Genomic DNA, 66,884 nt, shown 5'->3' with positions numbered 1-66,884 from the left:
AAAGAATGCTGTGAACCGCACTAAAAGGGATATTGCGAGCCTCATGCATATGCCCATTTGGGAACACCCGGGCCAATATCTGGGGCTGCCTGCTATCTGGGGACGGAGCAAATGTAACTCTTTGGCATGGGTTAAAGAGAAAGTTAGAGAAAAAATAGAAGGATGGAAGGAGACCCTATTGAACCAAGCTGGCAAGGAGGTCTTGATTAAAGCCATTATACAAGCAATACCTTCGTATGCTATGGAAATTGTGTACTTTCCAAAGGTTTTCTGTAATTCGCTGTCTTCCATGGTTTCTAATTTTTGGTGGAAGGGGCAAGGGAAGGAGCGAGGGATTCATTGGAGAAGTTGGGAAAAACTAACCTTGAGCAAGGAGGAAGAGGGAATGGGGTTCAGGGATTTCAGATCCCAAAATTTGGCGATCCTAGCAAAGCAGGCCTGGCGAGTTCTAACGAATCCAGAGGCACTTTGGGTGCGAGTTCTAAAGTCAATCTACTTCCCTTCTTCAGATTTCTTACATGCTAAGCTTGGCTGCAACCCTTCTTGGATGTGGAGAAGCCTCCTTGAGGGGAGGGATTTCATTACCAGGTTTAGTAGATGGGCAGTGGGAGGAGGCCATTCAATTAAGGTTTGGGGGGACAATTGGTTGAGTTCCGGTGATGCACTTATTCAGCCTACGAATGCCCCTGATTTAATGGTGAGTGATCTAGTTTCACCTAATGGAGAGGGCTGGTATATTGATCTCATTCGTGGCACTTTTCAACCAGATTTGGCGCTTAAAATTCTTCAAACTCCGGTCAGTAAAATTAATCAAGCAGATGTTTTGTTCTGGCCTCATAATCCTAGAGGGGACTATTCTGTTTGTTCAGGTTTCAAGGTAGCAAGAAGCAACTCAATTAGAGTCCAGCCCCTAACCACAAGTTCACACATTATTCCAAATGAATTATGGAAAACAATTTGGGCTTCTCAGATCCCCCAAAAGCTCAAAATTTTTTTGTGGAAGGCAAGTCATAATTCGATAGCAGTAAGATATAATTTATGGAAGAAAAAGATCTCACCTACGGGTTTGTGTCCAGTCTGCAGTGAAGCTTATGAGACAGTGGAACACCTATTCTTTATTTGTCCTTGGACGAGAGCGGTTTGGTTTGGCTCCTCGCTCCAATGGATAATCTCTTCAGGTGGCTTAGGGTCCTTTGATGTGTGGCTGATGCAAAAGATTACTACTCTACAAGCCTTGTCACTTGATTTCAAAAAAGACTTCTCGACCTTGGTATGTGTCCTTTGGTCTATATGGAAGGGGAGAAATGATGTGGTCTTTAATTCTATGCATCCTGATCCTTGATTTGCTCTACAGCGAGTCTTCAGCCAAATCCAAGCCATGGCCCTAACACAACCAGTCAAGGAAAACACAGTCAAAGAAGATAACTTGCCACAAACTGTGAGGTCAGTGGATTGGTTTCCACCCCATGGAAACAATCTCAAAATAAACGTGGATGCTAGTTGGGTGGCTAACCTGCCACAGGCTTCCATTGGTGTCTTAATTCGTGACAAATTCTCAACGCTCCAAGTTGGCTCAAGTGCCAAGATTTTTGCATCTTCCCCTTTGACAGCTGAAGCGTGTGCTATTAGAGAAGGATTAGTCCTGGATCACAATCTGGATTGCCCACAAGTAGTGCTGGAATCAGATAACAAACAATTAGTGGAGGCTTGCAATTCAGGTTTCTTGATTGGTGAAACAAGTGCAATTTTGCAGGACATCTCCTACCTAAGAGGACAATTCCACCGTTGTGAGTTTGTGTGGGCTAATAGGGAGAGAAACAGATCTGCTCACCAAGTTGCCAAGCTTTGTATGGAAGACAAGTTGTTGGGTAATTGGATGTTTAATCCCCCTCAGGAGCTTCGAAGTTCCTTGGTGGAAGATGCCAAAGCTGCTGCTTTGAAGAATGGCTTTCCTAATCACTACTGATGGAGCTTAAACTTTGTCTGGCCTTGATCTCTTGTCCTCTCCTCAGGTTCATATGCAATTTGTAGCAGCTTTTTTGTCTAGAACAAGTGGCCACTACTGATGATCCTGCCGCAGTATGCTTCTTTCTTTGTTGGTCGCCTGAAGCTTTGTTACTGATTGCAAGAGCAGCTTGGCTCCATGAATTATTGTTGAGTGGATTTTAGTGAAGAGGTTGGGGAAATTCATTTCACCTGTCAGCTGCCATGTGAAGCCTCTTGGCTTTTAGTTAAAAGGACCACTTTTCTTGTGTATAGATTCTCGGTCTCTGTTTTTCTTCCCCTTGTTTAATTTGCTTTCAATTCCACTAGTTCCTAAGCCATTGTACTGTTGTCTGCTTTGTCTACTTTGAATCTTGGTCATGTTGACTTGCAATTTGCTTTGTTTGCTGGGTGCTTTTCCCCGGCCTTGTTTCTCCCTTTGTGGGCTCGGCCTTTGGGCCTGTTCTCTTTTAATACAACAATGTTTGACCAAAAAAAAAAGGACATCTCAATAGCAATCACTTTCGCCAACTTCATCTATAAGATTTATGTGGGTGGGAGTAGCTTACTTGGATGAGCTAAGGATAAAAATATATGTAAGAGATGGAAGTTCAGGGTTCAAACCCTAAAAATGAGCATTTATAATTACTAATAACTAACACTAACACTAACACTAACATTTGTCTATAAAAAAATTCATACTATTTACATGGATTTAAAAACTCTCACCAATCATACTAAACACCCACACCTACCGGTATAAATCAATTCAATCGATCCCCACGCACCAATTATTGAGTAATAACATACCTACTCAAGAAACAAAAAATCCACCTTGAAACCCACTAACCGATCGAAGCAAAATAGCTAAAATAAATTTCTTGCAATATGTTAGCAATGATGACCAACAAAACTATCACAATCCGAGATCCATAGGGTAAGATCTGAAGACCATCTTTTAATCTTTTTCCTCCTCTCCAAGGAAATTACCACAATCCTTTTAGCACATGATCTAAACCCACATCCATTGCTAAAGTTAACAAGCCATTCTTACTTGATAAAATATATATAAGAAATTAAACAAGTTTCACATGGTGGATTAGAGAGCAAAATAATGGTTTATAAGTGTTAATGTTAGAGGTCCAATTAACTTAATTCATTTTTGACAGCCACACACCACATTCACTCTCATATACTCATCCTATAGTTTTGGATCGGCACTATTCTACATGAATACATGTGATGTGTGATCTAATCCAAAAGAGTTTCTCTGACTCCATCAAAAGTTTCACAAGTGAATACTACGTTTTTTTAATTCACATTAAACATTCTAATCAATTCAAAACAAATTCTAAAAATTTTGGGTGAAAATTTCGGATGATACATCATTTTCCAGTCCAAAAACTTACGGAAACTAACACCAACATTTATAAACCTTAATTTTGCTCTCCAATTCCATGTAGTTATTTTTCATCAGAGAATCCGCGGGCCTTTTATTGAACTAAACTAGAGGTGATAATGTCCATTAATCCGTTTCTCTTTATTTTTACTTCTAATTTTTCTAATATTCACAACTGAAGTTTTTTTTTTTCTCCTCGCAATCTTCTCTGCTTCCTTTTTCTCTTCTCACCACCAAACGTGTCTAACGTTAAATCCCGTGTCATCATTGTAGCGTTTTCTCACGTGTTCTATTAATTTAAAAAAGAGATGGACAAATCACAAAAGTGATAGCTTGCCATCAAAGTTGAATTGAATCTTTCCCATTAATGGAAATGGTCATTGCCGCTTTGTCGTTCTTACTTCCTGTCCTCTTTTTTGTTGTTAAATCCAACAAGGGGGTAGTTAGGGAAACTTTCAACCTTTGAAACCCACTTGGGTCGATGAAAAAAATGGAGTAAAATGAACACAAGTTGCACTATAGATTTAATTAAGTGTTTGAATAGTTTGAAGTGAGATGGAATAAATTTGATAGAATAGAGTGATCCGTGTGAAGAATGGAACTAGTTAAAATAGAATCATAAAGTCAAGTTTAGTTTGTTTGTTTTGTTAATTTCCAGCTCAGCATTTCTGTTATTAGAGATTAGTTTAACATTTCATTTTCCTTTGATATCCCAGGGATTGTAATCTTCATTTCAATTCTAATGAGAATTTCATATTCACATTCAATCTTTTTTCTGATTCTATTTTCATATATAATCCGATCTTATAACTTATATGGAATACATTCGATCTTTATTTCATTTCATATAATTTCCCCTTCCAACTTAGGAACTTATATATGGGATGAAATTATTCTTTTATTCATTTCATTTCATTTAATTTTATCATCAAAATCAAAGTTCTAATCTCCATATTGGTCCCTTCATTTTAACTTAGGTGATTTTAGTCGCTTTATTTTAAATTCCTCAATTTTAATCTATGCATTTCTCAAATGTTGCAATTAAATCCCTTCCTTAAAAATATCATTCAATTTTAAGAAAATTTAAATGATATCATCAAAGTTAATTCATGTGGTAACTGATGTGTTGAATGATTGAAAAGAATGTAAAATAAAATTAGCTTAAAATCTATATCACTTATCTTAATAAAAAAGCCTAGAGGAAGACATTCATAATTGAAAAGTTTACAAAATAATGTTAGGGTAAAGGACTAATATTGTAGAATCAAAGACTCAATGCATGAAAGCAGGAATGAGGATCAGAGAAGATGTTCAGAGATATGTGGATGAGTTATTGATCATATGGGATCGAGCAACCAAGGTTTATATATATAGAAGTGGTTAACAAAGTAGGGTTTATCATCTCACGCCCCAATGTGTTGGATCAAGGGATCTCATAAAAATAAATTGTTATTGGAAAATAAAATACAACCTTCTCATTTTGGACAAAGTAATGTATTATAATTATAATTTTCACTAAAAAAAGTAGTACGTAGGAACAAAAATACAATTTTTACTATAGAGTTATAGGGATCTTATTAGACAAAAATCTCAGCCTTGCACCCCAAACCAAAGACTTGTTTTATTTGAAATAAAAGGAGTAAGAGATGCATCATTAATTAAAGAACTATAACAATATTCTAAAATATATGACATGGATTGAGAAAGTTCAGTTAATGTTTTCAATATTCTCAACCTCTTAATACATAGCTGTCATGCAATTTTTTTACAAGATGAAAAGGAAAACCAACTATTAACTAAAAATTGAATTAGCGTCTAAATACAATGACGGCGGCTATGTCTAAATTCGGCGATCTACCCCTTCTCGTGATGTTTTCCTTACAAGGTGGTCTATTATGGTATTCCTCTCTCGCGGAATATGATCAAAAGTGATATTCCAATCTTTTCTAAGTCATTCTTAAATCTTTAAGATAGTTGTCATGCATATAGATTAACTTTGATGATATTATTATTTTTGACTTGAAATTGGATGATATTTTTCATGGAGGTGTCTGATTGTAAAATTAGAAAAACTACAGAAATTAAAATTGAACAATAAATAAGGAAACAAAAATCACTATGAATAAATTAATGGGACTAAAATTGCATTTAAGCGTTTTTAAAATTAGAGTTATCTCAAATTTTTCTTTAATAATATCATTTTGAAGTTTTGATTTATGTGTGATGATGAATGTGATGATAATTTTTTTTTGAAAGAGTGATGATAGTATTAACTATAACTTATTGTTGTTAAAAAAGAAAGAAAAAAATATATACGCTATGACTTATGGGACAAGGTCTATTTTCTTATTATACTTTGAACATTGAATTTGTTTTTATTATGATTGTTGTGCGTATATTTTATCTGAGTTATGTGTACTGACTATTCTTCCAAAGAAAATTAAACTAAGCAAATTTAAACCACTTGGCTAGTTATATTGAATAATTTTATCTTACATTTATTTTTAAAGATTTTATCGAATCTTACTTGAACTAAAATTTAATCATTTAATATTATGAATTACAAAACCTGATAAAACTTGAACGGGTTACTTTGTTGAGTTTGTTCCTCAAAAAAGAGATTAAAAAGATTAAATTCAATTTGTTTAACAAAGACATCTTCCTAAAAATTAAAGGATTGAATACGATATTGCTGAATTCAACGGGGGTAGTTACATAGGACACCCCTTTTAACATTTAAACTAGTTTATTCATTCACAAAGATTTTTCTTCAAGGAAAATATTTGCTAGGCCAATAATGTGTTTAAACACGCACAGACAAAAAGGAAAAAAATAGAAAGAGTGTGATAAATGATGAGAGACAAAAAAAAAATTGATAAGCTAAAAAAAATCAAGTGTTTGTGCTATTAAAAAAATGTATAAAACTAAAGACAAATGTTATGAATTTTCAGATGAGAACAGAATATCAACTATCCACAAATGATAGGTAATATTATTTCTCTCCTCATAGTTAACCTCATGATTATAAAATGTACTTTATTCACGTAGAGGAAGATTAAACTTTAATCTCATAGTTAAAAAATAAAGGGTATAGCAACGAACACGACCTATATGGTAAGTCTTGCAAACAACCTTTATTCAATTGAAGCCACTTGCACTTGAAAATTGGGGTAAAGAGAGTCACGAAGCATATGCTTGCCACAAGTCTATATTCTGCATCTATGTCTGACCAATCTTCGTCGAAGGACCCGATAATGTATAGTAAATAAATGACTATTGGGTTTTGGACATGTCCTCTTGTCTTTTAGTTCGTATCCTGCAAACACGTCATTCAATCAACTACCAGGCTGCTATCAATTTATGAACATATTCACATCACATTAACTATTAATTGTAGATTGTCATATATTCATCAATAAGAAAAAAGTCCACACTTATCCACACTTATACCAAAAACAAATAGGAGAAAAGTGAAAGATATAGTACATGGTAATTTGATAGTAAGTAAAAATAAAAATAAAAAGTACGTGAAAATAAAATGAAAGAGAAATAAATGTGTGAAATAATGTTTCTTTCACATCTTTTTTTAGGTGGAATGATGAGAGAGATAGAAAGAAGAAAAAAAAGTAAGAGAGAGAGAAAATATAAGATGTGATAGATAATTAGAGAAGAGGGATATAAATAAAAATAAGTTAAAATGAAGTATTTTAAAAATGAGGTGTGTATATAACTATAGATCATTATTGAAATAGGTGAGTACATTAAATTAAAATCCTATATTCATGCACTTATCCAAATTAATACTCACCAAACTCACCCCCATTGTCTTTAAATAGTAGACAGTACCTTGTTAGCTAGATGTGAAGTCACTACCGGCCTTTCTACACATTTGAACATGGCTTCTTCTTCTTTTGTCACCCTTCTTCTGATCTCTAGCTTTCTTTCATTTTCCCACATCAGAGTGTCTGAAGCAGCCACAGCTCCTATTGTGAAGGGACTATCATGGACCTTCTACGATTCAAGTTGCCCCAAGCTTGAATCCATCATCAGAAAAGAGCTCAAGAAGGTCTTCGACAAGGATATTGCTCAAGCTGCTGGTTTGCTTCGTCTTCACTTCCATGACTGCTTTGTTCAGGTAATTATAATTAATTTAACACGTACGTACACATCGATCTTAGAAGATGTACAGCTTCTATATTGTTTTATTAACATGCATACATTTCTTTAGTTAAGTTTAACATTATAAATTGCTTATAATTAACTCAATGCACATTTTTGTTGCTTATAGTTAGATTTAAATAACTTCTTGAATGGTTGGTTTTTATTTTTTGAAAGTAAAAACATTTTTGTTAGGAATTATTTTTGATAAATCTGATTTTAAAAGTTCTTATTTTTTAGTTTTAAAAATTAAAATAAAATTTCTCTTTGTACTTTTTTTTGTTTTGATGAACTCAGAAGTCTTTTGAGCAATTTTTTTTTAAATTGATTGGTAAAATTTATTTTGAAATCTAAAAAAATGTTAAAGGGGAATGATCAAATGATAATAGAAGATTAATTAGATTTTAATAGGTATTTTTAATTTACAAAATTTTCATATATTGTATAAAATCCACTAGATATTTTTTTCCCCAAAATAATATTTCTGTCTTTCCATTACATGTTATAGACATTTTAATAATTTTTAATTGAAGATGCTTTTTACTTTATTAGGTAGCTACTTTTGCATGGAAGTGTGTCTAGTTAAAAGACATGTTCACAATACATTATTTAGATATAGTCTCTTCAACGATCTTTATTTAACATGTTTGGTTGCTTTAAATACATAAATAAATTGGGTTCCTCTGTGGTTATTATTTAATGTATTATTGATGTACCTACGTGTTAATTAAAAAAATTACATACAGGGTTGTGATGCATCAGTACTATTGGATGGATCAGCAAGTGGGCCAAGTGAGAAAGATGCACCTCCCAACTTGACTTTGAGAGCCCAGGCCTTTAAGATCATTGAAGACCTTCGCAGTCAAATTGAGAAGAAGTGTGGAAGAGTCGTGTCCTGTGCCGACATCACCGCCATCGCCGCACGAGATGCTGTTTTCCTCGTAAGTCCCAACCCTGCCCTTTCACTCATATCAAAATAAATTGTGTAATACTCCTATTAAATAGTATTATTCACTGACACAGTACTACTGAGAATGATAACTACTCATTTTTTAATCTATAGAAATTTATCAATTGGAAAAGGCTTAAATATGTTGGAGGTCCCTCTAAAATAGGGGTCCTTTGGTTAAGGCCCCTACAAAAGATTTTGGGTGGAATAAGCCCCTAATGTGAAAATAATATATAGTGATAAACCCCTGCCGTGAGGTTCCGTTTAATTTCTGATGATTCTGCAAACGGCGCTGACGTGGTTTATATTTTGTGAAAATTATTCAATTAAAGAGGGTGCCACATAAGTAAATGAGGGTTGAAAAAAATAAAAATAAAATAAAAACCCAAGTACGTTTGGGGATTTTACTTGGGTTTTTTACTTTTGAGTTTTTATTTTTTTATTCTTTTCAACCCTAATTTACTTACGTGGCACCCTAATTATTTTCAAAAAATATAATCCACGTCAGCGCCGTTTGCAGAATCATCAAAAATTAAACGGAACCTCACGGCAGGGGCTTATCACTATATATTATTTTCACATTTGGGGCTTATTCCACCCAAAATATTTTGTAGGGGCCTTAACCAAAGGACCCCTATTTTAGAGGGACCTCCAACATATTTAAGCCATTGGAAAATAATTACCAGTAGATATACGTATAATGCTGACATCCATTTGATATAAGATGAGAAAGACATCTATAAAAATGAGATTATCCTATTTAAGTGTAGGGTTGTTGACTCGGCGAACCACAGCTCACAATAGTTCAACATATTTTTGAGTTGAGTTAGGCTTACTTAGTTAGTTAGTTCGACTCAACCCTCTACGAGTAGTGAATTGTCCATGATTTTTCTAATACATGAAATTAGGTCTGTTGGCACATGTCTCCATCCTTTAGGAACCATGAGATTATCCCAAGAATGCCTTCGACATCTAGGGGCCGCGGACCTTGGGCTGGTCAATTCTAGGCCCATCGGGTCGAGGCTAATCTTGAATTTCACTTAAACTTTGATCATCTAACCCATATCTTTTGTCAAACTATTCGAGTTGACCCATCATGCCTAACCTAGCCCATTTCAACATCTTTTTGTTTGCTGTCTAAATTATATTACATGTATCAAATTCAATAGTAGTTCTCATTCAAATTTTTTCTTCCACTATTGCAGTCAGGGGGACCAGACTATGAACTCCCCTTAGGAAGGAGAGATGGATTAAACTTCGCCACAAGGAATGTCACCTTGGATAACCTCCCAGCACCCCAAAGCAACACCACCACCATCCTCAACTCACTCGCCACCAAAAACCTCGACCCGACCGACGTGGTATCCCTCTCTGGCGGCCACACCATCGGCATCAGCCACTGCTCTTCCTTCACCGACCGCCTCTACCCATCCAAAGACCCCGTCATGGACCAAACCTTCGAAAAAAATCTCAAGCTCACCTGCCCCGCCAGTAACACGGACAACACCACCGTGCTGGACCTTCGCAGCCCCAACACGTTCGACAACAAGTACTACGTCGACCTCATGAACCGCCAGGGTCTCTTCTTCTCCGACCAGGACTTGTACACTGACAAGAGGACCAAGGACATTGTTACCAGCTTTGCAGTGAACCAGAGTTTGTTTTTCGAGAAGTTTGTGGTGGCGATGCTAAAGATGGGGCAGCTGAACGTGTTGACAGGGAGTCAAGGGGAGATTCGTGCTAATTGCTCTGTGAGGAATGCGGATAAGAAGAAGAGTTTCTTGACTACTGTGGTGGAAGAAGTGGTGGAAGAGTTGATAGAAATGTAATTAACCAGTGTGTTAGTTACTATATATGTGTAGGTTTATGTTTTATGGCGGTTAATAACACAAACTACCCTCTTGTTTCCCTGTTGCGAGGGTGTACGTTTTGAAGGATGATCGGGTATATGATCATCATAAGAAATCTTTTGATGTTTGTAATTCCTCCTAGTTGTATCACACGACAATATTGGAAATGAAATATTTTCAGTTTTGTATACTTGTTGTCACACTGTTAATTTGGACAAATAAAAGCAGCTTCAACATAAATTTAGATCATACTTCTGGTAAATTAGTCTGGTGATGATTTGAAAAAGGAAATTGAATAAATAACAAACTCTCTATTATTCAACACTTTTGATGATTCATTCATATCAATTTTTCTTTTCCTATATTATATTTCAACTCAGTTTTTTTTATGTGTTTCTTTACTTATCATATCACATTTGTTCACGTCGTGAACCCATAGTCCAAGCTTAGAACCCTAAAACTGAAATTCCAAACTCATCGGTCTATTATTTTAAGTGAAGATAAAAATTCAAATGACTTTTACAACTTACATATGTAGTCAACTTATCTCTCTTCCCTTAATTTCTTACTCTGAATGTCAGTTGCATGTTTGCAATATGCATATGTCTGAAAAGATCAAGAATCATTTCACCATGGAGTGAGAAGCAAGAAATTTGTATAAAAAAATTGCATGATAATGTTTTTACTAAAAGATATTTTAGAAATCGAATTAGAAACTATTGTTAGGCATTGAATTTCCTGGGCATCCTTTAGACATGCCATAAAGTATATATTGCAAGGTTAAAAATCATAAAGTGGTTTTTCTTAAGAATGTTTGACCAAGTGGATGTTTATGTATCATCACATACTGAAAAAAAAAGTGTAAACAAGAAATAATAATTTTTTTCCATCTAGCTAGAAATTATATTTTTGTATAGTATAGCCCAATCTGTATAGTATAGCCCACGCACATATTGAAAAAAAAAAGTGCTAACAAGAAATAATAATGTGTTTATGTATCATCACATATTCAAAGTGGATGTTTAATTATGTATCAACATGTGAACAAGCCCAATCTGTATAGTATAGCCCACGCACCAACCATTACAGCTCACAGCCACACAAAAACGACAAACGTAACAGAGAGGAACTTGTGGGCTTTTTTGACCAAAAAAAAAGGAACTTGTGGGCTTTAGCCCCATACGTTTTTAAATTACAAAACAAGAAATTGGGTCCATGATTTCCAATTTGGTGGGTAGTGAGGCCATTAAACGCTTGAGAGGACACTTGCACAGTTGCACTTATATTCCTAGTTCCTACGATGGATCTCTAAAGAATTCATTTCCTTTCCAAAGTGATCAATCATGTTAGACTTTAGAGTGTTAAGTAACTTTCAAGGGTGATTAGAATAATTAATAACCCAACCCATCGGAATACTAGTACAAACGATTTTAATTACTACATTTTGCACCTGAAATTGAATAGCTAAATTCGTAATACTTCATCCGTTCCTAAATAACTGACAGTTAAAGTGTCAGTTATTTAGGAACGAAGGGAGTAGCTCATAACATTATTAATTTTTTTTTGGGTACATGCTCATAGCATTATTAATATCGTACTTACTTATACTTATTTTTGATCTTACACACTAAAAAAAATTTATCCAATAAAATTATCTTGAAGAAATAACATTTTTTTAAGTGCATCCAAATATAAATCACATTAATTCAATTCATGTTTACACTATTAAATTTTGCCATAATCAATTCTATTATAATTAATTAGGCAAACGTTAATCCAAACAGAAGTTTCCCTACATATTGTAATTTGTGTGACTTGTATGGTTAATTATAACTGAAAGATCTTAAAGTAAAAAATAAAAATAAAAATCGAAAGGTAACTTGGAGCAGACATAGTTCTACTTTAACTGCAAAAACAATCCTTTATTAAGCTGACATAGGAGCAAGAGTAGGACCTTGTCTTACTCACAAGTTGGGAAGGTGTTTGTTGACCTAAAACAGAGTCACTCTCAGTTGGCCATGGTGTCAAATAAGACTATAAGAGGAGTACATGTGCATTGTTATTGGAAGCCTTGCATTTAAGGGTGCCTCATCACTAGCTAGTTCCCCAATCTCACTACACTCTCATTAACCACCCACCTTCCCTGTTTTTTTTCTACAAAAATCATCACATATGGACCCATTACTTTGTAAAAGTTCATTTTAGAAACTACCTGCAGAGTAAATTTAGTAGTAGCTAGTATTCACCAACTTAAGCTTCCCTAATATAATCATTATAACAGTTAAAAAAAACAGTACTGTGAGACATGATTAATGTGGTATGGCAGCAGATTTAATGCACGCAATCTCAAGTAATTAAATTGAGTAAAGTACACTCACCCCCTCAAGTTTTGTTAGAATAACACTTCACCCCATTCTTATCTAAAATCTACACCCCACCCCATTTTATATATAGGCAAATTTAGTGACGAAAAATATTCTTCATTAATAATTAGTTATTATTTAAATTGTTAATCAATAATTTCAAAAAATATTTTCAATATAATCCAATAAATATAAAAATGAAAACATCACAGTCCTCCTCATTCTCTCAATCGCGTTCTTCCTCCGTAAATTCACAATGCAAATTCTGCAATAGTACACATGACTGGTTGACAAACCATATCTCGAACATAGTAAAACATGCTTGTGTTTTCATATTTGGTAATAATTCAATTTTAATCAAATAATCTATTTATACCTCCAATTTTTTAAATTGGATTGTAGACCCAAAAAGCAACACAAATGGGTGAAGAAAATAGATAAACAAAATTAAGAAATATGAAGTGGATCGGAGGTTATTAGAACCCAACGATGCGGTGGAGCACCGTTTTTAACAAAATCCAACAACATCTTAAACCAACAAAGCGTTCGCTCACAACTTAAAGGGGTGAAGTTCACACCAAGTAGTTGAACAAGTGGCTTTGGGGATGTGCGATTCACGTTCTGGGGTTCAGGTCGCAACAAAACTTTGAAGCATGGTGGTGCCATGGGGTTTCATATTCTGGGATGGTTGTCGTCGTGTTAAAGGAAGCAAAGGTTTGGTGGTGACCGTTTGTGGTGAGAAATATGATTTGGAGATAGATGAGACATGGACTTAACAGACAGAGTCGATGGTTTTTTAAAATTTAATTTAGTAAATTTATTTTCATAAATTGATGTATGATAGTGTATATGCATTTAATTTATTTAAATTTTAACTAATTAATAATTATTTTTTATTAGTGACGAATTTGTTTTCATCACTAAATTTTGCCTTTTATAAAAAATGGGGTGGAGTGTAGATTTTAAAAAACAATGGGGTGGAGTGTCATTCTTGCAAACCTTGAGGGGGGTGAGTGTATTTTACTCAATTAAATTTAACATAACAATTGATTAAAGTGAATCATTGCATATCATTATTGGATGAGCAAAGAAATCTGCTAGAGGATTGAACCTAACAATAACAAAAGAGAATAGGCAATTGAGTAGTGGAATGTGGTTCAATGAATGTTGTACACTAACTAGTACGAGTACGACTCATCATTAACTTAAAAAAATAATCACAATTAAGTGCATGCTGAAGGCATGCTTCTGGTGGTGTCACTTGTTGCATTATGATGTCTGGCTTTGCTGTAATCAACTTTAATTTGGATGACGACGCATGCAAAACCAAGTTATTAATTACTTGCATGCTTGCTTTTAAGCATGAAATTTAGTCGTACAAGTCAGGGAAGTATTCCTACTATCTTGACTTTAACTAATTGTGGTCCTCAACAATAATTGAGATGCTGATTAAGAAATCGACACTAACTCTTTGAGATTTAGCATAATCTACACCTATTAGGCATCCTCTAACTTTCAAATTAGAAAAATGTTAAATCACAGGACAGGAAAATGTTAACACATATCACATACGAGTCTAAGAACTAAGAAGTGATATTGTCCTACTATGCATAAGGACTTCTTGACTTCATCTTTTTTTTGAAACAGTGTTCCAGTCTGCCCAAAAGGTTACTAGATAGGCTTAATGTTATCTTGGGCAACCCGAAAGTTCCACAGCTAAGAAGATACCATGTTGACCGGCCAAAGATGTCCACAAGCGAGATTCGTCTCGTCCACCAATCAGCCGAGCAGACTTAAGGCGACACACTTATAAGATAATTGCAAGGTTGCGTGGGAAACCGCCACTCCTGTAAAATCAGGGCATTTAGAATATTCCTTAGAACTTCCTGGAGAATGATTTCATAGAGGAAAAAGAAGGGGACATAAACCTTCATGATATTGATGTTTTAGGTTGCAAAAAAGATCCATGAGCCATGATGGTAGTCAGGAATCAGCAAGGTCCCTTTGCAGCATCTTTTCTCGGTAGAGGCTTTCAATTTCTTCTAGATTTTGAGTCCAGACAGCATATATAGATGCTTAATCTTGATAATAGGAGTATGATCCAGTTTAGCTTATAACAGAACTTGATTACTTTTTTTCTTTCTTTCCTTTTTCCTTGTCCATGCAATTGCAATTTCCTTTATACATCGTTCTCAACTTGTGAAGATTCATCAAGTTTCTGATTGCTGAGTTGACCAACTGATCCATTAAGCTATAAATATATTGGAGTCTATACGATAAGGAGAGCCAAAGCTTTTATAAGCCACTTGAATTGGTACTCATACTGCCATACATGTGGGTCTACTACCTGTATCCAAGACCAAGTGTCTTTAATTTTCGTTTTGTATCAAATAGTAGACTCTATTTTATCTTTGTACTTTTATAGTAAAATAAAATTTCATTAGAAATCAACATGCAGTAGATATGTGACAGCACAACCTGATGACTTCCCTCAATTATGTGAGATCGATAAAGAAAAGTTATTAGGTTGGGTAAGATTTAGAAGGAGATTAATTTCTGATATTCAATCATCAAACATTTGTTCAGAAAATGTGTATGACAGATGGTTTTGTCCAATTTCTTCAATTAATAATGATGTGAATTTGGTCAATTATACAATGCTAATGTTACTCCAACATATGCTTTCCAGCAACATTCAATTTATATATATAGTTCAATGGCATTTTAAAATGGCAGCTAATGTTTATGGTGGTTAAAAATCGCCACTAAAACATATGTTAGATTGATTGTTCGTTGGAAATATATAGGCTTAATCCAGTTTTTGGTCCCCATCCTTTGTCATAAATATGGCTTTAGTCCCTCGCCGGAGCAAAGGTGGGGATTGGTCCCCAGTTTTTGGCAAAATAGTTGGCTTTGGTCCTTCCGACCGGTAGGGTCAACGCCGGAGCTCCGGGAAGCTCATGTGGGGCATTGTCATGTCATTTAATGAGCTTAGGTGGAATTTTTATTTATTTATTTTTTGAAATTTAAAAAAAAAAATTAGCCCCAGTAATTATGTCCCTAATTAACCTCATATACTATTTAAATAAAATCATTAAAAAGAGGAAATTCAACAAAATCCTTTTGCAATACCCAGAACTCCAATGCCACAAAATCATAACTCTAACCCATATTACACAAAGAATATTCATCAAGCACCACCAACCTCCTTCACTTAATCCTTTTGCAATACCCAGAACTGATGCCACCATCAAAATACACCTCCTCCACGCATGTATGGGTAAAGGCTGAAGTTTTATAGCAAAAGGAACACGGGGCAAAGAAAGGTGTTGGCTTTGTTGTTTTTGTGTAAATGGGTATTATTTGCTGCGGTGGATGGATGATACTCAGCAAATCTTCTCAAAACTTTAGCTTCCATGCAGAGAAGTGAGAACGATGGCGTGGTGGTAACAGACGAGATTGAGGACCTGAAGCGCCGATCTGAACCTCGCGCGATGAAGGCATCAGTTTGGTGGTGACAGATCTGAACTTTTGGGAGTTTAAGAAGGTGGTTGGGACGGACCAGATCTGAGCTTCTGGTGCCTATGGATTCTGTTCTTGCGTATCTGTTGGTGCTGTGATTCTCCTAGCTGGGCGTGGTTGTTGCTTGTGCTTGTGTTATGTTCATGAAGATGATGAAATGATGATGAAGATCAATTTAATTTAATTAGGGGAAGTTTCAAATTGGGTTTCTGGGAAAGAAAAGATGAAGTTGAGGATGATGAAGATGAAGATTGAATGATGGTGATTAATCTGAGTTTTTTTTTAAATTAAATAAAAAATAAATAAATATTCCACCTAAGCTCATTAATTGACGTGGCAAGAGCCACATCAGCTGGCAGAGCTCCGGCGTTGACCCAACCGGCCGGAAGGACCAAAGCCAACTATTTTGCCAAAAACTGGGGACCAATCCCCACCTTTGCTCCGACGAGGGACTAAAGCCATATTTATGACAAAGGATGGGGACCAAAAACTGGATTAAGCCAAATATATAATATTTCACATACAGCAGATGGATCAAGGTAATCTTTTCAATCTTTAATCTCTGCATGAAAGCCCAAGGTCCACATAGCACTAAGGCACTGATTTTGACATAAAGTGGGAGATGACTCCCATTTTCTTTTCATAGGGAAATGGTTGGGACACTACAAGATCCCCATGACCAGACAAACATAAATGTGAATGTATAATAGCTAGCAAATGGCAATTTAGCATTTGTTCAAAGCAAAGCCTGGAACCTTATCTCAGTATCAAAAACTAAATAAAGCAACCCACTAAAGAGGGTGGGTCCATACCACTTCCATGAGAATTCATAATGTATTAGTCAAAGTGGGTAATCATCTAAATCCAATTCCTAAATCAAGTAGTGTGAAGGAAAATAATAGAGAAAGTAGAGATTAATTAAAGTTCCATATTGAGGAGTGCGAGGAAGAAATAAGTAAAAAGTTATTATAATTATGAAGAGTTTGGTTGAGTTTTATTTACCACAGTTATTTTTGAAATATTGAGTGTTCGATTATAAAATATTTTATTGAGATTGTAGATTAAACAGAGTGTGCTAAACTATATTAAACTTGTGAAATATTTTTTATTTTTCTACTTTTTATAAGTGTGCTTTAGCATGAATCAAACAAACAAATTCAACAAATTCAACCTTAGGAGATAGTATTAGAAAATTTTCACATGAATGAATTATGGCATCTACTTCTAGAAATGTGTCCCACTAACTTCCCCACACAACCAATGACCTTCATGATTCTCAAAACCCAAAAGGGTCCCAATATCCAACATCACACATGGGGTGCCACCACACTGGATCATGATGGATCCCTTCCCCTCTTAAAAACCCACAACCAGCTTGTCCCATTTTGACTCATGTAATACAAATATATCCTGTTTCATGCATAGAGAGATCAAAGAGAACTTTTATTTCTGAAACAACTAGCTAGGAGGGTGTTTGGTGATGGAGAAAAGCAAGTCATTTCCTGAATATTCCTGCTCCTACACAGAATTTGGGTTTAGTAGAGAAAGATCCAAGTCATACAATTTCAATGGACCTAGCGAGAAGGGAAGTGGGTTTTATGCATCAAGTGATCCAGAGCTTAAGAGGAAGAAGAGAATCAAGTCCTATAATGTGTTGACAGTGGAGGGAAAGGTTAAAACCAGTGTGAGAAACAGCTTCAAGTGGATCAAGAACAAGTTCACCGATATTCGCTATGGTGTGTGAGTTATGATCAACCATTAGATGTTCAGTAATCTCAGCTATGAAGGTAAGAATTTTGAAAAAAGAAAAGAGGTTTGCTTTGTAAAGGAAAGACAATGGTGTATCATGTATGTATAATTGTGAGATAAGAAATTTTACATTGAAAACAATGAATTAAGAGGCATGCTGTGTTAATTGGAACATATGTTTGTAATCAAAATGTCATCAAGGGTTTCTTGGCTTGTCTTTTGAGAAAATTAGTATGATTTGTATCAAAATAGCAAAAATTCAAACTCTTATTCTTGTCTTTAGTTTCTTTTCTTTTTGGTGTGCGCTCTATGTTCTTAACTTCTTATCCAAAGACGATCCGAGATAGTTGAAATCTTAATAATGAACCTTTCCTTTGTATCTTATTCTAGATATTTGAGATTATTGGCTAGGCCTTAACTTAAAACATTCGTATTATTTAACAATGAACCTTTCCTTTGTATCTTATTCTAGATATTTGAGGCCTAGCCCCTAGCCAATAAAGCAAATACAGTAACTTAAAACATTCATATAAGATTTAAGCTTTTCTCATAGATATAGATGTGCTAATCCAAACAATCTGGTGCGAATCTCTCTTAGTTGAGGTGATGGATTGCGACAGAATTACGTCGTGTTTATCCTAGAAGTCAGGGCAGAGCTTCAGGTTGCATGGCGCGTGGGTCGTGGAGGAGGTACCTGCGGTAAACACTCGATGCTCAAGTCAGTGTTTGAGTGAAAGAGGTTCTCAGAAACTTAGAACTCTAAATAATATGATTTTAATGAATAAAATCATTAAAATCAGTAGTACTTGACGTCTGAGTGGATAAGTGGCCTTGGGCCGCCTTATCTTGACTTGTTGATCTCGGTCAAGCAGACACTGTTGGGCGAGACGTTTTCTCCTGAGCCATCGTGTCAGACCTTGTGATGGATGCCCAGGTGCATGACTTTTGGTCGGCTAGGATGTCCTTAGGTAGGGTGGCTGAGAAGCCGGCCAAGATGAATATTTAGGTTAAATATGTTTTTTTTATTTTTAATAGGATTTAATCTGATTTTTGACACTGCCAAAAAAAAAGTTTATATTCCTCCGTTTATGAAAATATGCTATTTTGGTACTCCCCTAAAAAGTTGCTAGTTTTGTGTATTCATAGTAACAAAGTCCTTGTCCTAGAAAATATCCTTGCCAAATACACAATCATCTTGGCACACCAAGTCCAATTAAAATAGTTCCATCCTTTCCAAATTTCTACTCTCTCACACTCACCTTGTCTTAATATCAAGCTTGTGAAGCCTTGTTAATGAAGACTTCCTGATAATCCTTGGCAAGTGTTCAATTTGTTGTTCAGTAATAAAAAGATATTGTCTCAATGATTGCACGTTAAGTACTAATCTACCTAACTAAATCTTGTTTAAGAGAATAATAAGAGTAGTTGGTTTGGTTGACTTCAGGAGGAGTTCTCACTCAGCTCCAGCCCATGGCAACAACCTGGAACCTTATAAGTTTAACTCATCCATCTTAGAACCTTAAAACCTAATGAATGAGCTTCTATAAGTGTCTTTGTTGTGGTAAAATCATCAGTTAACTCCCCATCGTTGCGACGCTTCTGAGCTGCATCGTTAAAATGACTAGCAAAAACACACCAAAATTGGGTTAAATTCATTTTCTCCTCTACAAAATAAACTGAACTAGGAATATAAATAGCGATAAATGAAAATAGAGCAAAACTATATGTAAAACTAACGTAGAAACAAGATTACTAAGTAAAGATGCTATAAAAAGATTGGAAAATTACTACTTATCTATTAGATAAGACAACCACACTTGGACAAGTGCTTGTCATCAAACAAATTAATCGCATTCTAGAGAAAGTACACACTAAAATTTTGAGAGCATCCAAGATTTATCAAGTTACTATGAAGTAGAAGTGATACCAATTACCAAACTAAACTAATGAGTGTGCTCGAGCAAAAATGATGTTTGAATATGAATGAATGCTCAAATGGTTTGCTTAAAGAATTGGAAATAACCAAGCATAAAAAATTATAACTCCCTAGACTTGAGTTGGAGGTTGCACAAGAACATAATAAAAGGAAAAGTTAATAGCCAAAAATGCTAATGAAGTTAACCCTGCCATGCTTACAGTTTGGAATTTTCTACTTGGACATTACCATTGGAGTCTCATTGTTCAAAACAGATGGCACCAAGGCTTGTGATTAGCAATCAATAATTCTTTGCTCTTCAATATCATTGTCTCTTTGCCCTGCATATCTTAGTCCAAATTCAATAAGTGAACTCTATCAAAGGATTATGAAGCAAACGACAGAGGAGTACAACAAAAAAGCAAGAAGGATTACAAGATATATAGACAAATGTTATCATAAGAAGTGACAACCCAACTCACTGCACGTAATGTATGATGTGGACAGCCGAGGCTTGATAACTAAACACCAAATTTAATTATTGATACCTCAGCACAAAATAATCAATTAATATTCAATTGAGACATTTGTATGTCTCTAGCTCTACGTTACAGTCATTCCTTTCTTCATTCTTCCAAGTTGCATTATTTTTAAGGTCAATGTTTGTAACTTAGTAACTGATTACATAAAGATTTTACAACCCTAGAAAAAATTTGCAGCAACATTTTAGTTCAAGTTCGAATTTGGATTCCCTACACTAAATTCCTAAATTTACACCGTCGAAAAATTCGAACCATTCAATAAGATTCATCGTCTCACAATTTAAGCTTATTTTTGTCGTCCAATCTTTTGGTAAAATATATGCCCCGACTGATAATCAAACGGTTCAAATTTCTTAACTTCATAAATGTAGGATTGTCCTGACTGGGAACCTAAATACCAATAAAGCTACACCAATTACTCACAACACATGCACAGTTATCAGCATCTCTTTACACTTTGCTTCACCAGAATAAAAGCACAGATACATTTGATGCTGCTGTATATGCAGGACTTTAGGTGATAGCACATAAATGTGTGTGCCAAGAATTGTTCTTTTATGTAAATACTAAATAGTATGCATTATGATATGCCTAAGAAATGTGTAATATAAACAGTATATATGTTCATTTACAAGGTAGTCAAAGAAATTTGGACAAGCATGCAACTTGAGTTGATGCTTATAGGAACAGAAGGAAATCTTTTCTTTAGGAGAATGGGTCCATAAATCAAGTTACACCAACATGGCAAAGAATATGTAGAGGAATTTTCAAAATAGATCAAATAATAATTATTCAAAAAAATTACAGGCTGGTTTACATATTCTAGGATTGCCTAATCATCAATTTCAAAGAGTAAATGCTGTTCCCGTTTTGAGTTTCTAAATTCTCTGGTGGAAGCAGACCTGAAAACCTGGTCTGGTCTGTATCTGCTGTCATCTTTCTTGGCTGCATTTGGTTTTGACTTGGATGATGGGGGAAGGTTCTTGATGCTTTTCCCACCAACATAAGCATGGCGATGGATTTTCGGGGGCAACTTTTGATCTGAAGGCCGGAGTAGAGGGGGAAATAAAGGTGAGTGATCCTTAGCCCCAGATGGGTTTGCACTAGATGAGGTACTACTTGTTGTGCTCCCTGGTTCTTCACTTGGAACGTAAGTTTCAGGCTCATCATTTCTTCTGATATCCTGAAATGAAAATACTAAGAGTTACCATACGAAACAGAAGAAGTGGTTGTGATCACCCTCTACCCTGTCATTCTGTCAAATAACATAGTTAGCATTGACACATCTTGCAATTTTCCTTCGTAACATATAACATTGCTGTTCCTGAAATAATACGCGTATGCAATACCGATGTACTTAACCAATGATCCATACATCAAATTAGTTGTTCAGCCGCATTTACATAACTAAAATAATAAAACAACATAAAGAAGACATTTAACACAGTACTTGCTCTAATTTTAAACAATTGATGTATTTATCTTTCTATTTAGTGTTGTGCTCCTGGATACACAACACGAGCTTTATTTGATAACTTGGTCTCCTGAAATGTGCACAATGTTACCACAGTAACAAGTGGGGACCAAATTGAAAGTGGAAACGTTAACCACAAAAGGTGTATTAAACAGACACTTTCTCTAGCATAATGTGAAACAAGTCGACCATAACTGTTGGAAACCAAATAGAAGGAAACTTAACAGGGAAGTGCTTGGTTCTATCTCAAAGTAGGCAAACAAAAATTTGAATCTAACTATAGGGCACTTTCTCATAGGTATAATTCTAAGGCAAAACCTTTAAAACCTACCTCTTTAGATGATACAGTATGTTCTATTGTCTTATTAGATGCTAAATTCTTGCGACGCTCCATATATGTGCGAGAACGCCTGATTTTAGAGTTCATATACCTGTACACATCAGCACAGCAATAAGATATCTTTGTCAGTGCTGAATTAGAAGTCTTTTCATCAGTAATTTTTTTATATAATCATCGAACTAGAAAATATATATATGGGTTAATGGATCAGTGCCAACAAAAAAATCCATAGTATAACATGAAAACATAAGTTCAAGGAGTATGCCTATGCAGTGCGCATATGTACAATTCTCACTAAGAAAATAAGATATAGACCAATAATGACACACACATTATTAGACATGTACGATGATAATGCATATGCTCTGAGCAGTTGTGTTCACAAGCTGACTGAACCCATTCCTAATACATTTATAGCTAAAGATGACTTACTTGATCTGTTCATTGGCTCGAATATGCTCATCTTCTTGTTTGGAGATCACAGGAAGACCAGAGAGATCACATGCCAAGGGGCTTGTAAAGAAAAACTGCAGGAAAAAGATACTTCTATCATATGTGTGAAATGTAGAATACTTTAGGCGTGTAATCATTTCCTAGTTGTTCATCAGGAATTACAAGTGAACTTAATATGGTTGCACATGTTTGAGTCTGAATTTCTAAATCCACTTTGCTACATTATCAGCAAATGAGTCAATATTGGGTCTTCACAGGAACATAAAATGTATATGATGTAGGTTTCACCATGAAAATGATTTGTGAAATCAAAGTACACAAATTTGTTAGACCATTAATACACAAGCATTTATTCTAAAAATGCTCTGTTGATTATGCTGAAAGTGGGGTATGCTTCATTTAAGTGGAAAAAGCTATACATCTAATTATTGTTCTTGTAAAATCAAGCCAAACAAGGATTTCCTTTTGACCAGATTTACATGAAGTAGAAAAATCTCACAACTTACGCCTAGTCATTCCTTATCAAACCTTTTGGATAGAAGATCTTAAAAAACTATGTAACAAGTATCCATTAATTTGGATCCACAAAAATAAGCATTTGGCATGCAAAATTGCAGTTTCATAGACCAAAAATGGAATTTTGAAAAAAAAAAATCAATCTTATGGATAAAAGTTATGCAGTGTTTAATGGTTCAGTATCAGAATCACACATTAGTCGGGAATAGCCATTTTTAACTTCACTCACCTGATTGTTAAGAGCTTTAGATGCACTGCCCCGAAATGCAGGATCCAAAGCAAGAAGAGTACATAAGAGACCTAAAGAAGATGGAGGGAGATCCCTGAAAGTTTCTACAAGGCTGGGTCTATAAGACTTTGGTGGTCTAAAAGTTGTCGAAAGTTTTAATTTTCTCCAATACTCCTCTGATGGTGTGCCACATAGCCTGAAAATTCTATGCAGTTGCTCAACCTGGAAGCAAGAAAACTTCATGATTAGTATATCAAAAAGATATGCAGACAACCATAACACAATTTCACAAATAGCCAGCAATACTCAAATATAAAAGGCTGCTATCTTCTTAGCACTATCACCTCTGTTTTACCAGGCATGATTGGAACTCCTTTAAACATTTCTGCCAAGAGACATCCAGCACTCCATAGATCTATACCAACTCCATAATCTGTGGAACCTAACAACAACTCAGGAGCTCTGTACCACAGAGTCACAACCCGGTTTGTGAGAGGCTGGTCATGGTTTGGACCATAATGATTGGCAAGCCCGAAATCTGCGATCTTAAGCATCCCATTTTGATCAATCAAAAGGTTTGACCCCTTTATATCTCGATGCAGAATTCCCCTATCATGGCAATGGCGCAGACCTGAAAGCAATTGATGCATATAGCACTTGACCTACATTGACTTTTTAAGATTACTAAGGAGAACAAAGGGATCCAAATGCTAAAATGTTCAAGGCATCATAGAGAATTGTTTAACCTGCGGTTCAGTTAGTCTCTCTTCGGACCGAGTAATAACTCTGGCCAAATCTGTTGGCATGAACTCAAAAACTAGATATATACTGTAATGCATTCTTGAAGTGGCTAAGCCTTTGAGTTTTACTACATTGGGATGATCCAATTTCTGTAATATCATAATTTCTCTAGCCATGAATTTAATGCTTTCAGGTTCTGATGTATTGAAGCGGACTTTCTTAAGGGCCACAATTTCTCCTGTCTCTCGATCTAGAGCTTTATAAACATTGCTGTAGGTTCCTTGTCCTACCTGCAGAATGTAAACAACATAGGCTCAGTCACCTTAATTGCTCCCTTCTACCATTAACCATTACGATAACCTTTCAATGGTGGTTTTCTGTAAATAAACCACATAGTAATAATGAACTTCATCAAACTTTCATATTAGATGGTCAATGATTAAGAAACCAAACCAAACCAAAAGACTTAAGTCGTTTTGGCTATCATTCCAGACAATACTGTTCTATTCTAGATAGAAATCAATATCATGATTCCATGATTGACTGAATTTTTCCTAAAATAACTTATCAGATCCTTAATTAAACTTGGTAAATACTTGTGACTAGCATGTTTGGAGCAGCTCAGAATCAATTCTGGAACCCGGAAACTACTCACAAAAGTTTCTCCTCATAATTGATTTTGACTTTAGAATCAATTGTAGAAGATTTTGCAAACATGTCAAAACAATCATGCATTAAATGAACAACAGAATTGTCTGCTTGTACCTTACTTAGCAAACAAAAGCTGCTAAACTAGAATCACCTTTCCTCAATTTATGATCTTAATGCAAATATAGATAACTTTGGAACTCCTTATATTCAAGAAGATAGGAAACATAAATTGCTGAAGACTGATGCCACATATTGAAAAATGTTTTAGAACATCTTAAACACATATGCACTATGCATTGAACAACCAAATTCTTTTGACATTTCACAACCCCCTCATCCTACATCTTCCCTAATCCATATTATAAAACTAAGACAGAGCAGAGAAGCAAAGACCACCTTATCAATCATTTTGTATGATTCAGCACTCTTGGGAACCAAGCCAGCCAACGCTTGTACAGGAACATTCTCAACAAACCATTTAGGCCAACCATCAACCATCTCATCCTCAAAAGACTTATTTGGCAGCTTCTTACTCCCACGACCCACATCAGCATCTCTCTTCCCCACACCACCCACATCAGCAAGCTCTCTCCTTTCACCATTGCCAGCACCAGGCTCAGCTTTCTGCTTTCTGGGTTCTTCATCATGTCTTTGACCAGTGGATCTCCTATGAGCAACAAAATCAGAACTTGCAACATACCCACTTTCCATTTTCAACCTGTCAATACCCCTGTAGCCAGAACCACCACCTTCTTCCATTGCCTTGGCCTGAACACACCCCATAGCAAATTCTCCTCTCTTGTACAGTTGTTGTTGCAGCTTCAACTTGAAGGGTAGAATGAAAATGACTTGGAATGATGATGAGAAGAGAGAGAAGAATGAAAGAAGCCGACCATGGCCGGCACATTTGGAATGTTTGGTAGTATATTACACGAAACACAACCAATGAATGGACCCTTGTTTTGATTCAGCTCTGGATTTCTCCGCACAGAGAGAGAGAGAAGATGACGGCGCAGTGAGTGAATGAATGAGAGAGAGACAGAGAGTGAGAGATAGCACCATATGGAAAGCAATTGAAGGTTGAGTTGAAAGAGAGAAGAAGAGAGGGACAGACAGTGACGCAGAGATAGAGACAAAGAGTCACACGTGGTTTATTATTATTCCTCAGTTTGGTCCCACCAGCTGGCATCTTTCTGAGAATACGAAAGGAGATTGTTCTGTAAATGGTAACTGAGCAGGTGAATATCCAATGGTGGTAGGGGCTGTTCGTACACCAATCAAGACAGTCGCATAATGCTGAAAGATGATGGTGGCACTTGTACAAGGGACCCTCAGTTAATACCATTTTCATCTACACTTTTAATATATGAAGAAAGGATTGAGAAATTAGCAATATGGTACATGATATGATAGAAAATATATATATAGAGAGAGAGAAAGAAAAAAAATGAAAGTGAGATGGAAGAAAAATTTGATTATGAATAAATCAGTAATCATTTGTGGTTTGGTCTATGTGAGGAAATGAAAAGAGATAGTGTGACAAGAAATAAGATGGAAAGGAGAAATAAAAATGAGAAAATTCTTTGTTTATGTATCTAATTGTTAAATATATAGTTTTAAAAAAAATTAAATATATAAATAATTTATATAGACAATACTTTAAAAACTCACAATATTTTTCTAAATTATTTAATGTATGTATTTACATTTAATATGTTTTAGTTTAATTACTATGCACATTTCAAAAACAAAAAAGTTTAATTACCATGCACTAACAGTATCAAAACGTTTAACCACCTCCAACCAGATTCAATCCTTCTCCAACCAGAGTTGTGCCTTCTCCACAAAAACCATCAAAAACCTAGGACGCCCAACAATTCCCTAACCTTACCCCAAACTAAACCTTTAAATCTTCCCAAACCCTTCAATTCCCAAACATATCTAAAATTAAAACCAAACCCTCAGTACACACAGTCGTTCTCACCCCTCTTCCCAATCCTCGTCGTCGATCTTCTCCACGCCGCAGCATAAATAGTGTGAAAAAATGGGTATTTTTTCAGAAAGTTAGAAGTTTTTATGCTGAACTCTAGATGAGGTTTTGTTGGTGTGGATGGAAGTTGTTGGATGCGATTAAGGGGTGGAGGTCGTGGGCTGCCATTTAGGGGTGGGGATAATGGAGGTTGTGGAATTCGATTTTTGGGTGAGGGCAGTGGAGGGTGTGTGGGATAAGGATTTTGATTATAGGAGATCCAAATCCAAGGATGAGAATTCTTGATTAGTATGAGAATTCTTGATCCAAATCCAAGGATCCATAACTTAATGCATGAATATTTTCAGTTTTGCCCAAAGGATATGGGTTTCTTAATTGGACGATTAAGAATTTTTTACCAAGGGATCAGGTCAAGCCTTATAATTAAGCAAATTCGACCACCCAAAATTCTAATTAGCCAATTGAACCACAATTAAGGATATATAGAAGAGGATGCTACAAGTGATATTGTACTTAATCTTTCATAATTTATAAGAGAACATATTTTTTCAATATGAATTGAGGTTTCTATGCGATTTTTCTTATATTTCTCATGATGCTAATTTACTGTTTTAGCAATTTAATTTGACATTTTAATCCAATTCTCCAACTCCATTTGGTAGCGTAGACACAAATTTGAGTTACAAAGTGATACTCAACATACATGAACTTCAATTTTATTAAGGACCATGTATACTTGCCAGTGTGCTTAACTTCGGTTAAGTGCCTCATGAAAAACATAGAACCATAAGATAGTAACAAAGCTGACTCAAACAATCACTTGAAGAAGAATTGAGCATCATAGCAAAGAAAATCACAATATTAAAATTTGAATTATTCCATAGGTATGAAGACTAAGCAAAGTTTAATGGCTATATATATATATATATGAAGATGAAACAAATTGATGAACAGTGTTTAAACTTTGAAAAGCAACAAGAAACTATTGACAGTATACATACAATATAAAAGTTTCATTCCAAATCTACTATCCCAAAATTCGAGAGAAGGATCTTGACTTGATCAACAAAGTCAGAGCCAGTTGCATACTCTGTTAGCATCCCAACAGCAAAACCAAACATTGCCCATCTGTAGAAACAAAATTTCCAGTTTAATAGGTCAACTAAATTGGCAGAGCAAAGTACCAATATGCAGATATTTCACACAATAGATATCATCTAAAACACTAAAAAAGGATGCACATTTTTAAAATAAAGCGTGTTAGAAAAAGAGTAGAATTGCGTAAATAAGCAGTATGAAGGAGCAAAGAATGCAGAAATACTTACTTCTGATTCCATATTTCAAATACGAAAGCATATTAGAGACAAAAGACCTTTGTTTCATGTCATTTTGTAGGAGGGGGTGATAGTATTTTTATTTTAATTGGAGTTATTAATTTGCTTTCTCTCTACTTTATCAGTTCATTTTGATCTAAATTTCTAAAGACAAGGATGCAGGTAAATAATTTTGAGTATATTATCCATATAATCATCAAGTGCTTCTGTTCATTTTCACAAACACACAAAGGTAGCGGAAGGTAAATAGGTTCGGACATGACTGAATAGAACATATGAATTATGTTCTGCATTTGGTGCATTTTAAAAGCAGAACAAACTAGGACATTAGTTAGGAAAAGTAGTATATTATGGTTCTACTTAAAAAGGTGGAACCAATGAGTGTTTCAGCCAATTCTTGTCATTCCCATTCTTCTAAAGAGATATTGAATTTCAACACAAGGTAGGTGCAGTCGTTCATTATCAATACTTCAAAGGCTAAAGGCTCTTCTATGAGGGGTATGTTAAGATATAAAAACCACTCATAAGCCTTCACTTAACAGCTTGAGCTTTTGGAATGTTTGTATATGACATGCTGTAATACATGCTAAGGGGCTTGCACGTCAAATGAGTAAGGGATTAATTTACAACTTGAAATTGCAGCATCTGTATATGTAGATGAGTTATTGTTCCCTGCTACTCTTTATAACTACTTACTAATTATCATAAAGCGTGAAGCTTCTGCAAAACAATGTATTATATTTTCTAAACCTTGAACAATTGTTCCTGTAAGAGTTATGAACAAGGGCAAGTTTTTGTCCGTCATACCTACCTGCCTATGTGCCTCTATTCACTTGAACCTGCTATGTAAACCCTCCACACACTCACACGGACACAAAACCATTGGCATGTTTTGCATCGGTCAAACAATTTGAGTAAGTTGAGGTATCCCTCATGCAAGAGAAGACAACAACGAAAAAGTCAAAAGATTCAGGTAGTTCATGTGCTTTGGTTTCTGTATGGATACAAATAACAAATTTTTCTTTCTTGTCATTTTTAATTTACATCACAATCTAGTCCTCCATTGGTTGCACTAACTTGTTCTCAAACTATCAAATTTGAGTTGTTCTAATTTTCCCCTTTCCTCATCTTTGTTAGCAATATCAGTACTAAATTCAACTATATTAAAATGACCATAATTGTAGAATCACCAGAGTTGCTAACTGAAATTCCATTTATATAAAACTATTTGTTAATTACTCTAATGGTTGTATCATATTGCTTTAGATATACTATGTCAAGATGAAGAGGGGAAAGGACATAAATGGAATACACTTGGAAGTAATACTAATACCCTCCAGCTAGCCTATCATCACAACACAATTGAAACAGATTTAAGGTTCAGCCAATAATTTGACAAATAGCACACCACAACAGCATTCAACCAAACATTAGCTCAAAATTAACTAGTTCTAGTGTTCTACCAACATGTAGAAAATGCAATTAACATAAACCCACATAAAAAAAAGCTCAAACATTTAAAGGGTCTCAACAGAAAAACATTACCTTCCATTCCCAATCTCATTTTTCCCAACGAAGCCAAAGGCAGGACCCTGACTAGCCTCTTCAAGCTTCTTCTGCTTAAAATATTCCTGCAACTCCTTAGCCTTTTGCCTCTGAAACTCTATTGTAGTCACAGCATTCTTATCATATCCAACAGCAGCAGAACCCGCCTTCTGCTCTGGCGGCGGCGCAACCGTGGCTTGCGGCGGAGGTTGAGAAGGAGGTGATGGCTTCTGCAGCTGAGGAACACTTGATGATGGTTCTCTGACCACTGGTCTTCTTATAGGCCCTTCAGTCTGAGAATTCCTTATAGTAACAACAACAGCATAAGGCTTGCAGGAAGAGAATCTGAAAGAGTTATAGGAGGAAGTTGATGATGATGAGCATGATGAAGAAGTGGAACATGCTGGGATTTTGATGCATGGGTATGAAGATGTCACAGACATTTTTTTGATACCCAACACAATCTTGAAGAAATTTTTTCAGTTTTTTGTTGTGTTGGATTTGGTTTGGACATTGGATTTGAACATGTCTGTCTTATCAAATCAGAAGGTAGATTTGTGTGGATAACGTATGGCCAAGTTTCAGCTAGAAGGTGGCTTCAGTGAAGATGCAAGTGCTTTTATCTTGCACCATCAATGTTAAGAGACAGCAAATATCAACCATTGGATTTGGCTTAGTCTTTCTTTGACTCGAGAGAATAATATGAGGTAATGGTTAATATAGTTTTATATGACAATAATACACTTTTATATCAATTTTTTTGATATAAAAAAAATCAAAATAATGCACTTTTCCTAGTATGCATAGTTTCTTTCACTTCATACTAATGCCTAGGTCTATTTCATTACCCAATGTGACAAGTAATAGTGTATATACAAATCAACACATGTTAGCTCAATTGGTAAGGACATATCATTTTCTCTCAGAATGTTGTGTGTTTGATTCTCGCTATTAACACTATCAAATATAACTTATGTAATATGTAAGTAACTAGATAATCATTTAACAATTCATCTATATACGATTTTGAATCCGATTTGCAATTGCTAGTAGTAGTATCAATCAATTATAACTCTAAAAGCAAATATACAATATGTTTCTTGGTGTCCACAAGTTTTATAGCAATACCACTAATTCCCCCCCAATATTGAAAGTGCACTATCAGGTCATATACCCATGAGGGCAAATGCCCCCCTAACCTTCACTTGCATCCGTCCCTCGATGTCAGAGATATGTAAAAGAGTGATAGGTAAGTATCTCTATAAGCAACCTATGATTCCAGAGGGAGGTCTGCCCTGACTCATGGGGCTGATCGGAGCCTAACCCTCCCAAAGTTTTTGTAAGAAAAAAAAAGTAAAAGATATTCAACAAAAAAGAGTAAATGATATTCAGCAAATTTTCCTCTAGAGCAATATCTTTTCAATTGGGAAGTACATACTACACTAGTACTGTACATTTTCCTTTTGGCCATATTTACTCATGTCCCATAAATGGTTAATTTTCCATTTTTAAATTTTAAATAAAAAAACTGAATATTTGTGAAGGGGATACACTGAGTGTTCAATACCGGAGTGGTGAAAATTTGCTCTAATTGGAGAGTTTGGAGGGAAAATAAATCATGTGACTAAAATGGAAGAAATCAAAAGCCCGTGACTGAAATAAAACCAAAATCCCTTCTAACTTCATTCAACTCTGCTCCAAAATTGGAGGATTTGAAGGGAAAACAAATCATGTAACTAAAATAAAATCCCTCCATTCTTCTCATGAACCAAACGAACAAAAAGTTATTTCCCCTCCCTTATTATTGCTCAGTAACCCAGCAATCCCAAACAATCTCACAACAGCCAAGAAGACAGTTGCACCACGAGTTTTTCTCTATAATTCCAACAGATAGATAAACCTCAGAAGATCCTAGTCTTGTAGTTTGTTACCAGACAACCACACTGATTCTTTACAAAATCTTACATCTGTATTATCTTGCTTCTAGATAACGCCAGAGCACAGAACTAAAACTTTGTTAACCCATATCCATATAAATAAGAACATAAAGTATCATAAAAATGATGAATCAAAGGCAAAGAATTCACACATGATAAGAATTATACAATAAATTGATATTGGGGGGGGGGGGGGGGATTCGAGCAAAACTTAAAGCCGCCGCAAGCAATGACACAAATAACCACTCAGGCAAGATGTTGCAGTATATCTGCCCATAGGACTGAAAAATCTTTGCTCCTTTTGCCTCAAACTGAGTGATTGATTGTGTTAGCAGTGAATGTCCTGCTGAATCACCCAATCATCTTAATGCAACTCCAATTTACATAATTGCACAGGCACAAGCTCTGTCACTTCCATTATCAAAATCATCATCTGATCCATCCCCTTCACTGCAGTTGAATGACAAATTCCACTTTATAGAATGAACAAGTAGGTAATAAAGCATGAAAACTAAAAACAAAAAAATGAAATATGACAAGGAAGAAGGTCAAGAACATTCATCATAGGCACAGCCCACTCATCAGACTAGAATAAAAGGTATCGTGGCAAAATACATAAAATAAATGGTTGTGAACTAAACGTGATACAAAACAGGATCTTGGCAAACTAACTGCAGTAAGGCCTCATTTATGATATTCTTGCATAATAAAGATATAAATAGAAATACTAATATATATCTAATCTTAAGGTTTCTTGTCACTACAATATGCTTAATACTTAAATAGTATTGGGGGGGGGGGGGGTTATTGCGGACCCAATTGCTAGTGATAGGCCCAATACTACTAGAGTATATGAAAGCAGGAAGAAGAGGTGTGATGCACCAGATCTATCCATGTGAGCAGATTAACCACCTTCTGAGGAGGCAGGGGCGTGGATCCATGTGGGTAGAGTTGAAGAGAGTGTGCGTATAAGAAGGGAAACGTAGGAAGGGAAGGGTAGGCAGAAACAGTTAGGCTTGGGAGGTAGAGGCAGCCTTAGAATCGCCTGAGGGTTTTCCATACTTTTCTGTATTTCCTTCAAGCTGATCTGAGGATTCATCTCAGTTCTAGCAGTATATTCAACACTATAGTAATACAAATTCTACTTTTCTCAGTATTGTGTCTGGTACCTAACTGGGGGGGAGGGGAGACCGAAACTAATTTTCTAGCCCCTACAGGTTCATCCAATTTTTATTAATTCAAGTCCTCATCAATCGAGTCCCTACTATTTGAAAAGTTTCAGAGACCTATTAAAATAGAGGTTTGAAAACATTTGGTTAAAATTAGGAAAGGATCTTACTGTGCTTTTCAACAGTCACACAACATTGCAAAAATCCTCAGTATGTTTATCAAGAAACTATGGATCATAAAAAATCACTTTACAAAAGTTATGATATACAAAATTGCAGCCTTTTCTGTCAAAGAAAAACAGTGCCAAAAACCCATCATTCCCAAGTAAAACTTGCCATGGTCTCATATTGCGTGCACTGAACTTAGAACATCTACATCCATCATACTCACTAAAATATCTACACTTCATTTTTTACAATTCTCCATAGTGCCACATCATCCACACCACTTTACTAACTTTTTACTCCAACCCAACAACTCTTAAAAGTTTCTATACTGGATCCCACCATCAACATCACATTTGTATATTTTATTATTTATCTCCAATTATATTAATTGTAAGTGCTTGTAATAAATACAAGCTCATTTTTCAAGTCTAATGTGGAGTATCTATTCCCACATACTCATATTTGCCATGTTGGAATTGAATATGTACTTCAATGGTAATAGATACTCATATGAGTATGTATTTAACAATAGATACTACCATTGGAGATGCTCTTAGGACCACCTCCTTACAAAACTCTGTAGCTGAAATCTAGATTCAATAGTGAATTGCTGTTCTTCACCAAAAATAAATAGTGTACTACTGTCACAACTTACAAGATATACAAAAGATCTTATACACTAATACAAGCATATACTACCAAAACACTAATATGACTCCATTCACTTTTTTCAACATTCAGTGTCAAGTATGGAAAACTCTAAATAAAAGTTTCATTGCAGCACCACATCGAAAGTTAATCTCCCCAAACAAGATGCGAACTATTTACATCTCATGCCAAAGTAGTACACATGCCTACAAATTACCCAAAGAGTAAAAAATATATTACCCACTACCAAAATGTTTCCTCCATTGTTTTCTTTGATATGGCAAAAATGTAATGTTGGTGAATGTATTTGGTGGAAATCTCAAAAATATCATAAAAGTAACACGGGCTTATAAGCTAAAGAAATAACTATCATAAGAAAATCGTGCAACACCGTATACACATTATGTGCAGCCTAGCCACAGAAAGCTCCAAATAAGGAGAATGGAACCAGCTCTGTTAATGATACTTGATAATATCAAGCTCTGAATAGATCAACAAAGTACAAGAGATAAAAATCGCACAAATTAAGTAATGGCACACCCCCAAAAAAAGGAAAAATTATGAATCTCTTTCAATTTCTTGAGTACAAGAGTAAATTGGATCATCGTGGAATAAGAACTATTATAGAGGGTAAGGCATCCCTTCATAGAAGGTTAAAAAGAAAAATCAAACAAATGGAGAAAAACAAATCAACATAACAAATCCTTCCAAGTTCCAAATCAGTGTACATCATATAGAGAAACCACATCACAACAGCCATTAACCAAACACCACTGAGAGCAAGTCATATAGAGAAACCACATTACAGTAGCCATTAACCAAACACTATTGAGAGCAAGTGCAAGACAGGCATAAACTCCTAGAATATTTATCATTTCTCTCTATTTAAGGACTAAGAAAACAGGCATGTCATGATAGAACCATCTATTTATTCCATCAAAACCCTCCAACGACGAAAGAAATTGATCCAAATTGGCAAGGTAAAAATAAGTCATTCAAAAGTAACCATAAGCATCTTCTAAGAATAAAAAGCAGTAAAAAGTCAACACAATTTATGAAAAGTGATCAATTAAAGATGCAAATACATTGAGTTATTAAAAACTAGACGAATCATAGAAAGTGTGTTAAGAAAAAAGTGTTGCAAACACTTTGCATCTAAAAATGAAAGACATCGAGGACTTAAAAGGTGCACTTAATCTTCATAGAGAATTACAAGAAAACATATATACCTATTTAAGAACCGAGTCATGTTTAAGGAAAGACTATCACTAAATTGACACAAATGATTATTGTGGCCAACAGACGTCAAGAACAAAGATCTAACAAATATTGAAAACGTTAAATATCCTGATTCCTACTCATTAGAATTTAGAAATTATCCCAAGCTTGACGCTAGAATTCTATAAACTAGAAATATAGGACCCCTAACTTACAATTTTACCACTTATTCTGACTATTTCATTCTTACTACTAATCATTTGAGTAACAATTGATTTTCCAAGTGTTTTCTAGCTCACACTTTAAAACAAACCTTTCTACAGTTTCTACAAGTTCCACACATGACACAACATAGATTTGGGTTATTTATAATAATGAAGGGGAAAATAAAAAGGCCATCCTAGCATATCTGATTCACTTTTGTCAAAAACACAACATAAAGTATCAGGAGCTCCAGAGTCCTGTTAACATATTGCAATTGAACAGAGAAAGATTCATCCTGTCATAATAGCTGATTTCAAAATAAAACATTCATGTTCATTAGCTACCACAAGTTCATACCTGGGCTCAAATTCTCGTATTTCAACAAGCTCACTACCACAAGAATCTGTCCACTGCACTTTCCTTCTCTCGGCTTGCCCACCGGCATTATGAACCCCCCGTCCGCCTGATGGTTCATGTTCATTAGCAGCCTCAGCAGGAACCGATTTATTAACTTGTGGCCTTTTTATACTACTCTTAAGCGTGACCTTTCTTCTATTATCATCATCACCACCATCTACATTACCAGAAGGATCCTTCCCCTTGGTGGGAACCAGAGGCCCTGGAGAGACATCAGGCTGCTGGGCAGGGCCCACTTTAAGCGGAGACGGAGTGTCGAGCCCTGCGGAAGTGCGACCAAAGCAAACAAAGGAAGCACACCCGCGGGAGAGGCGGTTCTTTGTTGAAGCCAGCTGGAGCTGAGGGTCAGGGTCAGATTCTTGGTCCACCAACTGGTACTGGTTCCACGGCGCAACTCTCATGGGTTTATCCTCATCCCTCTGACCCAATAGCAGAAGGCTCAGGCCCTTACTATACCCCGACGCCGAAGCAGAGAAGAATCCTCCTCCCTCTACTGCCAATAACATCAGTTCTTCTCATCGGCCCACCATAAATAACTTCAAAGTTTCACCCTTAACAACCAAAATCAATCAGAAATCAGAATGATTTTCCAATAGTTTCAAAATCTTCCATCACAACAACATTTTACCCCTTTTCAATTGAACAAATTCAAAGTTGGTAAGATAACAAAAGCAGATTTCACAGGATAATCTCACAAGACAAAACCAATTCAATGCTTCCTGAAATTTCTAGATGCTCAAAAAACCTGGTAAATCTACACAGTAATTGAGTTTTTGCAGAAATCAATCATCAAAATTATTCACACAGAAGCAAGTTCTATAGAAGAAATGAAAGCATAAACTCACTATATCGAACGAATCCCTGAAACACTGAAATCACAGTCGAATCGAACAGAGGAGAGAAGCGAGATTTGGGAGTGTCGGTTTTCCGTCACTTTCTCGGGAAACAAACGGGAAAATCTTAGATCGAAGAAGGAGGAGTGAGATTACAGTAGTGAACGGTACCGGAGAACGAAGAAGGAAGGTTGCCGGCGCGTAGATCGGCGGCGAGGTGCGGTTGCGCGGTGGCCACAGATGGAAAACACGGCGAGGAAAGGGAATTGAATTGAAAGGGAAAAAACGGTTCAGTGTTAATTTTACTTGTGTTTTTCAATTATTTAAAAGGAGGATAGGATAATGACTCACACGGCGTATGATAGTGATGTGACCCCATTTTTAATTTTTGTTTTTTAATTGAGTAAAGTTAGAAGATTGGTTAAAGAATTTCTTCATTTATTTGTAACCAAAAAAAAAAAAGAAGATTGGTTAAAGAATACTTAAATTAATAGATATGCAAATATATTACTCCGTAAAAAATCTTACATAAATATTTAATTATTTTCTCTTCAAAACTTTTAAATTTTTAAATAATAATTCATTCAAGATATCATAAGTCAAATCACGTGTAGATTATTAATGGATGGTTGGTTCAAGTGGTATATGTTTGTTCCCTTAAGTAAGGTTTCAGGTTGATATGAATGTTATTGACTCGAAAATGATTGTCTTTAAAAGAGAACACTTGTCTTAAAAAAGAGTGCAAATTTTGCTTATTTTTATATTAGTGAATAGTTACTGAATTAATTAGATGTTTATAGAAATTCTGGAAAAAATAATTAAATAAATAGCTAAATATTATTGTATACACGTCTTTCTAACTCGTTTTATTTTGTATGTGATGAATCTCAACAGGGTGAAGATAAGACGTCAACTAAAATTGGAGACCTTATGAAATGTTGTTCCAAGTTGCTTTTTGAGAACAAATTAAAGAAAGATGTTTTCCTTGATGAAGATGGTTTTGTCTGTTATCGCTCACAAATTAATTTTTATATTCTATCTAAATCCATTTTATCATAATGAAATTGAAAATATGCATGCTGGATCACTAGTCTTGTAAGCAGTGGAATATATTCTGAAAAGCAATGGTCCAAATTTGGCACTCTGAAATGGAAACCAAGGGCCCAAATTTATTTTTTCCCGTAGAAACGAAACTACTAGTATAATATTGTTGGGATCTACATACTTTGACCTCGTTAAGAGCATGAGCACACATGGGATCAGAGAGATTTGTAAGAGAAGATTGAAGCAGATTGGCTCGCCAATTTTCACACACCATAAGCCACGTAAAACGTCCCAAATCATTTACGATCATTCCATCCTCAGAGAAGATCGAAGGATTACTTCCATCCCGAGTCGTTAAGATGATGCAAACATCTTAACAAAATGATTAGTATATTTATTTTGTGACAAAATAAATCATTCAATTATAAACCTCTTAACAACAAGATTTGTTATAGTTTTTTTTTTTGAAAACATGATTTGTTATATATAGTTGACTACTAATAACAAATGAATTAGGTATTATTAAAAGAATTAAAACATGTTCGACTTTATAAAATAAAAAATAATAATTTGAGACAAATTAAAAATTTAAGTCACATTTGAAATGAGATGAAGGTATTGTTGCATTAAATGGCTGAATCCAGGTTTGTAATATTAATTGTGCCCATAAACAATCCAGGTTTGTAATATCACGTGAAACATGAAAGTTCCAATATGAGATTCCTTTTCCCGCGTTCACATAGTAATGATTGCGTAAGAGAGCATAATTGAAGCCAACCCTTTGGTATTAATGATTGATATGTAGATAGGGAGGTTTTCTATCTTAAAAAAGAATTTTATGTTTTAAGAATTTACGAATGTAATTGCGTTAAATATTTGTTATGGAGAGTTTTGTCGTTTATAATGATTATACTCGTCTTATATATCTCTCTCTTGCTTTTCAAAAAAAATATATATATCCCTCTCTTGAGAATACATGTGATTTAAAAAAAAAATTGAGTCAAGTTAATATTTGCTCTAGTGATTGTGGGGCAACAATATGCAATGCCCCCATCAACTGGAAAATGTAATGCACATGCCCCCGTTAAGAAGGAAAAAAGTAGACAATCACATCCTGAGACCCTAGATTTGCTTGGACTCTTAAAAAAATTTAAACTCCAAATCATTGCTGGTATGTTCAGTGGCGGAACCAGAAATTTTGGGAAGCCTGGGCACATTTATGAAGTAGTCCCTGAATTTTTCCCTTACCTTTACATTTGCCCTTTTTTATTTTTTTTTTGGAGCTAAATTATGATCTGGACCAAAGAAAAAAAAAATTTGGCCAGAGCCTGGGCACAGGCCCAAGATGGCCAGGCGGTACATCCGCCTATGGGTATGTTAATTATAAGATTTTTTTATTTAGTTCAAAGCAGGGAAGTAAAAAGAATCGGATTGAAAAAAAATGACAATTGTGGAATTGTTGCACATACATTGTTTTTTTCTCTCCTTTGGTCAAGCATATATAGAAGCATATATGTTGCCTGGAATTGTCTAAATGCCTATAGATAAAATTTGGATGAAATTACTCTAATTTTATATGGACCAATGATATTTAATATAAATATATATATATATATATATATATATATATTTTTTTATTGAATAGTGATACATATTTTTTTTAAGTAGAGTTACCAATCGTGAATTAACCAACTCAGTTCAAGTCTGTTTTTATGTACGTTAGGTTGAAAAAGAATTGTTCACTTCTTTGGTGTGCATCAATTTGACCCCATATGCTCTAGTCGTGGAGAATGTTGGGTGGTGGTGGCCGTGGGTGACAACAAAGAGATCATGGGCAAGAAAGAAGTCTCTCATTATCTAATGCTATATATATCTTTTAAAGTAGAGTTATCAATCATGAATTAATCAACTCAATTCAAGTCTTTTTTATGTGTGTTAGGTTGAAAAAGAATAGTTCACTTAACTTTGTTAAGGCTTCTTTGGAGTGCATCAATTTGACCCCATATGCTATAGTCGAGAAGAATGTTGGGGGGTGGTAGCAGCCGATGACAACAAAAGTGAGAATGACAGTGTTGGGCGACACCAATAATGAAGGGTGCATGGCCAATGTGATAATGGCTATAGTAGGGGATTTTATAACGTCCACAATGATGAGAGGGTGTTAGGCAATAGTATAGTCGTGGTAGACATAACAAATGAGATTGGTTATGATAGCAATAGAGAATGTTAAAGTACTACTGATGGCCATGAGGGGTATCAAGCAACATAAAGAAAATATTGGCTAGTGATGGTGGATGTGGTTTTGTGGAGATCATTGACAATGATAAATGGTGGCAGACGACGATGGGAGTATCAACAGTGATAATGTAAAAGTGTTAGACAACCTTAACATTGCAAACAATGTTGAGGGCGAGAGGTGGTAGTGGCGGAATGTGATGGCAATAACAATGATAGAGGTGGTGGAAAAGAGGCAGCGGCCGAGGATACAGTGTCAGTGGTTATGGTGGTAGGGATGTCAAGCAGGATCCATGTTGCATAATTATTTAGAGTCTAAAACTACTTGTAAGTTTGCAATTATCACCAATAAGATTCCAATTGTCAAAAAATTTGTACCTAGTGTAGTGTGCAAGTATTGTACATATTTGTGTGGAACAAAGCACTACCAAAGAATTAAGAAAAGCAGAGATGAGCATAACAAGTAGGTTTAACTAGGAGAGTCCTTAATGGAGCAATTCTACCAATGTACACAATCTTACTTAACCTTTAGCATCAAGTATGCTGATGCTAATATACCTTCTCTGCCGTCACACAAGCACAACAGCACAAGCAATTCCATATCATCCCTTACAAAGCTCCAATTACAAAACACCTTTCTTCCCTTCTTTCCTAGCCCCTCCTTTTGCAAACCCATGGTGTAAGTTATTTCCACTGTGGACCCTTTTCTTTTCTTTTTCCCCCTTTTAAATTGTTTCCTTGCAATGCTTCAGAAATATGAATTGACCAAATATATACCATAATGAATCACATCTAGGAACTTTGTACACTCACCTTAAAAGAAATACAAATTGCTGCCAAGTGGGTATCTTTATGGCCACTCTTGATGGCACTACATAAAAAAAAAACAGTGTACAAACACTAAGAAACAACAATATAGAACTGAAAAGCAAAGAAATCAACAAAGGGTGCCAGAAGCTGAAAATTGACACACAGAATCGGCGAAAAGGACAGATTTACATAGGAAACTTCAGATAGAAGTAATCCGGACTTTGAGAAAGAGGGATCAGGTAGACAATCAAGGTACAAATTTAAAATCTTAAAAAAAAAAGAAAAAAAACTTTACAAAGAACATTTAAGATTCAAACTAGTCACTCGGAAGACATAAGCATATAAATAGGTTAATTAAACTGGCTCCACCCTACTGCTATTTCTTGTAGGATGCAAGGAGCAAAACCATTAAACCAGATATGAATTTCCAAAAGGTTATTCACTTCTTTTGCAGGTAAAGCAGAATGATGGTCACATAAAAATATTCAGTACATAAACCAATAGGCAGGACTAGTCTGCATGCATGTCCATGGCAGAGTCGTTGGAACTAAATCCAGTAGCGTCCCTGCTTTGCTGGTGAACAAAGCTGTGCTCAGTGTTACGGTTTCCATTCCCCATAGAGAGACCACTCGGATAGTTCCCTCCCTCCCCAATTTCATAATGCTGAAGACTCCGACGAACAGGGCTTGATAAAGCATTTGAAAACACAGAATTTTTTGTTTGATTATCACATTGCTCAGACCGGAGTCCCTGCCCAACAATTGTATGACCAGAAGATCCTGAAGTTACTGGAAAACCTGAACTAGGGACATGCACTGCTGGTTGTAACTGTTGGTGTTGCAGTGGTGCTCTAGGTGACATGGTAGGGTCCTCGCCAAAATAATCCAGCTCATTCTGCAAGTAGAAAAATCAACTTCGGTACATGCCATTTACCACCAATAACAACATATATCTATATACATCGAAGTATGAAGACATCACAGCACCTACTATGTTACAGGACCACAACCACATAAAAGCTACAGGACCACGATCACCATTATAATTTCTAGGAAATTGTCAATTTACAAATCCTTAAAATGGGACAAAGAAGAATGTGTTATTATATTACCCCACACAGCCACCCTCTTTGCAAGTAAGTAATATGACTTCAAGATGACTATCTAAACTACCATAAGAATAATAACCAGTTAACAAATCATATTAACAATATAATTTTTCTATCCCACAAATCTTCAATATGGGTTAGAAGTGATACTTGTAATTATCTTTTCTACTTCTCTCAAGTAACCAGCAGCCCCGAGGCAATTTTGTAACTTCTTGAACACAAGGGGAACATGAATTACCAAACACCATTTTTCCTAAATCAGTTACAATAATAGATGCCACCTCTTCTGTAATTCGTAAAAATGAAAAATGAAACACCAACAGGATCACAGAAAAGCAATATCCATCTGACAAAACAAGATGCCTTTCTTCCACTTAAACTTATACCACTTTTTTCCGGACCTTTTCTAAATTGAAGTTACATTTTATTGATTATGCAGCGTTATCAACCTAAAATGTTAAACAAGGCAAGAATATGATGATGTCATGTAGCAGGTTAAAGAAATATTTAATGATTTAGTCAATATATACTAGACATATAACCGGTCCTGTGGATTCAACATGCTACACTGCAGATAATTAAGAAAAAATTTCTGATTCTGTTAAAACGTGTATATAGTTAAAAGTGAAAGACATGCTTTCTCAATGTAAGGAAAACTAACAGGACAGAAAACAAAAGCAAAATGAGACAAGAAAAAGGCCTGCAGGCCAAAGATGACTAAGGTTCTGCTGTTGATTCAGTCTACGGAAACAAAACACAACTGATAAATTAAGCAAGCTCACTGGCAATACCAGTGAATGCTTTTACTTAAAACAGCCAAAATTTCAAGAGAAGACAAAAAGGCTAGTATAATATTTCACACAGATTGTTTTCTTGTACTTTTTCCCGATCAAAGACTACTCATTGCAGGTGGGGGGGGTTTGGGCAAAATTCCATAAACCATTTCATTAGGCTTCGCTTCCTTTAAATTTTGACAACCTCAAGGGAAACCCAGCCCATGATTAGGTCAACCCCCATTGTTGCTATCAGATACCAATTCATGTATGAACTAAGGTAAGCATTTTCTTGTCACTAACTTCCATAGCTAAAGCCATATTACATTACTCTAAACCCCCCCCCCTCCTTCTTAAGTGTGTTGGTGTGTTTTCCACACACAGTTCCCAACTTGGCCCTTTCCAATCAGCAGAAGCACACACACAATTACAAATGAAACTCCATTAGGTGCTGAAAAGAAAACAGTCAAACCAACCTGAATGTAGTTAAGTATATCAACTGTTCCAACTCTTGATCCACCCTCTTGTTGTCTCCAGATCCACTGATAAAGCTTTTCCTGAAATCAGAAAAACACCACACATCAACAAAATGCAAAGACACCCTTTAAACCCCAAACATAAGGGCAAACCCCCATTATCAGACAGATAAGCATCACCATTACAACAATCCATGACCCATTGGAAACCTCAGCAAGTCAGGTTCCAGTAACAAACTAACAATTACCATACTGTCTGAGCTTAATTCCTCCCAAGAACATGGCAAAAAAAACCTTTATTTTTCAAAATCACCAATCAGTGTTAAAGAGGCAAAACCTAAAAATTCAATATTATTCAAATTTGAGAAAAACACTAGCAAAAAACTGATCTTGTTTTGTGTTTCTTTCTTACAGTGAAGATGTAATTAATTGACAACTTTTTTTTTAATTTTTCACAGCAATTTGGAATGAACACAAAACAAAACAAAAAACACTACATCATTAAGCAGAGAAAATCAAAGCAAAGCAATACTCATAGATGAATGATTCAGTGTTGGAGTGTTAATCAGAAATTGAATCCCAATTCAAAGGTTTAATAACAAAAATCAGAATGAATTATGATAATTTGAATCGGGGAAACGAATCGAATGAAGAAGCGAAACGCGTGAGGGAGGAATCGGGGAATTACGAGGCCGTGGCGTTCACCGGCTTGGAAGGAGAGTTTCTGGTGGTTCATGGCGTGAGTGTAGAGCTGGGAGAGGGAATTGGCGGCGGTGCAGAAGGAGGCGTGCATGGTTCGATCGACCTCGTCGAGGCTGGTGGCTATGGACTTTCTCTTCTTCGCCATGTTCGGAGGAGGAACGAGAAGAGGGTTGTGATGGTGATGGTGATGGTGATGGTGGTGGTGGTGTTGTTGAGGTTGTGGCTTTTATATGGTGTTGTTGTAACAGAGAAGGCCCAGAGGAAGAGAAAGAGACACATGGTAAGTATCGGGGGCATGCGAAGCACGTGATAATTTGCTTCTTTCCTTCGATCGATTTCGGAAAGAAACAACAAAAAAACTGTTTGTTACTCTGTTATTGCGGTGCGGTGCGGTGCGGCGTGTCCATGAAACAGAGGAGGAGCGTTTTTGTGTTTTGCGGTGGTTTCTCATTTGGGCTCAATATTGGGCTTACTTTAACCAACTTGGCCTGCATTTTTAACAAACAAAAAATTGTTTTGACCTCAGATAGATGCCGATTTGGGGTGTCTGTGTTTGGATAAACAACTTAATTGATTGCTTATGGTTGAAAATGTTTATGATATGTGTTTAACCATAAGCTTAGAAACTTATTAAAATAAGTTCTAAATAGTTTATGAGAAAGGTAAAAGATTAAACGTAGAAGTGTTCATTCATAAACTAGTTTTGATTGCTTATTAAAATAAATTCAAAAGGGTAAGTTCACCAAAACACTAGCATAATAATGTTTATGTTATAAGATATACTGGTGCATATCTTTGTTTAAGTATAAATTAGTGTTCGACAAAAAAAAAAGTATAAATTAGTGCACCTATACAAAGGTTTTCATAGTCTTGGAACTTACTTTTATTCATAAGAATGGTACATTATTTAGTATTTATGATATTTGTAGGGTATCTTTTCACTTCAAACAAATGGAATTTATTTAGTGGCGTGTTAATGAGATTTTGATACAAAATGAGAATAGTGATTGTTATTATGGAATAAAATGACAGACTCAACAAATTAGTCCAATATTAACAATAGGATTAGTTACAATTCTATGTATATGATAAAGAGACACATCTCATATACATATTATCTATTTAATTCTAATATTTTATTTCTCTATCGGCACTAACAGTAATGACTAATTCACTTAGAGTGGGTCCGAAAATGAAAGCCCATGGAGAGAACGTGCATGTTGGGCCTTAAACATGGTGGAGGATGAAGGAAGGAATCAGAAACACATGAAGCATAACGTGCTTATGAGTTTTCTTGTGTTGTTGGGTGCGTAGCGCGTGTCACTCCTACTACTGCAATCAATCTGCATACTCCATCATCATCATCATCATCCAACTCCAGCTTCAAATTCCCCTTGTTCCTTTTCCTCTACGTTTCCCTTCCATCACTGCAATGCCACCTCCATTCACGGTTAGCTACCTATGATGAATACTAGTTTACCCATGTTTGATCTCTCTCCTTATTAGCTCATTTTTAATGCTACCCTTTCGGATCTGAGACTCTGTTTTGGATCTGTTTGTGATTGGTGTGAAAAACAAAGGAAGGATCTTATAGATTTCATTCGTGATGTATTAAAGTTTAATTTTTTTTTTTTGAATTGGTTTCAGATGATATAGCATTGTGCTGAATTTATTGTTTTTTTACAAGCATCACTTTAGGGGCTATCTTGTTTCTTTTGATTTGAGATCTATCTTGTTCACGCTGATGGCTCATTTTTATAATTCTGGAATTGGGTTTTCTATAACCAATTCAATAGAACAGAGTTCTGTTCATGTTATGTATCAAGTCTAATTATTTCTAGCTGATCTGCTCATAATTTTGAATATGATAGTTCCTTCTAAATTGTGAATTATAAAATAATATCAGAATTATCATGATGGGATTGTGAAGAACTGGAGATCTTATATTATATAGTGGGCCCGTTTTTAATGAAGACATTCATTTATACATTACTCCACTTAATCTTTTTTTACACTCTAAAGTTGACCAATATACAACTATAGTATTTGTTTTTTTGGTGGTCAATCTACACACTAGGATGATGCTATTATGAATATGAATTAAGGATATGCGAAGTCTTTGGACTCTTGATTGTTGTATCTGAAGCATGTCACCTTTTGAATTTGTAAATTTGATTTTATACTCTTGGCTTAATGGCTTACTGATTCTCAACTTATCAATGTGTCAACTTTCTCAGAAGTAACTATTTTCATAGCTAGGAGAAAGGGAATGGGATATATGCTAGATGTTATGTTTTAATGTTTGCTAATTTGATCTATAAATAATATTTTCTATAGGTTATTGTTAAACATGATGAGATGTATACCAAGTTTTTAGTTTGTCAATTGTCACTTTCTGACCCTTTTGATTACCCATAAGATGACTTTATCTTCTTCTTTTTTTAGAAATGTGCTCAATCATTGTGATTTTATTGTAACAATGTCTGTATTATATTATTTAATTTAAATATGAAAATTTCATCAACTTTCATTTTACCAGGCTTCTTTGTTTATTTAAATGGGGTGGATGGAATTTATGGAGGCTAGTTAGAAAAGATAAGTGGTAACTTGTGAAAATTAAAAAGAACATGGCTCCGGCTAGCAAGGCTGAGAAGAAGGCAGCAGTGGATGCAGCTGCATGGATGTTCAACGTTGTCACCTCTGTTGGAATTATAATTGTAAACAAAGCTTTGATGGCTACATATGGCTTCAGTTTTGGTAAATTCCCTTTCTAATTTCTTAATTGATGTCTTTCTATTGCTCTACTTTGTCTTGTCCCAGTTAATATATCATCACACTTCAATATTAATTTGCCTTTACTGCCTGCAGCTACAACATTAACAGGTCTTCATTTCGTTACCACAACTTTGATGACTGGCGTTTTAAGGATGCTCGGATATGTCCAGCCATCTCATTTACCCTTGTCTGAACTTTTGAAGTTTGTTGTCTTCGCTAACTTCTCTATCGTTGGAATGAATGTCAGTCTAATGTGGAATTCAGTTGGATTCTATCAAGTGAGTTGGGATGAATTTTAGCTTTTGGTCCATTAATTCGTTCAGGAGTTATATTATTAACTTTTCATTTCCCATTGGCAGATTGCTAAGTTGAGTATGATCCCTGTATCTTGCCTGTTGGAAGTTGTTCTAGACAAGATTCGGTATTCAAGAGACACAAAACTGAGCATAGGTGTAGTTCTTTTGGGCGTTGGTGTTTGCACTGTTACTGATGTGAGTGTTAACACAAAAGGTTTTATTGCTGCCTTAATAGCAGTATGGAGCACTGCTCTGCAACAATATGTAAGTGTGACATTCTACGCTACTTGTGACAAACAGTATCTGTTCAAACTTAAATGGCATCACTGAATAATAAATAGAGGTGGAATCAAACATGCATATTTGCAATATCATTTGTGAAAATTGTGTTACAAATTATGCTTCTATGTTTATGTGAATGATTTTGCAATTTTCGTCCTGGTATCATAACTCTTGTTCGGTTAATTGGCATAAGGTGTCTCAATCTGAACTTTGTTCTGACTTATTTTGTTCCATTCAATACTTATGTGTTTTGAAATCTTTTCCCTGCAGTATGTTCATTATCTTCAACGAAAGTATTCACTAAGCTCATTCAACCTTTTGGGGCACACAGCGCCTGCTCAGGCTGGATCACTACTGTTAGTGGGCCCGTTTCTAGACTATTGGTTGACAAACTACAGAGTCGATCAATATGCTTATGACGCATACTCACTGGTAAGTTCTGTTTCACAGAAAGATGTCAATGCTATTAAATTCAATGTATAGATCCCAGATATTTATTTATCTGGGAAAATAAGTTCCACGTGTAGATGCAAATGAATGGCTTGATGTGTTAAATCAACATTGAATTCAACTTAAAATGTATTAGATGATTTTTTTTATGATATCTATGTTCTTGTTTGGTTGCCTCTGATTGTCCATGCTAAATCATCAATTTAATAATGTATATCATACAAGTGTGTATTTATATCAAAAAACAAAAGATGGGGGAGGCATACATTGACCTATGTAAATAAAGGTATGGCTTAAATGAGGAAATAAATTTTCCTTCTTCATCCAACTAAACAGTATCTTCTCAAACAAAAGAGATGGTCCATCTTTTACTTTAGAGTTTCAATATTTTTATCCAGCTGAACTTTTCTTCAGAGTCTGACTGTTGAAATTTGGTTGCTTTCCTTTCATTATAGCTACTTGAGTAACAGTAGGAAATTTTATTCTGCATGTAGTGAGCATTTTTCAGTGAGTATATGTAATGATTGTCATTGAAGGACTCTTTTGAATTTTATTAAAGGTTTGTAAATAATATAGGAAAACAAAACAGTCAACCAATTTTGATGAACCTAAAAGTTGTAAAATGAAAGTGAACATGTTTTGGTGAGGAGTATTTTAGACTTTAGTACCTATGCACTGTGTAAAATGTTTTATACAGACATCCACTTAGGTTTCCCCATTTTCCCACATCCTAATTAAATTAAAATTAGAAAAATATCAAAAAGGCAAAATGGTGGGATAAGATTGGAGATCTGTGTAAAATTCCTTACTAGGCATATCAACTTTACATAAACACAATAACAAGGACTCATATTTGAAACCTATGTGACTATGTCTGTCTTATGTGGGTTGATATTGACCTTCACTAAAGTTCTGATCTTTTTTGTTGTTGAATTTTGCAGATGTTCATAATTCTGTCATGCACCATTGCAGTTGGGACCAACCTCAGCCAGTTTATCTGCATTGGAAGATTCACCGCAGTTTCTTTCCAAGTACTAGGCCACATGAAGACAATACTTGTCTTGATAATGGGGTTCTTTTTCTTTGGGAGGGAGGGTCTCAATCTTCATGTGGTTTTAGGGATGGTAATAGCTGTGATTGGAATGATATGGTATGGCAATGCCTCATCAAAGCCTGGTGGAAAAGAACGCTGGAGTCACTCTCTCCCCACCAGCAAAACATAAAGCTGATAGTTTAACACCATACATAACATGTTTGGATCCGTTTATTTTTTCTCAATTGATTCTGGCAGTTAGAAGCTACTCAGAAGTCACAAAAGCTTTTCCCCATAATTGATTTTGGCTTTAGAACCAGTTGTAGAAGGATCTCCAAACATGCGCACTCATCATGATATGTTTGCATAGTTGAGCACACGAAGATAGGCGACTCTAGGAAAGTGTTTAATTATTTGAAATTAAGGCTTATTGATTCTAATTATTTCAACCTCATTTGTAATTCCTTAAACTTGATTTTCTTGGTTTGGATTCCCTTGGATATTCCCTTATAGGTCTTTTGTTCCCTACAAAGTTATCAAGTTTTCCATGATCAGAACATGTTTATTATCTCGACTCACAATTGTAATCTGTGATTTGATGTGCACTACTATGAATTTCTGGCTCTGACAAAATGGAGCTAGTCACTACATGAACCAATAAGCTTGATCATTGTTTTGTAAAATTCACAAAAAAGATATTTTTATTTAATCTATTTAAGATTTGGCAATATTGAAATGAATATAAGGTAACAAGATAAAATGCTTACAAGGTGGTACTTTTTTTTGTCACATAGGAGGTGGTAAATAAAGCGTGTTTTACTCTTCATACCAATTCTGATGCATCAAAGCAGGAACGAAGCGTCTAAAAACTTGCTAAATGTGAGAAAATAACTCCAATTAGAGATGTATTAAAAATGATAAGGAAAAATATTGGCCATGGACACGATATTATGGAAAGATTAAGTTATAACTATTTTAATGGACACGGATTTTCATTGGAGTAAAATATTTAACTCTAAAGGAAATGAAGTGTCTTGGTCATGACAAGAAATTGCGGAAAGATAAAAGTTATTTTAGCTAATTTAGTGATGGATGTAGGTTTTCTAAGAGCTGACGCTAAGTTAATTTAAGTACTCTTGCAAAATGATGAGACTAGGATAAAACAACATTAAAGATGGGTAATGATAAGGCAAATACTTTAGATATTAATGTTTTTTTTTAACTACTTTAGATATTAATGTTGAAATATAGAAACGAATGAGAGAAACGCTTAAAAAGACTCCCAAAGTTGTGCAATGAGATTATGAGGTCTAAAAAAATATCGAAGAAGTGAAGAAAAAAAATGACAGATCTAAATCTTTAAAAAAGTTTACATGCACCAAAATATGTATTTCTCAAGGGATTAGGCTCATAAGTCATAAGATGTACAATGAAACATCAGAAGATATTTGGAAACCAAACTAAAACTCATCACAGCCAAATTCATTTGGTTTTATATCGAGATGGCGAAGGTCGACCATGGCGCAATATTCTTAATAAGACTAATTGGTTTTGAAGAGATAAAAAGGTCTATATATTGTTTGGATTAAAATTGGAAGAAAAAATGATGAAGTTCTCAAAAGGACTTCAATTAGGTATTCAAGCAGTTTAATATATGTACAAAAATACATAGCCTTTCTAACTTGATTTACACAATTTTATGTTAATCATGTATTTTATTAGATTTTAGCATGCATTTTATCTCTCATAATTCATCCTTCTAGCACTTTTAAGCATTAGTAAGTGGATTTCAGACCCTAAACCTTGAGGAGATACCAAAACACCAAATAGCATGGCGAGCAAAAGGAGGCTAAATTAGCTAACTGAAATGAACCACAGCCAAGGTGTGATAGCTTCAGCATTTAGAAAAAAAAAAGTGAAAACCAGTTATATTAATTTCAGGCAGCATTTAGAAAAAACTACACCCTATCTGTGGTACTAACATAAGTTACCACATAAAGCAGTGAATAACAGGGCATCACATTTTGCATCTCATGCAGTAGTATCATTATTTGATAAAGCACGTCCATGTGATTTTAGGAAAAAACATGAATACTTAATTTCATCAATACTATTTTAAGGTCTACAACTAAGAATACCAACATCATCCAGGTAAACAGAAACTTAATGCAATAGCAAACAAAACTGAAATAGTCACGGCATTTGACAAATACAAAGTTTGTATGCGAAACAAGTCTGAAATATAACTTCAAATTTGCCTCCTCAAAAATATCTAATCTCCAAGCCAAAACATAACAGCTTAACGCTTCTTAGAGACACCAACAGTTTTCCCTCTGCGGCCAGTAGTCTTGGTATGCTGACCACGCACACGGAGGCCCCAGTAGTGCCTCAAACCACGATGGTTTCTGCATTACAGAAATTTATGATGAGTCTCCGGTGCCATAAAACAGTCTTAACCATTAATTCAATATTTTGGTAGATACAGAACTCCACAAGTAAAAAGCTTATTGTTTGTGTTTACATCATCTTCCCCTACATCAACAAGAACATGTGCAATGCAGCCATACTAACAAAATAGAAGTAATGGTTTAAACCCAGATCATCCAAAAGCACTATTTGTGTGAGTGTATTCAACAGTTAACCTGACATCTCACAACTAAATGGCTGACAGAAAACCAAATACATGTTATTGGACAATAAGCTTAAATGGCTTATTCTTAAAAGATGAAGTGTGTGTTGTAAATAGCTTCATTATGCATTAACAACAATAAAAACAAAGTTCAAAAATGCATAGGAGCAGGTCTTTTTAGCTATTTCATAAACTTAACCCAACACTTTGAACACTATTTTATGAGATTATTTAAATTAATCTTATAGCATAAGAGTCCATGCAAATATTTGGACAAACTTATGTCCCCTAGCTCTTACCACTTGAGCTATCATTCATGGACAAGTTAGCTTAGCCTACTAATAAGTGCTTATTTGTACCCAAACACAAACACACCCTTCGTTCAAGACATTATGCTTAAAGATTAGTTAAAGCTCTTCCACAAACACCCCACAATTCTACTCAGATTCAGATGAATTATTGTCATCGATTAAATGAAAATCATTCCTTCCAGATATTATAATTTCTCAGCAACACAAGCAAGCAATCATCAAACAAGTAAACCAGTGACAACAAAAGTAAAGGGCATATCAAACCAAAAACAGACATATTCAAAAAGCTACCTGATTTTCTTGAGTCTCTCCAAGTCATCCCTGAGCTTCATGTCAAGGGCATTAGACACCACCTGATGGTACTTCCCATCCTTGTAATCCTTCTTCCTGTTCAAAAACCAATCTGGGATCTTAAACTGCTTAGGGTTAGCAACAACAGTCATCACATTATCCAACTCCGCAGCACTCAATTCACCAGCCCTGTCAAAACCAACAACAAAATCAAAAACCATTCATTTCAACAAAATATCAAATACCCATCACGCGAAATCGCAATCAAACAAACTCCAAACGCTTTTCACCTCTTGTTCATGTCAACATCAGCCTTCTTGCAACAGATGTTGGCGAATCTCCTTCCAATACCCTTGATGGAGGTCAGGGCAAACATGATCTTCTGCTTCCCATCAACGTTGGTATTCAGCACACGCAGAATGTGCTGGAACTCCTCGTTCGCTACCAGAGACTGTGTTCAACACAACAAAACAAGAAGGGGGGGAAATTAAACCTCGCTATTACTCAGAATTGCAAATTTCGAATCGAAGAATACTGATGCTGTGAGAGAGAGAGAGAGAGAGGGAGAGGGATGCGTACCATTTTCGCCGCCGCGGAGTAGTCTGAGAGTGCCGATTGCCGCCGAAGCTGTGTAGGTCGAGGTCGATTGAGGATCTGAAACTCTAGGGTTTGATGGCAATTTATAGTGTGCAGCGTTGAGTCACACTAGGGTTTTCTAGCGTGAAATGATATCTGTGTGGATTGACGATTTAGCCCCTAAAACTACTCAAATTATTCATGATAAAATAAGGTATCATCTTATCCCTACCCTCATTACATATTTTATTTTATGTATATTTGGGATTTTGAATTTTTAGTTAACTACTCAATTTTAAATTATTATGTTTAATATATTTTTATGATAAAGAATATATGCTATTTAAATATTTTTATAGTGAGTTATATGTTATAATTTTAATTAATACTTCTTTTTGTTTCAATTTATTAATTTTTACATTGATATTTTTCCTATTTAGTGAAAAAATATGTCTTTAGAGATTTTTTATAAATGAAAAAAATATAAGTAAGAGTATAATGGCTTAAATATGTTTTTAGTCCCTCAAAACTATTTATATACACATGTTGTTTTAGTCATTAACTTTTGGGCTATATAGCACATAAAATGGTTACTCACTTATCATTATGTTTTTTTTTTTTAATCTGATTTGATATTTACATGTCACACAACAAGTCAACTACGTGTCACGTAGTATAAGTTGAAGTTCCACCGAGATACATGTGTTTCTCACTTGCACAACCAATGTGGTAGTGAATTGTGTTAATGGGTGAGTCTCACAATGATTAATTCGATAAAATATTTCAGGGTATGAATGGTGAATCACAATTCTATGAGCTGCACAAGCAAAATTTAACGGCAAAAACTTAAAAGATAAATGTTTATTTTCAGAGATTAAAAACTATGTTGAGTTGTTTGAAAAAAATTCCCCTCAATATGACATTTTGTTATTCTATTGCAATATGCAAATATTGATATTTGTATCAATTTGATGAGTTAATATAACATTTTGTTATTCCATTGCAAAATGCAAATATTGATATTTGTTTTGATTCTTTTTACATGACGATTGCTGAATTAAAAATGATTGTTTAAATTTCTAAATTGAAAGTTAAATTCTAAGGAGTCGCAATCTTTAGTTGGGTCGAAACACTTGTATCATGTCTCACAAATGCAACTGCACCCATTTATGAAGGAGTCGCTTTCCTTTTAAAAAAACAAGCTATTCATAAGTTATGTTTGAATAACCTTAGCACTCACTTTGAAGAAAAAGTGAACAGAACTCCTTATGGATTGTGATGGAAGAGTTTCCACATTAACTCCATTGATATCCAAACACACACATACAAGTGGAATTGTTACGCGTTGGAGACGCCAGCCACTAACAAGTGCATGCAGGAAAAGTGTCGCAATGACTCCCATGTCTTATGACGTTGATCGGGAAGGCATATTCATAGGTGCCACTTAGGGAGGATATCTTTCAGTACTGGTTGGAGAAGGCATTAGCTTTATTAAAGCCAAAGTTTGATGAAAGAACAAAGTTTATTATGCAGCGATTGTTTCATATAATATGTCTAGCCATGAAGACCATGCGCTCTTAATGTTTTGCATTATGGAGTTTGAGCAAATAATTGACTGTGGGAGGAAAGGAAATAAAGCTCATGAATTGACTGATTCAGCTCCACAAATTGTAAGTAATTACACATACAAATGGAAAACAAATAGCACATAACTACAAAGTCTTACAAAACTACAAAGATGAAAAGAAAAACCCGCCAGAGCTGATACTATTAGAGCTGAATTTCATGACAAGCTAAATCAGCATTACACAGAATGAGACAAGGATAAAAAAAGGACCTGGTCACAGCCTTGTCTTCCGAACTGTACAAGTGTGTTCCACTGAGAGCACAGTCACTGGCAAGTTGATGGTGAAGTTTCACTAAGAATTAGGTACAGCACATGCATAACACAATGATCTTTCTATAAACAAAGTGGAATCATGAGTTTGGCTTCTTAACAGATGACGATGTTGCTTATTAGCAAACCCGTTAGTCCCATAAGCATAAATAACATCTCTATCTGTAAGTCTAGTAAAAAATTGTCACAGAATAAGATGGTTCTACATGGTGGTGTCATTTATATTTTTCATACGGCAATAGTACAGCCTAACTCTTTGGCTGCAGTGTCAAGAAAGTTAATAGACAACCCATTGGAAAGTCGTGTGTGAGCTTCCCATGTCAAGCATTTTTCTATGTCAGCTAGCCAGTCAATGACATCCAAATTGAAGTATTGATAAGAGGGATGGTGGATGCCATTCATTCGCTGTGATTTAGGACTACACCTGGTTGAACCGGTATGCAGAATGTCACGAAGAACTGAGATGCTCAGAGTGCGGACATGTGCACTTGGATGACAAAGGCACCTAACAGTTGCTGGAAGGCGACACTGTGTGTATGATATTCACAACACAAGCATAGAAGTCAGTGATTTTGAAGAGCTATACAACATGCAGATAGGACACGTTTGCATGCAGACCAAAGAACATTCATTAGACCTTATCTATTGCTTTTTCCAGTAGAAAAGCTCTAATAAGTGCTCTTTGGTCCGAATCCAAATGGGCTCATAAATTAAAGGTTCCAGTAAGAAAGTTTTTTACCTTTAAAAGGTTTGAAAGGCCATCTGCTAATGCCAATCCTGATCCTCCAAACTGAAGAACTGGGTGAACTGCTCTGGCTGTTGCTTCCAATAGCTGGCCATTTATTAAAATGGAAATATGAATATCAGTAAAGTAGAAAACCAAAAATAGATGATAATGAAGTTCCAAATCCTCCATTTCCAGGGTCATATAGCTGCTCAAAATGTTCAGCTTATTACACTTTGGTTGTAGAGAAGAAAAAGGTGAGAAAGAATAAGAGTAGATTTTTTTATTGTTTGGTGTGAAAAAAAATAAAGAAAATGAAAAGAAAGAAATTTTACTTCTTTTTCTTTTGTTTGGTTCAATAGAAATGTGAAAAAAGAACTAATTTAACTCGGTAAATGAATAGAACTTGAATATGCATATAGAAGCATTCTGTAACATGCTACCTCCAGCTGTGGTAAAGTGCAAGCTTCTCCATCAACCAACATCCCATCTGTGGCTCGTAGTAGTAAATCTGATGCACTTGCCAAAATTACCAATGACTCTGAACTATCATGATTCCTCATTAGTTCCACTATCAATTTTACGATCCGCTGATTGATTCTCCACATCTTCTGAGTACCTAGATCATCATCCTTTGCAATCCAGGGCTGCATGTCCTTATCCGCCTGACAAGCAAGAAGCCACAAAAGTCACTAAAAATGTTGCAAATGTTGATCAAATCTGTTTAACAAATGGTAAGTTAAATTTTTTAAAAAATAAAAATCCTATTAGTTCTTAGAACAGAGTGGTTTCCAAGTCAGTGGTCTAAGTAATTTATGTAACCATTGATGATAAGACAAAAAAATTAACCTGAAGAACAACTGCTGTAGCTGCCTTCAATGGTGAGGCCGATACAACATTGCATAATGCATCAACAACCTGCATAACATTACATCAGAAAATGGTCAGAAATGAACCTTTTCCAGTGGAAGGGGGTTTAATGTCATATTTAGATTCATGTAATCACACAGCACGCATATACATGTTTATAATTATAACTAGATTTTTGTGTCTCAACTCTCAACAGAGTATCTATTGAGTTAGAAGTTGAGGCTCAATTTGAAAATACATCTTGGATACTTTTTCTTCCCTTTTAAAATGTTTACCTCCTGATGTTTGAAGTTGAGTTAGAAGTAGAGGCTCAATTTTCTCAGATGCCTCTCACCAGTTTAAATATACTTTCTTAGAAGTTACTCTTAGTATAAGTTTGTTTTTTCTTCTACTTTAGCTAATCTACCTTTGAAGGTAACAACTAATTAGTTATTTTCAAAACATATATGCTTCAACACTCATTTTAAGGGATGTTTCTTTCTCCATGCTCGGCCCTTTAAAACTTCAGACCACATTTTTCTTCATGTGCGTACAAAGGATACACCTCTTTATCCTCATCTACAGTTCTCACCTTTCAAATTGTGTTATAGAATAAAAACATGTATAATTCCAAAATGCAAGAAAAAGGGAAAACAATACACAGATAAAAATAAAAAAAATAAAAGAGGATAAAGCTGCTGCAGTATAACATTTGTTCTTGTACCTGCCTCCAGCCCTGTTGGGCAGAAGTACTTTCTGCACATGGTTGAGTTTCAGGGGATGCAATCAATTTATGCCATAGTAGTGAAACTACAGAGAAACATAACTCTTGCTTTTCTGCCAGTGTGGATCTCAGAAAAATTTGTGCATTGCAATTCAACCCTATATGCCTGTCCATAGTGAGGAAGTTGGCTAGATCAGAAGCATCCAAGGAGAAATCTTTACCCAAGGTACACCCTGATGCTGCTTCATTTGAACATGGAGCTTTATCAGACTTATGGTTAGGTTTAGAGGGGGCTGAATCTTCCAATGGTGCAATAGAAGTCGGCATAGGGTCAAAGCAGCTACTGTTTTCACACTGATTCTTTCTTTTACTATCGAAACTAACAAGGGAGTCCCTCAAAGTAGGTGCATGAATTAAGGCTGCTTCTAATGGCTCTGCCTTGTTTATTATAGATGCAATAGCTTTGCTATGAATATCGATGAGATTATACAATGATGATGCCCTGGAGTGAATTTCTTTGTCCCATTTGCACCGAATCAGAATAGACAGAGCATGCATGCAAGCTTTTGACCGTCTGAATAGTTCAGAAACATGTGCAGCAACCATTGCTGCTGCGACAATCTCATTTGAGCTGTAACTCCACGGGGTGCCAACAGAAGACGGCTTCAATGAAAATAGTGCCTCTAAAATTGCTAATATTCTGTGAGTATGGCGTATTGCTGAATCTAAGCCATTCTGCAATTCATGGGAAGACCCGTTGAGACTAACAGGCTTGGCTATATCTTGCACATTATTGGAAACTAAATGATTGTTCCCCCGAGAAATCATAGGAAACAACTGAAGCTCACAGGCAAGAGCACAAACAGCAGCCAGCACATAAGAATCAAATGCTGCTACAGGACCTTGCTTCTTCACTTTCCTATTTTTTCTTTCTTTCTGGCTTTCAGATATTGCTTGCAAGTCCTCAATGATTTCCTCAGCCGAATAATTATCTTCACCTCTTGGCTTCTTGCTTCCACTGAATTGGACTTCATGACTCACGCAGACAGTTAAGACAACAAAAAGTAGGCGTGAAGCAAGCTCTACAGATGCACATGATTCTAAGAAAAGTGAATGAACCATAGTACGAAGTTCTGCCACAGCAAGGTTTTTAGAAGCCGAACCAATGCCATAGAGGTACTTTGATCTTCTGTTTTGTTCTCTAGTGGAATCAGGTGGAAATGTCCTCTGAAGAATAGCTTCAACTGTAGCAGCAAATATTTTCATAAGACATGCTTCTGATGGGCTTCCACGAGGAAGATACTCCAGGACCTTAAGTAGGGGTATGTACAAATTCCATGATAGCATCGGAGGTTGTAGAGGAGTTGCAACTATAATTTCTGGAAGATCAACAGCTGAGGAACTTGTAGGAATAAGGCCATAAGCAGCTTCCCAAATAGTACAAATTCTCCATTCAACCTCAGGACCATGGGCACAAAGCATCGAAGCAATGCCTTGGGCAGTAGCCTCAATAGAGGCTTCAGCCGCAGGAACTTCTATCTGATCAACAACAAATATTAGAAATCATTATTATCTGGGAAGAATCTATATACACAACATTATAAAATGTGAATAAAATAAAAAATTAAAATGTAACTGATAATGAAGAACAGAACCTGCTTTTTGTAGGAAGAAATATAACAAGGTCCATTCTGAACTTCAACACCGTCAACTTGCCTAAGTGGAGGAAAAAGTAATGCAGGCTGTGAAAGTACACGGAAAAGCAATGCTGCTGCAGCATCAGCAGCTATACCAGCTCTCATGGACATTGCAGTCCCTATTGCACGCAAGAAATGCAAATGCATCCAATTTCTAGGAAGCTGCATCATCATATAAATGAAAAGAAAAAGCAACAGTTAGTTGGTTTTAAATCTTCAATGACATTTCTTCATATGAAAACATCAAAATGCACATTAGTGTGCCAGCCTGTAGCTAGTAATCCCACTGTCATGCACATGTATAATCTCAAATAAGGCCAATGGTAAAATCTAAAAATTATCCCTCCTCTCCAAACTCATCCATATTATTTTAGGTGTAGGAGTTAAGTTTTCCATTCCTCGGTCCAAAAATCTAGCAACTGATCCATACTTGCGACTTGCAGAATATTCAGTAAATGAGTAAAATACTAAATTCCGTATAACTTCCATTGGTTCAAATATTACAAGAAACAATTTCATACAAGAGGGGTATTCAGAAAAACTAGCAGATTCACCTATCTTGAGAATAAAGTGAAGGAATCTAGTAAAAATACCAATCACTCAACCATCAAAGTTTGCAATGTACAGCCTGAATCAAGCACCTCATTACCTCTTGAATGTCAAATTCAATTTAAAATTAAGTTGCACAACTTTTTTCAGGCAGTTCAGTGATGACCGTTCAGTTTCATTACATTCATGTAGAACACTTATCAAAAGCCATAATGATAAAAAATGCAGATCAAGGTTATAATTACCCTGATGCCAGAAGCATATTCTTCAGCAGCCCGAAGAAGCTCCACAAGCTGCACAGCAGCATCAAGTGCATCCGGAGCCCATGATGGGGGTGCTTCTAGCAGTCCAAGAAGAAGTCTTTGTGTAGCACTTGGAGTAGCAATTGCATAATATCTGCAAAGTTAGGTATATACATTTTCTCAGGCAGATGAACTCTGAACAAGTAAACAGAAAAAGATAAAAAAATAATAATAATTAAGCTCGAACTAACCTATGAAATAAACGTGCATATGGCTCTAGAGCTGGTAATCCAGCAACAAGATGCTCATCCAGAGCTGTTGTTGGAGGAGGAAGCAAAAGTGCAGGGACAGCAGCTGCTGTTAAAATAGCAGTTTCATAGCGAGAAACTTCATCATCACAAACGCTTAATATCACACCAGCACCATTGGCAACAGCCCATCTTGGAGTGGAAGGCACGAGTTGAGGATGTTTCCCAGAACCACGTGAAGCAGCTAAGACATAAAATAAAGTCATATATCAAGAACATAAATATAGGCATCGATATAACAGTAACTTCTTACTTAATAAAATCCATCAATGATTATTCAATACTCTGTTCAATGTAAACAAAGAAAATTAATTCCTACTAGTCACTTGTTTCAATTACTGGAATAACACAGGAAGACGTGTGTTAAGAATTACAATTAAGTGTCATAACTCATAAGTAACCGTGTAGGCAATGCTCTTTTTGTTAACATGTTCCTCTCTTGAATTTCAAAGCTATTAACATAGTATTTTGTAATTAAAAATATACCATACCAGTTGACGGAGGCTTGAGTTCTCCTGCAGCATATTTTCCCATAACACCACTGCACCTGTTAACATTTGGCAATATTCATTGACTTAAGTTCAGATATACAAAAACTCAAAGATTCAAAGCACAATAGGATATTTCAACAAATTAGATTATGATAAATAGAAGATTCAAAACAATCAAGTTGGTTATTTTATCAAGATAAAAGGAAGAGAGACTATAACCATACTAGGTAAGTTGCTCTATACATGCTATTGAGATAAAGTAGAAGAGCAATTAAATCCATTTTTCTTTCCTATTTGAAGAAGTTCTTTGTAATAATCTCACCTTTAAATTTGTATGTGCAGGAAAAAGTTACCTATACTAATGACACAACATCTCTATAAGATCTGTTATGGTCTCACAAGCATCATCCCCCACCCACCCACCCACCCCCCCCCCCAAAAAAATTATGGTACTGAAATACTTTATTTTGTTATTTTCCTTTTTTACATGTGCATTGATAACAACCATAATTGGTGTTTTAGTTTGGTTTGTGAAATTGATGGAGCCAGAAATATGGCTGTGATCAAACTCTAAAATGAACCAAATTGGACCATCACACCCCTAGAACTCGCAAGCATAGCAAAGATTAAAAATTGACACGTGCATACATGATAGCCCACTGTGTATATCTACAAAAGAATACTCAGTACTCACCACCGGAAATAGTCGCTTCTAATGCCTACAGGTGCAGCTAACAATATGTCCGAAATCCATGGGGACAAGGGCCTGGTAGGTTTCTTCTCTTGCTGTGTCAAAGAATTATGTTCAGATTTCCCATCAGCAGGGCCACTAGTTGTGGCATGACTGCCACTGCTGCTTCTTTCTGCTTCAACATGTTTGTATATGGGGCGATTATAATGAGTTAAAATACGCAAAATTTCACCACATGCCAGAGCCCATTGTTCTGAGTAGTCATTCTGCAAAGTTATACAAAGAAGAAATGAAGATGACAAACCTCATAGCTAACGAAGCTAAATAAATGCTATACTTAAATCAGTTAAAAGTAAGCTAAAAGACAGAAAGCCACTACGCATTTCATAAGAAAAACACTTATTTTCTAGAAATTGAATAATGAAAAAAAGAAAACAAGAATATGGAGTAAGGGATTATACAATTACCTCATTTTTCGGGCAGACTAAAGATATGAAAGAAGCGAATGGAGAACTAGTCTTATCATAGACTAGTGTACCATCAATAATACATGAAATAATTGGAAGAACAACTGCATGCCCATGCTCTGGATGATGGAGGACAAATGTTGCTGGATGTACATGTGAATAAATAGAGAAGTTATTATACATAATAAAGAAATAAATTCATTAAATTGAGTCAACCATGATTTAAACTAACATGGGATAAAGCATAAATACCCAGAACATCATCAAAGAGAAGAATGTCTTTGGCTGGATAGCGGTTACGGATTAACTGTAAAAATAATACAAAATAGTGAATGACTTTGATACGAACTTTTGAAATAATTATGTCAAACTACTACCAAAAATATAAAATTGAATTTCTGAAAGTACTTGGTATATATTTCTATTTATAGTTCAGAGGGTTTATCTATAAATATGGGCGCAGTCATCATACCTCAGCAATATCATCAGCAAATTGTTCTGATGTGAACTGAATGAAGTATTCAACATATGCAGCAATTTGATCCTAAAGAAAAGCAGAAAGGATGTCATAAAAACCATGGAAATAGAATTACAATGAGATACCACTATTAATATATCAAAAGCCATAAAATACTTCCATATAGATTAAAAAAACAATTATTTCAATGTTAACAATTGACCAAAACACTGCTGCTTCCTCACTAGTAATCTAGTATGATCAAGACTGAAGAATTATCCTTTTACATACAAGATAAAACATGTAATTTTAGATATAAACTGAACTTAAGTGTGTATTTACATTAACTTGTTTTGGGGAAGATAAAAAAAAAACTTTTAAAAGGCTTAATTGCACTTTTGGTCCCCCAACTATTGCCTTCCTGCGAAAATCGTCCCCAAACTTCAAAATTAGCAAAAAACGTTCTCAAAGTTTACATGTCGTTGCAAAATTGGTCTGTCGTTTGCCTTTAGTTTGAAAACTAACGTTTTCTGGGTAAAAAATAATAAAATAATAAAAAATACATGAACTTCATCATCTTCATCTCTTTCTTCATCTTCTTCATACCTTCAAACCCAGAATTTCAGAAGGAAAAAAAAAATCCAGATTCAAGAATCTCATAACAAACTAGCGATTAATCAAGTATAAATATCAAAAGTACACACCCAAGGCCATATGAAAAAACATTTGAGGATGACTAATGACAATGTTTCATCCTACCCAATTTGCTATAGAAGTCAACAAGCCCTGTGTTTGCCACAATATTCAGCCAAAACCATGACGAACTAACGCAGAATGATGCCCGAACCATGGTGGCAAAAGTGCGAGACCTGCAGTCATTAAACTCTTCCCACATGCACAAAAACTGTTCAAAAGCTTCAGCATAATTCCCAGAGTCCACAAGTCTACCGATCAAGGTCATCCAAGAAACCGCGTCTCTCTCAGGCATATCAGCAAACAACTTGTGTGCATCAAGCATGAGACCACATCTCACATGCATATGCAAAACCCTGTTCATCGTATACAGATCAGGCTCAAACCCATTACTAATCATATAATTAAACACCCTCTTAATCCCTCTAATTGACCTCAAGCCAACACAAAAATTCACCAAAGCATCATAAGTGCTACCACCCACATTAGCAGCATCACCTTCAAGTTCCCAAAATTTAAAACAGGTCCATTGCGTCTTTGTACCTAGTACACAAAGCCAACTTCTCAATCTGACTACATAGCCCATGAGTGGATGGTTTCATGACTTGGGCATCATCCAAATCTGGCATTTTTCTCTCCACATGCCCAATTTTCTTTGGCTTGGGCCTCAACCCTTGTTACATGGAAGATGAACAACGAATCTGACGAAATGGGTAGCTCCAATTTCTCCCCTTTGAGGCAAAACAATACCTAAAAGAGGAAAATTTGGCGAGGGAGGAAGAACCCAGAAAGGAAAAGTCTTGGAATTGATCCCGTAATAAGGTCTGGTAAAGGGAAAGTGGAATCTCCATTGGAACCAAGAACAAATGTGATGGTGGGTAAGCAATGGGGTTTGAAATGGTGGTGATGGTGATTTTGGTGGGTTCTTCTTCATAATGGCGTTGAAGAAGAGGATTTGAAGGTGAATGTGATGAGAGGAAGAAGGTGAGAGTTGGAATGAGTCAGCACCAACATCATTGTGTTTTCCGCCCAGATTTGGTAGTACATGTAGAAACGGTAGGTTTGGTAGTTGCCGCCACCTAGGAACATGGCTTAATTGTTGGTTTATTATGAGATTCTTGATTTTGAATTTTTTTGTTTTTTTTTTTTGGAATTCTGGGTTTGAAGGTATGAAGAAGATGAAGTTCATGTGTTTTTATTATTTTATTATTTTTTACCCAGAAAACGTTAGTTTTCGGACGGAAGTCCAACGGCAGACCAGTTTTGCAACTAAGTGTAAACGTTGAGGATGATTTTTGCTAATTTTGAAGTTCGGGGACGATTTTCGCAGGAAGGCCAAAGTTGGGGGACCAAAAGTGCAATTAAGCCAAAACTTTTTTTACATCTTCCTAAGCTAAGTTATCCCTAACATACCAACTATGAGATTAAAATGGTACCTTTTTTTGTTGATAGTCTTGTGGGGGATGCCAGAACAATGAGGAATATTGAAGGCGGTCGATCCACCTCTCACTGGTAGCAGCCATCGAAGAAGCTTTCTACTCTGACTTTTAAAAGCAATTATCCAACATCAAGCCAAAACATGCTACCAATCAAGTTTTAAAATATCGTAATTCACCATTCCCTGTGTTATCATGGCCACATGTTTCAGAAATTCTTTGCTTTTGACAGAAAGATACTAAAGAAAACAACCAAATAAACCTCACAGAAAATTGTAGCTACATACTACAACAACAACAAGGTTGAAATCTGTTGCTTAAATCTGTAAAAATTAATTTTTTTTGGTGATTGATTTCTAAGTTTCTTTTCAGTACAAACCCACACAAAAAAATGTTTTTCACATGGTGGTGAAAACAGAGATATTTCTGGAACATAGTCCTTCCAGACAGCACAATCCAGCTTACAAAAATAAGAAAAATCAAATGAAATGAAAATTCAAACAGAAATTAAACAGAGAATGAGATTTTATAGGGGAACCATTTTCCTCATGGCAAATGAGTCAGCAATATTCAAAAGCTGGTAACAAATTGTAAAAAAAAAATGAAAATGAAAATAATTAAGGATGTCTGAGACAGAGTCCTACCAAACATAGCAAAATCAAATTTACCACAAAAATTAAAAAGACAAATTTTTTGGAACAGAAATGATTCTGAGAATGAGAATTTGTAGGATAAATATTTTCCTTGTGGGCAAAGAGGTCATCCAATATCCAAAAACTGGTAAAATAGCAAAAATAATATTGAAAATTTCAGAAAATTAAAAAAATAACCTCAAATATCTAACAATAGCTCAGATTCACCACAGAAATTTTTTTAAATATAGATAAAGAGATAGGATCAAACCTACTTCATAAATTTAGAAAAAAATCCTAAAAACTAATGATTTAGCTGGAAAAAAATATGCACCTGGTTGAGTATGCAGAGGTGATTTGTTGAGGAAGAAATTTTGCAGATTAGGAGGTTGAAATGGTGAGAGTGGGAAAATGGGAAGGGAAATTTTGGTGATTTTTTGCCGTTTAATCGAAATATTTTGATAATTAAGGGGTGGTGGTAGAGAGAGAGAGAGAGAGAAGAGAGAGAATGTAAGAAAGAGAAGATCTTTAGCAAGTCTGAGAAGTGAGAAGGGAAGATCGAGTATTAACGTGGCAATGATATTTTCCTCTCACCTCAGAGCACCACGTCGTCCTCTCAAGTGTTATGTATGTGTGTGTGTATGTATATGTATGTCATGGATGATGCCCCATCCATCATTCCATTTAACTATTAGGTGGTAGGACTAAGTTGATTAGTCATTTAATTAGTATCTGATTTTAGAATTGTTCTGGTAAAATGCTTAAGATGTTCTAATGAAATATTGAAAATAACTATATAGTTGAATGTTATTTTATTAATATGTTTGTAAATATAGGTTTGATGGTTCATTCATGAAAACATTACGTACTCATTTTACTAACTCATTGTTCATCTATGACTTTAAACTTCTTCATATACTTACTTGAGCATTAGAGTGTAACTGTAGTTACCTCTTTTTGTCGTGTTAACCTCACACCATAACTCCATGGCTCTATGCTCGTGCACCACTATCAAAGATTGAGTTAGTGTAATTCGAGTGGAAGTAATCAATTCTCATGAAATACCAATTTCAATCAAGAAATTTTAAAACAAGATTGTTCCCTTATACTCTTTGCGACTTATAGATGATATCTATGCTTTCTTTTCTAAGGAGATTCATACTTTAGATGTTCCGTTAGACTTGCTAAAGCAAATAGATGCAAAATCAATTTTTTGGACTAATTCTGAAGAGCATGCATGTGGACAATTTAATTAGTTTGTAGGGCTCTTATAAATTTTGAAGGGATCGGAGATGTCTTAACTAGTACTCTGGGTTAATTAACACATGTTAATTTGTGGATAATATATATAGATGTTTATTTTGAAATTGTTGTTTTCTGAGGATTGGTAATGAGAAGGGTGTTAAGATTTTGGGAGTTAAATGTTATAAGATGCATGTTAAAATGAGTTCGATTATCTTTACCGAGGTTTCATCTATCAAAATTCATATAGTTTCTTTAACTTAATATATAGTACTACCTATTTAATATTAACTAGAAATTTAAAATGGTTAAAATTTGGAAGATACGAAACTACCCTCGTTGGTGTGATGAACTTTAAACTGGGCATTGTTCTCAAAAGTTGGAATAATTAAAAATAATAGAAGGGAGACGGCAGTCATTAAAATATATATTAGCTTTTTGACGTTGGTGGAATTGCTATGCTAGGTGCGTTGCGCTGTCAACTCCGCTAGATATTTATGTCGCGTAAGGTTAGTTAATTAATAAGGTTGAAAAACTAATTAGAAAGTGTTTATGAGTTAATTTATTAAATCCGATGTACTTACTAATTAAATAAGCTAAAATATATATAAAATGACATATCGATGAAGAGTCGAGATGTATTTTCAGCATATTATTGTGATATATGGAATTATGGATGAACTAATATTGTACTTTTTCTTACTTAGTGTTAATTCTTCATTTTGGTCATTATTGTAATATAGTACTACACTTACGTGTAAGTTATACAGTACGTAAGTAATCTTGATATGTTATGTATGAAGGTTAATTGGTCTTAACTTTTAGAAAATATTAATGCTTGTCTAAATTTTAGAATGCATTCTTATCCATTATGGCCCAAGTGGTCAAGTGGATGTTATTTGCTTCACTGTTATAATGGGATCATCATAGCTAGGGCCACTGATTTCATGTTCTTCTTTCATGGATCATGCCTTCTAAATATGGTCAGATTTTTACTTGCCAAATTTGGAGACATTTTTTCACCGATTTCATATTCTTCTTGCCATGAGTCATAATCATTGCTCTTATTTTGACTACTAATAAAAGTGTTCTTTTTGTCTTTTATGTTATAGTTAGTCTAAGAAGTAAAGTTGTCAAGTGACAATTTGAAATGTCAATGCACTAGTGAGCACTCAATCAAACATGAAAATATAGACTAATGCTATGGTTAGTCTTTACTCATGAAAGCAAGAAGAAAACAAATAATGTAAAGTAAATTGCAAGCACTAGCTAGAAGCAAATTGAACAATAAAAATAGAATAAATTACATAATTGTAAAAAGAGTAGAATAAGATCTATTTATTACTTGACACTCTTGATAGTTATTTCCGTAACACTAATAAACTTGAGACGTTCAAAGATTTCACAAGTTAATTTAAGATATCCGACCTTGATTTTGAATTTAAACTTCTTTTTAAAAAGTATTTGAAAACTTAGAAAATAATTTCTAAGAGAAAAACAACTGCTAATTAAGCAGTTGCCTTCAAAATTAATCAAATGTCTTTTACCGTTGGATACTCTGAGCTCTTTCAAGTAGATTTTGAACTCATTGATTTCGAATTAGCTTACGATGAACTTGTCTTCAAGTTGGTCTTGGAGGCTTCAGACTTCTTAAAGTGAATTTGGAATGCTTTAGTTCTAACTTGGCTTTAATGATT

At 35.2% G+C, this 66,884-nt stretch overlaps 8 protein-coding genes and 1 long non-coding RNA gene across 11 annotated transcripts; 2 read left to right on the top strand and 7 right to left on the bottom strand.

Moving 5' to 3' along the window:
- Window positions 1–7,224: 7,224 nt before the first annotated feature.
- LOC130717849 (peroxidase 12) lies at window positions 7,225–10,527 on the top strand. The gene is made up of 3 exons (XM_057568225.1): window positions 7,225–7,517; window positions 8,287–8,481; window positions 9,695–10,527. Exons 1-3 carry the CDS (start codon window positions 7,278–7,280, stop codon window positions 10,316–10,318), a joined length of 1,059 nt encoding a protein of 352 aa, XP_057424208.1. The 5' UTR covers window positions 7,225–7,277; the 3' UTR covers window positions 10,319–10,527.
- Window positions 10,528–18,471: 7,944 nt separating this feature from the next.
- On the bottom strand, window positions 18,472–20,618 carry LOC130720626 (uncharacterized). The gene is made up of 2 exons (XR_009013192.1): window positions 20,138–20,618; window positions 18,472–19,594 (listed from the first exon to the last, which is right to left on the bottom strand). It is a non-coding gene; the product is annotated as an uncharacterized LOC130720626 (long non-coding RNA).
- Window positions 20,619–21,108: 490 nt separating this feature from the next.
- LOC130720126 (probable serine/threonine-protein kinase At1g54610) lies at window positions 21,109–26,090 on the bottom strand. The gene is made up of 7 exons (XM_057570745.1): window positions 25,231–26,090; window positions 24,189–24,473; window positions 23,787–24,104; window positions 23,443–23,664; window positions 22,677–22,771; window positions 22,236–22,335; window positions 21,109–21,613 (listed from the first exon to the last, which is right to left on the bottom strand). The coding sequence occupies exons 1-7, from the start codon at window positions 25,615–25,617 to the stop codon at window positions 21,263–21,265; spliced, it is 1,758 nt and encodes a 585-aa protein (XP_057426728.1). The 5' UTR covers window positions 25,618–26,090; the 3' UTR covers window positions 21,109–21,262.
- Window positions 26,091–27,683: 1,593 nt separating this feature from the next.
- LOC130720783 (light-harvesting complex-like protein OHP2, chloroplastic) lies at window positions 27,684–30,304 on the bottom strand. Its single transcript, XM_057571480.1, has 2 exons — window positions 29,704–30,304; window positions 27,684–27,952 (listed from the first exon to the last, which is right to left on the bottom strand). The coding sequence occupies exons 1-2, from the start codon at window positions 30,144–30,146 to the stop codon at window positions 27,838–27,840; spliced, it is 558 nt and encodes a 185-aa protein (XP_057427463.1). The 5' UTR covers window positions 30,147–30,304; the 3' UTR covers window positions 27,684–27,837.
- A 1,290-nt stretch (window positions 30,305–31,594) lies between these two features.
- On the bottom strand, window positions 31,595–36,612 carry LOC130720782 (uncharacterized). Its single transcript, XM_057571479.1, has 3 exons — window positions 36,310–36,612; window positions 35,405–36,015; window positions 31,595–32,090 (listed from the first exon to the last, which is right to left on the bottom strand). The coding sequence occupies exons 2-3, from the start codon at window positions 35,968–35,970 to the stop codon at window positions 32,021–32,023; spliced, it is 636 nt and encodes a 211-aa protein (XP_057427462.1). The 5' UTR covers window positions 35,971–36,015; window positions 36,310–36,612; the 3' UTR covers window positions 31,595–32,020.
- A 3,941-nt stretch (window positions 36,613–40,553) lies between these two features.
- LOC130720378 (uncharacterized) lies at window positions 40,554–43,736 on the bottom strand. Its single transcript, XM_057571009.1, has 3 exons — window positions 43,432–43,736; window positions 42,744–42,824; window positions 40,554–41,280 (listed from the first exon to the last, which is right to left on the bottom strand). The coding sequence occupies exons 1-3, from the start codon at window positions 43,588–43,590 to the stop codon at window positions 40,897–40,899; spliced, it is 624 nt and encodes a 207-aa protein (XP_057426992.1). The 5' UTR covers window positions 43,591–43,736; the 3' UTR covers window positions 40,554–40,896.
- A 942-nt stretch (window positions 43,737–44,678) lies between these two features.
- On the top strand, window positions 44,679–48,855 carry LOC130720174 (UDP-rhamnose/UDP-galactose transporter 6). Its single transcript, XM_057570795.1, has 6 exons — window positions 44,679–44,895; window positions 45,985–46,202; window positions 46,314–46,498; window positions 46,580–46,780; window positions 47,069–47,230; window positions 48,190–48,855. Exons 2-6 carry the CDS (start codon window positions 46,073–46,075, stop codon window positions 48,469–48,471), a joined length of 960 nt encoding a protein of 319 aa, XP_057426778.1. The 5' UTR covers window positions 44,679–44,895; window positions 45,985–46,072; the 3' UTR covers window positions 48,472–48,855.
- Window positions 48,856–50,354: 1,499 nt separating this feature from the next.
- LOC130720232 (40S ribosomal protein S18) lies at window positions 50,355–52,250 on the bottom strand. Its single transcript, XM_057570861.1, has 4 exons — window positions 52,092–52,250; window positions 51,803–51,963; window positions 51,513–51,701; window positions 50,355–50,686 (listed from the first exon to the last, which is right to left on the bottom strand). The coding sequence occupies exons 1-4, from the start codon at window positions 52,092–52,094 to the stop codon at window positions 50,581–50,583; spliced, it is 459 nt and encodes a 152-aa protein (XP_057426844.1). The 5' UTR covers window positions 52,095–52,250; the 3' UTR covers window positions 50,355–50,580.
- A 1,462-nt stretch (window positions 52,251–53,712) lies between these two features.
- Window positions 53,713–64,497, bottom strand: LOC130718629 (protein GIGANTEA). 3 transcript variants are annotated; one of them, XM_057569244.1, is made up of 15 exons: window positions 64,280–64,497; window positions 63,314–63,498; window positions 61,200–61,271; window positions 60,980–61,034; window positions 60,728–60,870; window positions 60,264–60,526; window positions 59,570–59,625; window positions 59,022–59,262; window positions 58,774–58,924; window positions 57,938–58,141; window positions 56,283–57,821; window positions 55,559–55,627; window positions 55,153–55,374; window positions 54,725–54,817; window positions 53,713–54,513 (listed from the first exon to the last, which is right to left on the bottom strand). In XM_057569244.1, exons 2-15 carry the CDS (start codon window positions 63,398–63,400, stop codon window positions 54,214–54,216), a joined length of 3,495 nt encoding a protein of 1,164 aa, XP_057425227.1. In that variant the 5' UTR covers window positions 63,401–63,498; window positions 64,280–64,497; the 3' UTR covers window positions 53,713–54,213. The 3 variants fall into 3 exon arrangements, with proteins under 3 accessions (XP_057425227.1, XP_057425228.1, XP_057425229.1); XM_057569245.1 differs by having other exon boundaries at window positions 63,314–63,421; XM_057569246.1 differs by lacking the exons at window positions 63,314–63,498; window positions 64,280–64,497 and having other exon boundaries at window positions 60,960–61,034; window positions 61,200–61,277.
- Window positions 64,498–66,884: the final 2,387 nt, after the last annotated feature.

This window comes from Lotus japonicus, chromosome 5, assembly GCF_012489685.1.
Source record: "Lotus japonicus ecotype B-129 chromosome 5, LjGifu_v1.2".
NCBI lineage: Eukaryota > Viridiplantae > Streptophyta > Magnoliopsida > Fabales > Fabaceae > Lotus > Lotus japonicus.
The sequence above is the reverse complement of the archived record's forward strand: the minus strand, read 5'-3'. Positions and strand labels throughout refer to the sequence as shown.

Bases quoted from the DNA above. Each gene is read 5' to 3' on its own strand.
- LOC130720783 (XM_057571480.1), bottom strand. From the start codon at position 30,146: ATGTCTGTGACATCTTCATACCCATGCATCAAAATCCCAGCATGTTCC. The intron at 27,953-29,703 runs GTAATGTTTTTC...TTGTTTCTACAG, and splicing joins AATGAGATTGGGAATGGAAG to ATGGGCAATGTTTGGTTTTG.
- LOC130720378 (XM_057571009.1), bottom strand. From the start codon at position 43,590: ATGGCGAAGAAGAGAAAGTCCATAGCCACCAGCCTCGACGAGGTCGAT. The intron at 42,825-43,431 runs GTAATTCCCCGA...TTCTGATTTCAG, and splicing joins CCGGTGAACGCCACGGCCTC to GAAAAGCTTTATCAGTGGAT. The intron at 41,281-42,743 runs GTTGGTTTGACT...TTCTACTTGCAG, and splicing joins ATATACTTAACTACATTCAG to AATGAGCTGGATTATTTTGG.
- LOC130720126 (XM_057570745.1), bottom strand. From the start codon at position 25,617: ATGGGGTGTGTTCAGGCCAAGGCAATGGAAGAAGGTGGTGGTTCTGGC. The intron at 24,105-24,188 runs GTTAAACAATTC...AAGTCAATGTAG, and splicing joins AGAGACTAACTGAACCGCAG to GTCAAGTGCTATATGCATCA. The intron at 22,772-23,442 runs GTGAGTGAAGTT...TTTTTCCTGCAG, and splicing joins CTAAAGCTCTTAACAATCAG to TTTTTCTTTACAAGCCCCTT.
- LOC130720232 (XM_057570861.1), bottom strand. The intron at 51,702-51,802 runs GTGAAAAGCGTT...TGGTTTTGACAG, and splicing joins GATGTTGACATGAACAAGAG to GGCTGGTGAATTGAGTGCTG. The intron at 50,687-51,512 runs GTAGCTTTTTGA...TCTGTAATGCAG, and splicing joins GAGAGACTCAAGAAAATCAG to AAACCATCGTGGTTTGAGGC.
- LOC130720174 (XM_057570795.1), top strand. From the start codon at position 46,073: ATGGCTCCGGCTAGCAAGGCTGAGAAGAAGGCAGCAGTGGATGCAGCT. The intron at 46,499-46,579 runs GTGAGTTGGGAT...TCCCATTGGCAG, and splicing joins ATTCAGTTGGATTCTATCAA to ATTGCTAAGTTGAGTATGAT. The intron at 46,781-47,068 runs GTAAGTGTGACA...TTTTCCCTGCAG, and splicing joins GCACTGCTCTGCAACAATAT to TATGTTCATTATCTTCAACG.
- LOC130720782 (XM_057571479.1), bottom strand. From the start codon at position 35,970: ATGTTATTGGCAGTAGAGGGAGGAGGATTCTTCTCTGCTTCGGCGTCG. The intron at 32,091-35,404 runs GTATGAACTTGT...ATTCAACTGCAG, and splicing joins ATACGAGAATTTGAGCCCAG to TGAAGGGGATGGATCAGATG.
- LOC130717849 (XM_057568225.1), top strand. From the start codon at position 7,278: ATGGCTTCTTCTTCTTTTGTCACCCTTCTTCTGATCTCTAGCTTTCTT. The intron at 7,518-8,286 runs GTAATTATAATT...AATTACATACAG, and splicing joins TCCATGACTGCTTTGTTCAG to GGTTGTGATGCATCAGTACT. The intron at 8,482-9,694 runs GTAAGTCCCAAC...CCACTATTGCAG, and splicing joins CACGAGATGCTGTTTTCCTC to TCAGGGGGACCAGACTATGA.
- LOC130718629 (XM_057569244.1), bottom strand. From the start codon at position 63,400: ATGGCTGCTACCAGTGAGAGGTGGATCGACCGCCTTCAATATTCCTCA. The intron at 59,263-59,569 runs GTATGGTATATT...TTTATGTCTTAG, and splicing joins ACTCAAGCCTCCGTCAACTG to CTGCTTCACGTGGTTCTGGG. The intron at 58,142-58,773 runs GTAATTATAACC...ATGATGATGCAG, and splicing joins AATATGCTTCTGGCATCAGG to CTTCCTAGAAATTGGATGCA.